The sequence below is a fragment of the Scomber japonicus genome, chromosome 7 (genome assembly GCF_027409825.1).
Source record: "Scomber japonicus isolate fScoJap1 chromosome 7, fScoJap1.pri, whole genome shotgun sequence".
NCBI lineage: Eukaryota > Metazoa > Chordata > Actinopteri > Scombriformes > Scombridae > Scomber > Scomber japonicus.
In genome coordinates, this window is record NC_070584.1 from 37,075,818 (window position 1) to 37,147,906 (window position 72,089).

Consider the following 72,089-nt stretch of genomic DNA (forward strand, 5'->3'; position numbering starts at 1 on the left):
ATGTTTCCTTTAGTTATTCTCCTTATATATGTTTCCTTTATTCTCCTTATATATGTTTCCTTTAGTTATTCTCCTTATATATGTTTCCTTTAGTTATTCTCCTTATATATGTTTCCTTTAGTTATTCTCCTTATATATGTGTCCTTTAGTTATTCTCCTTATATATGTTTCCTTTATTCTCCTTATATATGTGTCCTTTAGTTATTCTCCTTATATATGTGTCCTTTAGTTATTCTCCTTATATATGTTTCCTTTAGTTATTCTCCTTATATATGTGTCCTTTAGTTATTCTCCTTATATATGTTTCCTTTATTCTCCTTATATATGTGTCCTTTAGTTATTCTCCTTATATATGTGTCCTTTAGTTATTCTCCTTATATATGTTTCCTTTATTCTCCTTATATATGTGTCCTTTAGTTATTCTCCTTATATATGTTTCCTTTAGTTATTCTCCTTATATATGTTTCCTTTAGTTATTCTCCTTATATATGTTTCCTTTAGTTATTCTCCTTATATATGTGTCCTTTAGTTATTCTCCTTATATATGTTTCCTTTAGTTATTCTCCTTATATATGTTTCCTTTAGTTATTCTCCTTATATATGTGTCCTTTAGTTATTCTCCTTATATATGTGTCCTTTAGTTATTCTCCTTATATATGTTTCCTTTAGTTATTCTCCTTATATATGTTTCCTTTAGTTATTCTCCTTATATATGTGTCCTTTAGTTATTCTCCTTATATATGTTTCCTTTATTCTCCTTATATATGTTTCCTTTAGTTATTCTCCTTATATATGTTTCCTTTATTCTCCTTATATATGTTTCCTTTAGTTATTCTCCTTATATATGTTTCCTTTAGTTATTCTCCTTATATATGTTTCCTTTAGTTATTCTCCTTATATATGTTTCCTTTAGTTATTCTCCTTATATATGTTTCCTTTAGTTATTCTCCTTATATATGTGTCCTTTAGTTATTCTCCTTATATATGTGTCCTTTAGTTATTCTCCTTATATATGTGTCCTTTAGTTATTCTCCTTATATATGTGTCCTTTAGTTATTCTCCTTATATATGTTTCCTTTATTCTCCTTATATATGTTTCCTTTAGTTATTCTCCTTATATATGTTTCCTTTAGTTATTCTCCTTATATATGTGTCCTTTAGTTATTCTCCTTATATATGTGTCCTTTAGTTATTCTCCTTATATATGTGTCCTTTAGTTATTCTCCTTATATATGTGTCCTTTAGTTATTCTCCTTATATATGTTTCCTTTAGTTATTCTCCTTATATATGTTTCCTTTAGTTATTCTCCTTATATATGTGTCCTTTAGTTATTCTCCTTATATATGTTTCCTTTAGTTATTCTCCTTATATATGTTTCCTTTATTCTCCTTATATATGTTTCCTTTATTCTCCTTATATATGTTTCCTTTAGTTATTCTCCTTATATATGTTTCCTTTAGTTATTCTCCTTATATATGTTTCCTTTAGTTATTCTCCTTATATATGTTTCCTTTATTCTCCTTATATATGTTTCCTTTAGTTATTCTCCTTATATATGTTTCCTTTAGTTATTCTCCTTATATATGTGTCCTTTAGTTATTCTCCTTATATATGTGTCCTTTAGTTATTCTCCTTATATATGTGTCCTTTAGTTATTCTCCTTATATATGTGTCCTTTAGTTATTCTCCTTATATATGTTTCCTTTAGTTATTCTCCTTATATATGTTTCCTTTAGTTATTCTCCTTATATATGTGTCCTTTAGTTATTCTCCTTATATATGTTTCCTTTAGTTATTCTCCTTATATATGTTTCCTTTAGTTATTCTCCTTATATATGTGTCCTTTATTCTCCTTATATATGTTTCCTTTAGTTATTCTCCTTATATATGTGTCCTTTAGTTATTCTCCTTATACATGTTTCCTTTAGTTATTCTCCTTATATATGTTTCCTTTAGTTATTCTCCTTATATATGTTTCCTTTAGTTATTCTCCTTATATATGTTTCCTTTAGTTATTCTCCTTATATATGTTTCCTTTAGTTATTCTCCTTATATATGTTTCCTTTATTCTCCTTATATATGTTTCCTTTATTCTCCTTATATATGTGTCCTTTAGTTATTCTCCTTATATATGTTTCCTTTAGTTATTCTCCTTATATATGTTTCCTTTAGTTATTCTCCTTATATATGTGTCCTTTAGTTATTCTCCTTATATATGTGTCCTTTAGTTATTCTCCTTATATATGTGTCCTTTATTCTCCTTATATATGTGTCCTTTAGTTATTCTCCTTATATATGTGTCCTTTAGTTATTCTCCTTATATATGTGTCCTTTATTCTCCTTATATATGTTTCCTTTAGTTATTCTCCTTATATATGTTTCCTTTAGTTATTCTCCTTATATATGTTTCCTTTATTCTCCTTATATATGTGTCCTTTAGTTATTCTCCTTATATATGTTTCCTTTAGTTATTCTCCTTATATATGTTTCCTTTAGTTATTCTCCTTATATATGTGTCCTTTAGTTATTCTCCTTATATATGTGTCCTTTAGTTATTCTCCTTATATATGTTTCCTTTAGTTATTCTCCTTATATATGTTTCCTTTAGTTATTCTCCTTATATATGTGTCCTTTAGTTATTCTCCTTATATATGTGTCCTTTAGTTATTCTCCTTATATATGTGTCCTTTAGTTATTCTCCTTATATATGTTTCCTTTATTCTCCTTATATATGTGTCCTTTAGTTATTCTCCTTATATATGTGTCCTTTAGTTATTCTCCTTATATATGTTTCCTTTATTCTCCTTATATATGTGTCCTTTAGTTATTCTCCTTATATATGTGTCCTTTATTCTCCTTATATATGTTTCCTTTATTCTCCTTATATATGTTTCCTTTATTCTCCTTATATATGTTTCCTTTAGTTATTCTCCTTATATATGTGTCCTTTATTCTCCTTATATATGTTTCCTTTATTCTCCTTATATATGTTTCCTTTATTCTCCTTATATATGTTTCCTTTAGTTATTCTCCTTATATATGTTTCCTTTAGTTATTCTCCTTATATATGTTTCCTTTAGTTATTCTCCTTATATATGTGTCCTTTAGTTATTCTCCTTATATATGTGTCCTTTAGTTATTCTCCTTATATATGTGTCCTTTAGTTATTCTCCTTATATATGTGTCCTTTAGTTATTCTCCTTATATATGTTTCCTTTAGTTATTCTCCTTATATATGTGTCCTTTAGTTATTCTCCTTATATATGTTTCCTTTAGTTATTCTCCTTATATATGTTTCCTTTAGTTATTCTCCTTATATATGTTTCCTTTAGTTATTCTCCTTATATATGTGTCCTTTAGTTATTCTCCTTATATATGTGTCCTTTAGTTATTCTCCTTATATATGTTTCCTTTAGTTATTCTCCTTATATATGTGTCCTTTAGTTATTCTCCTTATATATGTGTCCTTTATTCTCCTTATATATGTTTCCTTTAGTTATTCTCCTTATATATGTGTCCTTTAGTTATTCTCCTTATATATGTTTCCTTTAGTTATTCTCCTTATATATGTGTCCTTTAGTTATTCTCCTTATATATGTTTCCTTTATTCTCCTTATATATGTGTCCTTTAGTTATTCTCCTTATATATGTTTCCTTTAGTTATTCTCCTTATATATGTTTCCTTTATTCTCCTTATATATGTTTCCTTTAGTTATTCTCCTTATATATGTGTCCTTTAGTTATTCTCCTTATATATGTTTCCTTTAATCTCCTTATATATGTGTCCTTTAGTTATTCTCCTTATATATGTGTCCTTTAGTTATTCTCCTTATATATGTGTCCTTTAGTTATTCTCCTTATATATGTGTCCTTTAGTTATTCTCCTTATATATGTTTCCTTTAGTTATTCTCCTTATATATGTTTCCTTTAGTTATTCTCCTTATATATGTTTCCTTTAGTTATTCTCCTTATATATGTTTCCTTTAGTTATTCTCCTTATATATGTGTCCTTTAGTTATTCTCCTTATATATGTGTCCTTTAGTTATTCTCCTTATATATGTGTCCTTTAGTTATTCTCCTTATATATGTTTCCTTTAGTTATTCTCCTTATATATGTTTCCTTTAGTTATTCTCCTTATATATGTTTCCTTTAGTTATTCTCCTTATATATGTGTCCTTTAGTTATTCTCCTTATATATGTTTCCTTTAGTTATACTCCTTATATATGTTTCCTTTAGTTATTCTCCTTATATATGTTTCCTTTAGTTATTCTCCTTATATATGTTTCCTTTAGTTATTCTCCTTATATATGTTTCCTTTAGTTATTCTCCTTATATATGTTTCCTTTAGTTATTCTCCTTATATATGTTTCCTTTAGTTATTCTCCTTATATATGTTTCCTTTAGTTATTCTCCTTATATCAATAAAGCCAAATGAAACTAACCAATTATCTAAACTACAAACATGCATTAAGGGTTAGGATGACCTGTAACTTCCTGTTATTAAACTCAGAAACAACAGAAGTTATTGTGCTTGGTCCTAATAATAACATAACTACTCTGGATGGTATTACTCTGCCTCCAGCACCACTGTAAGGAACCTAGGAGACTTCCTGTCTCACAATGATGCTGAAAAACTAGTCCAGAACCCTAACCCTAGAACCCTAACAAGTCTCTAAAGACTCTCCAGCTGGTCCAGAACCCTAACCCTAGGGTCCATAAAGATTATGAACAGGACCGGTGACAAAGGGCAGCCCTGGCGGAGTCCAACCCTCACTGGAGGGTTCGGGTCATACGGGGACCGGACGGCCCGTATCAGGGGGTCCGGTACCCCGTACTCCTGGAGGACGGCCTTAAACTGATCGTTCAGACAATAAAGAGAATATTTATTTAAACTGTAAATGCCCCCCCCCTAACCCTAACCCTAACCCCCAGCAGGAAAAACACAAACACTTTCAGCTTTCAGGTTTTTTATTCGCTGCGACAGACAGGAAGTACACAGATAAGCCCCGCCCCCTGCGTGCTGATTGGCCCTCGCTGCTGCCAATCAAAGCCAATCAGGAAACAGAAACATTTAAACGTGCAACAAAACAATTTAACTTTATTTTCAGGATTTTCAAAATAAAACTCAGCAGTTAATGTGACGGTGACCTTTGACCTCAGCTGGTCACAGGCCGCCATCTTGGATGGAAATGCAACTGAGCATGCTCAGAAACACCTGAAACTGCCACAAACTGCCGAAAACTGCCACAAACTGCCGAAAAACACCAAACTTCCACTGATGGCTCATGGGAAAAACAAACCCCGCCCCCCCTACTTGTGCCCCCCCCCCTCCCCCCTGCCCCCCTACTTCTGCCCCCCCTCCCCCCCACCCCCCCTACTTGTGACCCCCCCCCCCTACTTGTGTCCCTTGCTGGTTTTGAAAGACACCTGCAGCACTTTGTCTCCGAGGCGATAACCGTTCAGGCTGTGTATCGCCATGGCAGCCTCCTCGTAGTTCGTCATGGTAACGAACCCGAAGCCTTTACACTTGTTGGTGTTGAAGTCTCGGATCACTTTCACGTTCACGACGGCGCCGAACGGCCCGAACATCTGCCACAGGATCGCCTCGTCCGCTTCCTGCCCCAAATTATAGATGAAGATGCACCAACCGGAGGAGGAGGAGCTGGAGGTCCCGCCCCCCCCCGCCCATGTGCTCCACACTCATCGGAGAAAACCTGGTGATGAAACAGGAAGTGATACACTGATTGGATGGATTGAATAAATAATAAATAGCCTAACCCAAAGACACTTCATCTTTACCTCACCCTAACCCAAAGACACTTCATCTTTACCTAACCCAAAGACACTTCATCTTTACCTAACCCTAACCCAAAGACACTTCATCTTTACCTAACCCTGACCCAAAGACACTTCTTCATCTAACCCTAACCCAAAGACACTTCATCTTTACCTCACCCTAACCCAAAGACACTTCATCTTTACCTAACCCTAACCCAAAGACACTTCATCTTTACCTCACCCTAACCCAAAGACACTTCATCTTTACCTAACCCTAACCCAAAGACACTTCATCTTTACCTCACCCAAAGACACTTCATCTTTACCTAACCCTAACCCAAAGACACTTCATCTTTACCTCACCCTAACCCAAAGACACTTCATCTTTACCTCACCCTAACCCAAAGACACTTCATCTTTACCTCACCCTAACCCAAAGACACTTCATCTTTACCTCACCCTAACCCAAAGACACTTCATCTTTACCTAACCCTAACCCAAAGACACTTCATCTTTACCTAACCCAAAGACACTTCATCTTTACCTCACCCTAACCCAAAGACACTTCATCTTTACCTCACCCTAACCCAAAGACACTTCATCTTTACCTAACCCTAACCAAAAGACACTTCATCTTTACCTAACCCAAAGACACTTCATCTTTACCTAACCCTAACCCAAAGACACTTCATCTTTACCTAACCCTAACCCAAAGACACTTCATCTTTACCTAACCCTAACCCAAAGACACTTCATCTTTACCTAACCCTAACCCAAAGACACTTCATCTTTACCTAACCCAAAGACACTTCATCTTTACCTCACCCTAACCCAAAGACACTTCATCTTTACCTCACCCTAACCCAAAGACACTTCATCTTTACCTAACCCTAACCCAAAGACACTTCATCTTTACCTAACCCTAACCCAAAGACACTTCATCTTTACCTAACCCTAACCCAAAGACACTTCATCTTTACCTAACCCTAACCCAAAGACACTTCATCTTTACCTAACCCTAACCCAAAGACACTTCATCTTTACCTAACCCTAACCCAAAGACACTTCATCTTTACCTAACCCTAACCCAAAGACACTTCATCTTTACCTAACCCTAACCCAAAGACACTTCATCTTTACCTAACCCACAGACACTTCATCTTTACCTAACCCTAACCCAAAGACACTTCATCTTTACCTAACCCTAACCCAAAGACACTTCATCTTTACCTAACCCTAACCCAAAGACACTTCATCTTTACCTCACCCTAACCCAAAGACACTTCATCTTTACCTAACCCTAACCCAAAGACACTTCATCTTTACCTCACCCTAACCCAAAGACACTTCATCTTTACCTAACCCAAAGACACTTCATCTTTACCTAACCCAAACCCAAAGACACTTCATCTTTACCTAACCCACAGACACTTCATCTTTACCTAACCCTAACCCAAAGACACTTCATCTTTACCTAACCCTAACCCAAAGACACTTCATCTTTACCTAACCCTAACCCAAAGACACTTCATCTTTACCTAACCCTAACCCAAAGACACTTCATCTTTACCTCACCCTAACCCAAAGACACTTCATCTTTACCTAACCCAAAGACACTTCATCTTTACCTAACCCTAACCCAAAGACACTTCATCTTTACCTAACCCAAAGACACTTCATCTTTACCTAACCCAAAGACACTTCATCTTTACCTAACCCTAACCCAAATACACTTCATCTTTACCTAACCCAAAGACACTTCATCTTTACCTAACCCTAACCCAAAGACACTTCATCTTTACCTCACCCTAACCCAAAGACACTTCATCTTTACCTAACCCAAAGACACTTCATCTTTACCTAACCCTAACCCAAAGACACTTCATCTTTACCTCACCCTAACCCAAAGACACTTCATCTTTACCTCACCCTAACCCAAAGACACTTCATCTTTACCTAACCCTAACCCAAAGACACTTCATCTTTACCTAACCCTAACCCAAAGACACTTCATCTTTACCTAACCCAAAGACACTTCATCTTTACCTAACCCTAACCCAAAGACACTTCATCTTTACCTAACCCTAACCCAAAGACACTTCATCTTTACCTAACCCAAAGACACTTCATCTTTACCTAACCCTAACCCAAAGACACTTCATCTTTACCTCACCCTAACCCAAAGACACTTCATCTTTACCTAACCCAAAGACACTTCATCTTTACCTCACCCTAACCCAAAGACACTTCATCTTTACCTCACCCTAACCCAAAGACACTTCATCTTTACCTCACCCTAACCCAAAGACACTTCATCTTTACCTAACCCAAAGACACTTCATCATCTTTACCTAACCCTAACCCAAAGACACTTCATCTTTACCTAACCCTAACCCAAAGACACTTCATCTTTACCTCACCCTAACCCAAAGACACTTCATCTTTACCTCACCCTAAACCAAAGACACTTCATCTTCACCTAACCCTAACCCAAAGACACTTCATCTTTACCTAACCCAAAGACACTTCATCTTTACCTAACCCTAACCCAAAGACACTTCATCTTTACCTCACCCTAACCCAAAGACACTTCATCTTTACCTAACCCTAACCCAAAGACACTTCATCTTTACCTCACCCTAACCCAAAGACACTTCATCTTTACCTAACCCTAACCCAAAGACACTTCATCTTTACCTCACCCTAACCCAAAGACACTTCATCTTTACCTAACCCTAACCCAAAGACACTTCATCTTTACCTAACCCTAACCCAAAGACACTTCATCTTCACCTCACCCTAACCCAAAGACACTTCATCTTTACCTAACCCTAACCCAAAGACACTTCATCTTTACCTAACCCTAACCCAAAGACACTTCATCTTTACCTAACCCTAACCCAAAGACACTTCATCTTTACCTAACCCTAACCCAAAGACACTTCATCTTTACCTAACCCAAAGACACTTCATCTTTACCTAACCCTAACCCAAAGACACTTCATCTTTACCTAACCCAAAGACACTTCATCTTTACCTAACCCAAAGACACTTCATCTTTACCTCACCCTAACCCAAAGACACTTCATCTTTACCTAACCCAAAGACACTTCATCTTTACCTCACCCTAACCCAAAGACACTTCATCTTTACCTAACCCTAACCCAAAGACACTTCATCTTCACCTCACCCTAACCCAAAGACACTTCATCTTTACCTAACCCAAAGACACTTCATCTTTACCTAACCCAAAGACACTTCATCTTTACCTCACCCTAACCCAAAGACACTTCATCTTTACCTAACCCTAACCCAAAGACACTTCATCTTTACCTAACCCTAACCCAAAGACACTTCATCTTTACCTAACCCAAAGACACTTCATCTTTACCTAACCCAAAGACACTTCATCTTTACCTAACCCTAACCCAAAGACACTTCATCTTTACCTAACCCTAACCCAAAGACACTTCATCTTTACCTAACCCAAAGACACTTCATCTTTACCTAACCCAAAGACACTTCATCTTTACCTAACCCTAACCCAAAGACACTTCATCTTTACCTAACCCTAACCCAAAGACACTTCATCTTTACCTAACCCAAAGACACTTCATCTTTACCTAACCCAAAGACACTTCATCTTTACCTAACCCTAACCCAAAGACACTTCATCTTTACCTAACCCTAACCCAAAGACACTTCATCTTTACCTAACCCAAAGACACTTCATCTTTACCTAACCCAAAGACACTTCATCTTTACCTAACCCTAACCCAAAGACACTTCATCTTTACCTAACCCTAACCCAAAGACACTTCATCTTTACCTAACCCAAAGACACTTCATCTTTACCTAACCCAAAGACACTTCATCTTTACCTCACCCTAACCCAAAGACACTTCATCTTTACCTAACCCAAAGACACTTCATCTTTACCTCACCCTAACCCAAAGACACTTCATCTTTACCTAACCCAAAGACACTTCATCTTTACCTAACCCTAACCCAAAGACACTTCATCTTTACCTCACCCTAACCCAAAGACACTTCATCTTTACCTAACCCTAACCCAAAGACACTTCATCTTTACCTAACCCAAAGACACTTCATCTTTACCTAACCCTAACCCAAAGACACTTCATCTTTACCTAACCCAAAGACACTTCATCTTTACCTCACCCTAACCCAAAGACACTTCATCTTTACCTAACCCTAACCCAAAGACACTTCATCTTTACCTAACCCTAACCCAAAGACACTTCATCTTTACCTCACCCTAACCCAAAGACACTTCATCTTTACCTCACCCTAACCCAAAGACACTTCATCTTTACCTCACCCTAACCCAAAGACACTTCATCTTTACCTAACCCTAACCCAAAGACACTTCATCTTTACCTCACCCTAACCCAAAGACACTTCATCTTTACCTCACCCTAACCCAAAGACACTTCATCTTCATCTTTACCTAACCCTAACCCAAAGACACTTCATCTTTACCTCACCCTAACCCAAAGACACTTCATCTTTACCTCACCCTAACCCAAAGACACTTCATCTTTACCTAACCCTAACCCAAAGACACTTCATCTTTACCTAACCCAAAGACACTTCATCTTTACCTCACCCTAACCCAAAGACACTTCATCTTTACCTAACCCAAAGACACTTCATCTTTACCTCACCCTAACCCAAAGACACTTCATCTTTACCTAACCCTAACCCAAAGACACTTCATCTTTACCTAACCCTAACCCAAAGACACTTCATCTTTACCTCACCCTAACCCAAAGACACTTCATCTTTACCTCACCCTAACCCAAAGACACTTCATCTTTACCTAACCCTAACCCAAAGACACTTCATCTTTACCTAACCCTAACCCAAAGACACTTCATCTTTACCTAACCCTAACCAAAAGACACTTCATCTTTACCTAACCCTAACCCAAAGACACTTCATCTTCACCTCACCCTAACCCAAAGACACTTCATCTTTACCTAACCCTAACCCAAAGACACTTCATCTTTACCTAACCCTAACCCAAAGACACTTCATCTTTACCTAACCCTAACCCAAAGACACTTCATCTTTACCTAACCCAAAGACACTTCATCTTTACCTAACCCTAACCCAAAGACACTTCATCTTTACCTAACCCTAACCCAAAGACACTTCATCTTTACCTAACCCAAAGACACTTCATCTTTACCTAACCCAAAGACACTTCATCTTTACCTAACCCTAACCCAAAGACACTTCATCTTTACCTCACCCTAACCCAAAGACACTTCATCTTTACCTCACCCTAACCCAAAGACACTTCATCTTTACCTAACCCTAACCCAAAGACACTTCATCTTTACCTAACCCAAAGACACTTCATCTTTACCTAACCCTAACCCAAAGACACTTCATCTTTACCTAACCCTAACCCAAAGACACTTCATCTTTACCTAACCCAAAGACACTTCATCTTTACCTAACCCTAACCCAAAGACACTTCATCTTTACCTCACCCTAACCCAAAGACACTTCATCTTTACCTAACCCAAAGACACTTCATCTTTACCTCACCCTAACCCAAAGACACTTCATCTTTACCTCACCCTAACCCAAAGACACTTCATCTTTACCTCACCCTAACCCAAAGACACTTCATCTTTACCTAACCCAAAGACACTTCATCATCTTTACCTAACCCTAACCCAAAGACACTTCATCTTTACCTAACCCTAACCCAAAGACACTTCATCTTTACCTCACCCTAACCCAAAGACACTTCATCTTTACCTCACCCTAAACCAAAGACACTTCATCTTCACCTAACCCTAACCCAAAGACACTTCATCTTTACCTAACCCAAAGACACTTCATCTTTACCTAACCCTAACCCAAAGACACTTCATCTTTACCTCACCCTAACCCAAAGACACTTCATCTTTACCTAACCCTAACCCAAAGACACTTCATCTTTACCTCACCCTAACCCAAAGACACTTCATCTTTACCTAACCCTAACCCAAAGACACTTCATCTTTACCTCACCCTAACCCAAAGACACTTCATCTTTACCTAACCCTAACCCAAAGACACTTCATCTTTACCTAACCCTAACCCAAAGACACTTCATCTTTACCTAACCCTAACCCAAAGACACTTCATCTTTACCTAACCCAAAGACACTTCATCTTTACCTAACCCTAACCCAAAGACACTTCATCTTTACCTCACCCTAACCCAAAGACACTTCATCTTTACCTAACCCAAAGACACTTCATCTTTACCTCACCCTAACCCAAAGACACTTCATCTTTACCTCACCCTAACCCAAAGACACTTCATCTTTACCTCACCCTAACCCAAAGACACTTCATCTTTACCTAACCCAAAGACACTTCATCATCTTTACCTAACCCTAACCCAAAGACACTTCATCTTTACCTAACCCTAACCCAAAGACACTTCATCTTTACCTCACCCTAACCCAAAGACACTTCATCTTTACCTCACCCTAAACCAAAGACACTTCATCTTCACCTAACCCTAACCCAAAGACACTTCATCTTTACCTAACCCAAAGACACTTCATCTTTACCTAACCCTAACCCAAAGACACTTCATCTTTACCTCACCCTAACCCAAAGACACTTCATCTTTACCTAACCCTAACCCAAAGACACTTCATCTTTACCTCACCCTAACCCAAAGACACTTCATCTTTACCTAACCCTAACCCAAAGACACTTCATCTTTACCTCACCCTAACCCAAAGACACTTCATCTTTACCTAACCCTAACCCAAAGACACTTCATCTTTACCTAACCCTAACCCAAAGACACTTCATCTTTACCTAACCCTAACCCAAAGACACTTCATCTTTACCTAACCCAAAGACACTTCATCTTTACCTAACCCTAACCCAAAGACACTTCATCTTTACCTCACCCTAACCCAAAGACACTTCATCTTTACCTAACCCAAAGACACTTCATCTTTACCTCACCCTAACCCAAAGACACTTCATCTTTACCTCACCCTAACCCAAAGACACTTCATCTTTACCTCACCCTAACCCAAAGACACTTCATCTTTACCTAACCCAAAGACACTTCATCATCTTTACCTAACCCTAACCCAAAGACACTTCATCTTTACCTAACCCTAACCCAAAGACACTTCATCTTTACCTCACCCTAACCCAAAGACACTTCATCTTTACCTAACCCTAACCCAAAGACACTTCATCTTTACCTCACCCTAACCCAAAGACACTTCATCTTTACCTAACCCTAACCCAAAGACACTTCATCTTTACCTCACCCTAACCCAAAGACACTTCATCTTTACCTAACCCTAACCCAAAGACACTTCATCTTTACCTAACCCTAACCCAAAGACACTTCATCTTTACCTAACCCTAACCCAAAGACACTTCATCTTTACCTAACCCAAAGACACTTCATCTTTACCTAACCCTAACCCAAAGACACTTCATCTTTACCTCACCCTAACCCAAAGACACTTCATCTTTACCTAACCCAAAGACACTTCATCTTTACCTCACCCTAACCCAAAGACACTTCATCTTTACCTCACCCTAACCCAAAGACACTTCATCTTTACCTCACCCTAACCCAAAGACACTTCATCTTTACCTAACCCAAAGACACTTCATCATCTTTACCTAACCCTAACCCAAAGACACTTCATCTTTACCTAACCCTAACCCAAAGACACTTCATCTTTACCTCACCCTAACCCAAAGACACTTCATCTTTACCTCACCCGAAACCAAAGACACTTCATCTTCACCTAACCCTAACCCAAAGACACTTCATCTTTACCTAACCCAAAGACACTTCATCTTTACCTAACCCTAACCCAAAGACACTTCATCTTTACCTCACCCTAACCCAAAGACACTTCATCTTTACCTAACCCTAACCCAAAGACACTTCATCTTTACCTCACCCTAACCCAAAGACACTTCATCTTTACCTAACCCTAACCCAAAGACACTTCATCTTTACCTCACCCTAACCCAAAGACACTTCATCTTTACCTAACCCTAACCCAAAGACACTTCATCTTTACCTAACCCTAACCCAAAGACACTTCATCTTTACCTAACCCTAACCCAAAGACACTTCATCTTTACCTAACCCTAACCCAAAGACACTTCATCTTTACCTAACCCTAACCCAAAGACACTTCATCTTTACCTAACCCTAACCCAAAGACACTTCATCTTTACCTAACCCAAAGACACTTCATCTTTACCTAACCCAAAGACACTTCATCTTTACCTAACCCAAAGACACTTCATCTTTACCTAACCCTAACCCAAAGACACTTCATCTTTACCTAACCCAAAGACACTTCATCTTTACCTAACCCAAAGACACTTCATCTTTACCTCACCCTAACCCAAAGACACTTCATCTTTACCTAACCCAAAGACACTTCATCTTTACCTCACCCTAACCCAAAGACACTTCATCTTTACCTAACCCTAACCCAAAGACACTTCATCTTCACCTCACCCTAACCCAAAGACACTTCATCTTTACCTAACCCAAAGACACTTCATCTTTACCTAACCCAAAGACACTTCATCTTTACCTCACCCTAACCCAAAGACACTTCATCTTTACCTAACCCTAACCCAAAGACACTTCATCTTTACCTAACCCTAACCCAAAGACACTTCATCTTTACCTAACCCAAAGACACTTCATCTTTACCTAACCCAAAGACACTTCATCTTTACCTAACCCTAACCCAAAGACACTTCATCTTTACCTAACCCTAACCCAAAGACACTTCATCTTTACCTAACCCAAAGACACTTCATCTTTACCTAACCCAAAGACACTTCATCTTTACCTAACCCTAACCCAAAGACACTTCATCTTTACCTAACCCTAACCCAAAGACACTTCATCTTTACCTAACCCAAAGACACTTCATCTTTACCTAACCCAAAGACACTTCATCTTTACCTAACCCTAACCCAAAGACACTTCATCTTTACCTAACCCTAACCCAAAGACACTTCATCTTTACCTAACCCAAAGACACTTCATCTTTACCTAACCCAAAGACACTTCATCTTTACCTAACCCTAACCCAAAGACACTTCATCTTTACCTAACCCTAACCCAAAGACACTTCATCTTTACCTAACCCAAAGACACTTCATCTTTACCTAACCCAAAGACACTTCATCTTTACCTCACCCTAACCCAAAGACACTTCATCTTTACCTAACCCAAAGACACTTCATCTTTACCTCACCCTAACCCAAAGACACTTCATCTTTACCTAACCCAAAGACACTTCATCTTTACCTAACCCTAACCCAAAGACACTTCATCTTTACCTCACCCTAACCCAAAGACACTTCATCTTTACCTAACCCTAACCCAAAGACACTTCATCTTTACCTAACCCAAAGACACTTCATCTTTACCTAACCCTAACCCAAAGACACTTCATCTTTACCTAACCCAAAGACACTTCATCTTTACCTCACCCTAACCCAAAGACACTTCATCTTTACCTAACCCTAACCCAAAGACACTTCATCTTTACCTAACCCTAACCCAAAGACACTTCATCTTTACCTCACCCTAACCCAAAGACACTTCATCTTTACCTCACCCTAAACCAAAGACACTTCATCTTCACCTAACCCTAACCCAAAGACACTTCATCTTTACCTAACCCAAAGACACTTCATCTTTACCTAACCCTAACCCAAAGACACTTCATCTTTACCTCACCCTAACCCAAAGACACTTCATCTTTACCTAACCCTAACCCAAAGACACTTCATCTTTACCTCACCCTAACCCAAAGACACTTCATCTTTACCTAACCCTAACCCAAAGACACTTCATCTTTACCTCACCCTAACCCAAAGACACTTCATCTTTACCTAACCCTAACCCAAAGACACTTCATCTTTACCTAACCCTAACCCAAAGACACTTCATCTTTACCTAACCCTAACCCAAAGACACTTCATCTTTACCTAACCCAAAGACACTTCATCTTTACCTAACCCTAACCCAAAGACACTTCATCTTTACCTCACCCTAACCCAAAGACACTTCATCTTTACCTAACCCAAAGACACTTCATCTTTACCTCACCCTAACCCAAAGACACTTCATCTTTACCTCACCCTAACCCAAAGACACTTCATCTTTACCTCACCCTAACCCAAAGACACTTCATCTTTACCTAACCCAAAGACACTTCATCATCTTTACCTAACCCTAACCCAAAGACACTTCATCTTTACCTAACCCTAACCCAAAGACACTTCATCTTTACCTCACCCTAACCCAAAGACACTTCATCTTTACCTCACCCTAAACCAAAGACACTTCATCTTCACCTAACCCTAACCCAAAGACACTTCATCTTTACCTAACCCAAAGACACTTCATCTTTACCTAACCCTAACCCAAAGACACTTCATCTTTACCTCACCCTAACCCAAAGACACTTCATCTTTACCTAACCCTAACCCAAAGACACTTCATCTTTACCTCACCCTAACCCAAAGACACTTCATCTTTACCTAACCCTAACCCAAAGACACTTCATCTTTACCTCACCCTAACCCAAAGACACTTCATCTTTACCTAACCCTAACCCAAAGACACTTCATCTTTACCTAACCCTAACCCAAAGACACTTCATCTTTACCTAACCCTAACCCAAAGACACTTCATCTTTACCTAACCCAAAGACACTTCATCTTTACCTAACCCTAACCCAAAGACACTTCATCTTTACCTCACCCTAACCCAAAGACACTTCATCTTTACCTAACCCAAAGACACTTCATCTTTACCTCACCCTAACCCAAAGACACTTCATCTTTACCTCACCCTAACCCAAAGACACTTCATCTTTACCTCACCCTAACCCAAAGACACTTCATCTTTACCTAACCCAAAGACACTTCATCATCTTTACCTAACCCTAACCCAAAGACACTTCATCTTTACCTAACCCTAACCCAAAGACACTTCATCTTTACCTCACCCTAACCCAAAGACACTTCATCTTTACCTAACCCTAACCCAAAGACACTTCATCTTTACCTCACCCTAACCCAAAGACACTTCATCTTTACCTAACCCTAACCCAAAGACACTTCATCTTTACCTCACCCTAACCCAAAGACACTTCATCTTTACCTAACCCTAACCCAAAGACACTTCATCTTTACCTAACCCTAACCCAAAGACACTTCATCTTTACCTAACCCTAACCCAAAGACACTTCATCTTTACCTAACCCAAAGACACTTCATCTTTACCTAACCCTAACCCAAAGACACTTCATCTTTACCTCACCCTAACCCAAAGACACTTCATCTTTACCTAACCCAAAGACACTTCATCTTTACCTCACCCTAACCCAAAGACACTTCATCTTTACCTCACCCTAACCCAAAGACACTTCATCTTTACCTCACCCTAACCCAAAGACACTTCATCTTTACCTAACCCAAAGACACTTCATCATCTTTACCTAACCCTAACCCAAAGACACTTCATCTTTACCTAACCCTAACCCAAAGACACTTCATCTTTACCTCACCCTAACCCAAAGACACTTCATCTTTACCTCACCCGAAACCAAAGACACTTCATCTTCACCTAACCCTAACCCAAAGACACTTCATCTTTACCTAACCCAAAGACACTTCATCTTTACCTAACCCTAACCCAAAGACACTTCATCTTTACCTCACCCTAACCCAAAGACACTTCATCTTTACCTAACCCTAACCCAAAGACACTTCATCTTTACCTCACCCTAACCCAAAGACACTTCATCTTTACCTAACCCTAACCCAAAGACACTTCATCTTTACCTCACCCTAACCCAAAGACACTTCATCTTTACCTAACCCTAACCCAAAGACACTTCATCTTTACCTAACCCTAACCCAAAGACACTTCATCTTTACCTAACCCTAACCCAAAGACACTTCATCTTTACCTAACCCTAACCCAAAGACACTTCATCTTTACCTAACCCTAACCCAAAGACACTTCATCTTTACCTAACCCTAACCCAAAGACACTTCATCTTTACCTAACCCAAAGACACTTCATCTTTACCTAACCCAAAGACACTTCATCTTTACCTAACCCAAAGACACTTCATCTTTACCTAACCCTAACCCAAAGACACTTCATCTTTACCTAACCCAAAGACACTTCATCTTTACCTAACCCAAAGACACTTCATCTTTACCTCACCCTAACCCAAAGACACTTCATCTTTACCTAACCCAAAGACACTTCATCTTTACCTCACCCTAACCCAAAGACACTTCATCTTTACCTAACCCTAACCCAAAGACACTTCATCTTCACCTCACCCTAACCCAAAGACACTTCATCTTTACCTAACCCAAAGACACTTCATCTTTACCTAACCCAAAGACACTTCATCTTTACCTCACCCTAACCCAAAGACACTTCATCTTTACCTAACCCTAACCCAAAGACACTTCATCTTTACCTAACCCTAACCCAAAGACACTTCATCTTTACCTAACCCAAAGACACTTCATCTTTACCTAACCCAAAGACACTTCATCTTTACCTAACCCTAACCCAAAGACACTTCATCTTTACCTAACCCTAACCCAAAGACACTTCATCTTTACCTAACCCAAAGACACTTCATCTTTACCTAACCCAAAGACACTTCATCTTTACCTAACCCTAACCCAAAGACACTTCATCTTTACCTAACCCTAACCCAAAGACACTTCATCTTTACCTAACCCAAAGACACTTCATCTTTACCTAACCCAAAGACACTTCATCTTTACCTAACCCTAACCCAAAGACACTTCATCTTTACCTAACCCTAACCCAAAGACACTTCATCTTTACCTAACCCAAAGACACTTCATCTTTACCTAACCCAAAGACACTTCATCTTTACCTAACCCTAACCCAAAGACACTTCATCTTTACCTAACCCTAACCCAAAGACACTTCATCTTTACCTAACCCAAAGACACTTCATCTTTACCTAACCCAAAGACACTTCATCTTTACCTCACCCTAACCCAAAGACACTTCATCTTTACCTAACCCAAAGACACTTCATCTTTACCTCACCCTAACCCAAAGACACTTCATCTTTACCTAACCCAAAGACACTTCATCTTTACCTAACCCTAACCCAAAGACACTTCATCTTTACCTCACCCTAACCCAAAGACACTTCATCTTTACCTCACCCTAACCCAAAGACACTTCATCTTTACCTAACCCTAACCCAAAGACACTTCATCTTTACCTAACCCAAAGACACTTCATCTTTACCTAACCCTAACCCAAAGACACTTCATCTTTACCTAACCCTAACCCAAAGACACTTCATCTTTACCTAACCCAAAGACACTTCATCTTTACCTAACCCTAACCCAAAGACACTTCATCTTTACCTCACCCTAACCCAAAGACACTTCATCTTTACCTAACCCAAAGACACTTCATCTTTACCTCACCCTAACCCAAAGACACTTCATCTTTACCTCACCCTAACCCAAAGACACTTCATCTTTACCTCACCCTAACCCAAAGACACTTCATCTTTACCTAACCCAAAGACACTTCATCATCTTTACCTAACCCTAACCCAAAGACACTTCATCTTTACCTAACCCTAACCCAAAGACACTTCATCTTTACCTCACCCTAACCCAAAGACACTTCATCTTTACCTCACCCTAAACCAAAGACACTTCATCTTCACCTAACCCTAACCCAAAGACACTTCATCTTTACCTAACCCAAAGACACTTCATCTTTACCTAACCCTAACCCAAAGACACTTCATCTTTACCTCACCCTAACCCAAAGACACTTCATCTTTACCTAACCCTAACCCAAAGACACTTCATCTTTACCTCACCCTAACCCAAAGACACTTCATCTTTACCTAACCCTAACCCAAAGACACTTCATCTTTACCTCACCCTAACCCAAAGACACTTCATCTTTACCTAACCCTAACCCAAAGACACTTCATCTTTACCTAACCCTAACCCAAAGACACTTCATCTTTACCTAACCCTAACCCAAAGACACTTCATCTTTACCTAACCCAAAGACACTTCATCTTTACCTAACCCTAACCCAAAGACACTTCATCTTTACCTCACCCTAACCCAAAGACACTTCATCTTTACCTAACCCAAAGACACTTCATCTTTACCTCACCCTAACCCAAAGACACTTCATCTTTACCTCACCCTAACCCAAAGACACTTCATCTTTACCTCACCCTAACCCAAAGACACTTCATCTTTACCTAACCCAAAGACACTTCATCATCTTTACCTAACCCTAACCCAAAGACACTTCATCTTTACCTAACCCTAACCCAAAGACACTTCATCTTTACCTCACCCTAACCCAAAGACACTTCATCTTTACCTCACCCTAAACCAAAGACACTTCATCTTCACCTAACCCTAACCCAAAGACACTTCATCTTTACCTAACCCAAAGACACTTCATCTTTACCTAACCCTAACCCAAAGACACTTCATCTTTACCTCACCCTAACCCAAAGACACTTCATCTTTACCTAACCCTAACCCAAAGACACTTCATCTTTACCTCACCCTAACCCAAAGACACTTCATCTTTACCTAACCCTAACCCAAAGACACTTCATCTTTACCTCACCCTAACCCAAAGACACTTCATCTTTACCTAACCCTAACCCAAAGACACTTCATCTTTACCTAACCCTAACCCAAAGACACTTCATCTTTACCTAACCCTAACCCAAAGACACTTCATCTTTACCTAACCCAAAGACACTTCATCTTTACCTAACCCTAACCCAAAGACACTTCATCTTTACCTCACCCTAACCCAAAGACACTTCATCTTTACCTAACCCAAAGACACTTCATCTTTACCTCACCCTAACCCAAAGACACTTCATCTTTACCTCACCCTAACCCAAAGACACTTCATCTTTACCTCACCCTAACCCAAAGACACTTCATCTTTACCTAACCCAAAGACACTTCATCATCTTTACCTAACCCTAACCCAAAGACACTTCATCTTTACCTAACCCTAACCCAAAGACACTTCATCTTTACCTCACCCTAACCCAAAGACACTTCATCTTTACCTAACCCTAACCCAAAGACACTTCATCTTTACCTCACCCTAACCCAAAGACACTTCATCTTTACCTAACCCTAACCCAAAGACACTTCATCTTTACCTCACCCTAACCCAAAGACACTTCATCTTTACCTAACCCTAACCCAAAGACACTTCATCTTTACCTAACCCTAACCCAAAGACACTTCATCTTTACCTAACCCTAACCCAAAGACACTTCATCTTTACCTAACCCAAAGACACTTCATCTTTACCTAACCCTAACCCAAAGACACTTCATCTTTACCTCACCCTAACCCAAAGACACTTCATCTTTACCTAACCCAAAGACACTTCATCTTTACCTCACCCTAACCCAAAGACACTTCATCTTTACCTCACCCTAACCCAAAGACACTTCATCTTTACCTCACCCTAACCCAAAGACACTTCATCTTTACCTAACCCAAAGACACTTCATCATCTTTACCTAACCCTAACCCAAAGACACTTCATCTTTACCTAACCCTAACCCAAAGACACTTCATCTTTACCTCACCCTAACCCAAAGACACTTCATCTTTACCTCACCCGAAACCAAAGACACTTCATCTTCACCTAACCCTAACCCAAAGACACTTCATCTTTACCTAACCCAAAGACACTTCATCTTTACCTAACCCTAACCCAAAGACACTTCATCTTTACCTCACCCTAACCCAAAGACACTTCATCTTTACCTAACCCTAACCCAAAGACACTTCATCTTTACCTCACCCTAACCCAAAGACACTTCATCTTTACCTAACCCTAACCCAAAGACACTTCATCTTTACCTCACCCTAACCCAAAGACACTTCATCTTTACCTAACCCTAACCCAAAGACACTTCATCTTTACCTAACCCTAACCCAAAGACACTTCATCTTTACCTAACCCTAACCCAAAGACACTTCATCTTTACCTAACCCTAACCCAAAGACACTTCATCTTTACCTAACCCTAACCCAAAGACACTTCATCTTTACCTAACCCTAACCCAAAGACACTTCATCTTTACCTAACCCAAAGACACTTCATCTTTACCTAACCCAAAGACACTTCATCTTTACCTAACCCAAAGACACTTCATCTTTACCTAACCCTAACCCAAAGACACTTCATCTTTACCTAACCCAAAGACACTTCATCTTTACCTAACCCAAAGACACTTCATCTTTACCTCACCCTAACCCAAAGACACTTCATCTTTACCTAACCCAAAGACACTTCATCTTTACCTCACCCTAACCCAAAGACACTTCATCTTTACCTAACCCTAACCCAAAGACACTTCATCTTCACCTCACCCTAACCCAAAGACACTTCATCTTTACCTAACCCAAAGACACTTCATCTTTACCTAACCCAAAGACACTTCATCTTTACCTCACCCTAACCCAAAGACACTTCATCTTTACCTAACCCTAACCCAAAGACACTTCATCTTTACCTAACCCTAACCCAAAGACACTTCATCTTTACCTAACCCAAAGACACTTCATCTTTACCTAACCCAAAGACACTTCATCTTTACCTAACCCTAACCCAAAGACACTTCATCTTTACCTAACCCTAACCCAAAGACACTTCATCTTTACCTAACCCAAAGACACTTCATCTTTACCTAACCCAAAGACACTTCATCTTTACCTAACCCTAACCCAAAGACACTTCATCTTTACCTAACCCTAACCCAAAGACACTTCATCTTTACCTAACCCAAAGACACTTCATCTTTACCTAACCCAAAGACACTTCATCTTTACCTAACCCTAACCCAAAGACACTTCATCTTTACCTAACCCTAACCCAAAGACACTTCATCTTTACCTAACCCAAAGACACTTCATCTTTACCTAACCCAAAGACACTTCATCTTTACCTAACCCTAACCCAAAGACACTTCATCTTTACCTAACCCTAACCCAAAGACACTTCATCTTTACCTAACCCAAAGACACTTCATCTTTACCTAACCCAAAGACACTTCATCTTTACCTCACCCTAACCCAAAGACACTTCATCTTTACCTAACCCAAAGACACTTCATCTTTACCTCACCCTAACCCAAAGACACTTCATCTTTACCTAACCCAAAGACACTTCATCTTTACCTAACCCTAACCCAAAGACACTTCATCTTTACCTCACCCTAACCCAAAGACACTTCATCTTTACCTAACCCTAACCCAAAGACACTTCATCTTTACCTAACCCAAAGACACTTCATCTTTACCTAACCCTAACCCAAAGACACTTCATCTTTACCTAACCCAAAGACACTTCATCTTTACCTCACCCTAACCCAAAGACACTTCATCTTTACCTAACCCTAACCCAAAGACACTTCATCTTTACCTAACCCTAACCCAAAGACACTTCATCTTTACCTCACCCTAACCCAAAGACACTTCATCTTTACCTCACCCTAACCCAAAGACACTTCATCTTTACCTAACCCTAACCCAAAGACACTTCATCTTTACCTAACCCTAACCCAAAGACACTTCATCTTTACCTCACCCTAACCCAAAGACACTTCATCTTTACCTCACCCTAACCCAAAGACACTTCATCTTCATCTTTACCTAACCCTAACCCAAAGACACTTCATCTTTACCTCACCCTAACCCAAAGACACTTCATCTTTACCTCACCCTAACCCAAAGACACTTCATCTTTACCTAACCCTAACCCAAAGACACTTCATCTTTACCTAACCCAAAGACACTTCATCTTTACCTCACCCTAACCCAAAGACACTTCATCTTTACCTAACCCAAAGACACTTCATCTTTACCTCACCCTAACCCAAAGACACTTCATCTTTACCTAACCCTAACCCAAAGACACTTCATCTTTACCTAACCCTAACCCAAAGACACTTCATCTTTACCTCACCCTAACCCAAAGACACTTCATCTTTACCTCACCCTAACCCAAAGACACTTCATCTTTACCTAACCCTAACCCAAAGACACTTCATCTTTACCTAACCCTAACCCAAAGACACTTCATCTTTACCTAACCCTAACCAAAAGACACTTCATCTTTACCTAACCCTAACCCAAAGACACTTCATCTTCACCTCACCCTAACCCAAAGACACTTCATCTTTACCTAACCCTAACCCAAAGACACTTCATCTTTACCTAACCCTAACCCAAAGACACTTCATCTTTACCTAACCCTAACCCAAAGACACTTCATCTTTACCTAACCCAAAGACACTTCATCTTTACCTAACCCTAACCCAAAGACACTTCATCTTTACCTAACCCTAACCCAAAGACACTTCATCTTTACCTAACCCTAACCCAAAGACACTTCATCTTTACCTAACCCTAACCCAAAGACACTTCATCTTTACCTCACCCTAACCCAAAGACACTTCATCTTTACCTAACCCTAACCCAAAGACACTTCATCTTTACCTAACCCTAACCCAAAGACACTTCATCTTTACCTAACCCTAACCCAAAGACACTTCATCTTTACCTCACCCTAACCCAAAGACACTTCATCTTTACCTAACCCTAACCCAAAGACACTTCATCTTTACCTAACCCTAACCCAAAGACACTTCATCTTTACCTAACCCTAACCCAAAGACACTTCATCTTTACCTAACCCAAAGACACTTCATCTTTACCTAACCCTAACCCAAAGACACTTCATCTTTACCTCACCCTAACCCAAAGACACTTCATCTTTACCTAACCCTAACCCAAAGACACTTCATCTTTACCTCACCCTAACCCAAAGACACTTCATCTTTACCTAACCCTAACCCAAAGACACTTCATCTTTGCCTAACCCTAACCCAAAGACACTTCATCTTTACCTAACCCTAACCCAAAGACACTTCATCTTTACCTCACCCTAACCCAAAGACACTTCATCTTTACCTCACCCTAACCCAAAGACACTTCATCTTTACCTAACCCTAACCCAAAGACACTTCATCTTTACCTAACCCTAACCCAAAGACACTTCATCATCTTTACCTAACCCAAAGACACTTCATCTTTACCTAACCCAAAGACACTTCATCTTTACCTAACCCAAAGACACTCACTCAGGGTTAGCGTTACCTGACCCTGATCAGAGTAATAGATTACTGATCAGGGTCAGGTAACCCTAACCCTGAGGAGTAATCTATTACTCGCTGCGGCGGGCAGGGGAGCGTACCTGAACCTCTGGGCCTGGTGATGGACCGGTCCTCCGAAGCGCCGTGATTGGCCGTGGTAGACCTGTGACATCATCTGGGAGTTGCGAGCCTGGTTGGGATTGGCTGCGAACTTGACGGTGATTGGCTCGGAGCTGCCGGGAGGCGTGTGGCCGTTCAGGTGTTTGACGGCGTCCTCGGCCTCGGCGCGCTTATCGAAGCGGATGAAGGCCACGCCCCTGGACAGACCTGCGGGAGCCAATGAGAGGGTCAGAGTGTGTCGGGAGTCGGGACGTGTGTGTGTGAGCGACTGGTTACCGTGGTTACCGGAAGCCTGATCCACCAGCACTCTGGAGTTGATGATGTGTCCGAAGCGAGTGAACATGTCCTCCAGGTCCTGCTGGCTCAGCGTCCTCGGCAGCCCGCTGATGTACAGGTTAGCGTCTTTGATCGTGTCCGAACTCGGCCGCGCGAACGACACCTGACACGGGACAGGAAGTGCTTCAGTACACCGCCACAATAAAACACCAGACTCACATTCACACAAACATCTTAATTTAAACAAAAATACAGTTTAATTCAGTGGAAAAAAAATCCAGAAATACTTTTAAAATTTCTTCAAATATTCAATAAAAAAAATACTTAAAACAACATTTATCCAGATTTCACAAATAAAATAAAAAAATACAAAAAAAAAAAAAGCATCAAACAGGCTCATTGGGCAGTTTGTAAAAATAAAAGCATCAATTTGTGAAAATCAAAGTTCGGCAGACTGTCGCACAGAGCTAACAAAGTGCCGAAAAAAAACAAACAAACGACATCAGAATGAGAAAAATACCTTGGTCCAGGAGAGCGCCCCCTACTGCCCAGCTACTGGGAACAAATCTATCAGTGAGAGGAAAAGCAAAGAGCACCTTTGGCACATTACCTTGATAGTTTTAGACTGTAGCCTCAGGCCATTGAGGGTACTGATAGCCCTCTCTGCATCATTAGGGTTAACAAAGTTAACAAAGCCGTAACCTAAACTGTGGCCTAGAGAAAAACAAAAACAACAAAATAAAAGAACAAAATAACCGAGTTACAGCCGCAACACACAAAACCTCAAAACCTCTGAAAGAGCAGAAAACTGTTTGAGACCCTGAAAGTTTGCTCCGAGTGAGACGTCGCTTCACCGCTCTCTGACGGCTCAGACCGACCAATCACAAGCCGCACAGAGAGACGCTAATGCTAACGCTAATGCTAATAAACTGATTTAATGAGTAGACTCAATAACTGACCAATAGAACCAGGTTCCTTCAGCAGGAACATCTGTAGCTCAGGTTCCTTCAGGAGGAACATCTGTAGCTCAGGTTCCTTCAGGAGGAACATCTGCAGCTCAGGTTCCTTCAGGAGGAACATCTGCAGCTCAGGTTCCTTCAGGAGGAACATCTGCAGCTCAGGTTCCTTCAGGAGGAACATCTGTAGCTCAGGTTCCTTCAGGAGGAACATCTGCAGCTCAGGTTCCTTCAGGAGGAACATCTGTAGCTCAGGTTCCTTCAGGAGGAACATCTGCAGCCCAGGTTCCTTCAGGAGGAACATCTGCAGCTCAGGTTCCTTCAGGAGGAACATCTGCAGCCCAGGTTCCTTCAGCAGGAACATCTGTAGCTCAGGTTCCTTCAGGAGGAACATCTGCAGCCCAGGTTCCTTCAGGAGGAACATCTGCAGCTCAGGTTCCTTCAGCAGGAACATCGACTGTTGCTCAAAGACCTGAAGGTTCATCTGTGAGACCAAACATCTGTTTATATGTGTGACTGTGTGTGTGTGTGTGTCTGTGTGTGTGTGTGTGTGTGTCTGTGTGTGTGTGTGTCTGAGTGTGTGTGTGTGTGTGTCTGAGTGTGTGTGTGTGTGTGTGTGTGTGTGTCTGAGTGTGTGTGTGTGTCTGTGTGTGTCTGAGTGTGTCTGAGTGTGTGTGTGTGTGTGTTAGAGCTGGGCAATTATGGCAAAAATCAAAATCACGATTAATTGAACTTTTAACCTCGATTGTGTGGTTCCACGGTTCCACCCTAACCCTCACACACGCTGTGGTTCATGATCATGTTTGGGTTCAAAACTTTGCTGCCATGGCAACAGTGAACAGCACCATGAGCAAGATTAAGATTAGAGTTTCTAAATGTCAGTTTTGATTATTTTTCGATTAATTACCAGACAGGGAGTTCTGTCCAACCAGGAAGTAACTTAGAGCTGCATTCTATCAAAAGGCCACCAGGGGGCGACCGTCTCTATACAAGTCAATGGAGAAGTAACTTAGAGCTGCATTCTATCAAAAGGCCACCAGGGGGCGACCGTCTCTATACAAGTCAATGGAGAAGTAACTTAGAGCTGCATTCTATCAAAAGGCCACCAGGGGGCGACCGTCTCTATACAAGTCAATGGAGAAGTAACTTAGAGCTGCATTCTATCAAAAGGCCACCAGGGGGCGACCGTCTCTATACAAGTCAATGGAGAATTCACCAACTTCTCACTTGATTTCTAACCTCAGTAAACGTTTTCAAAATGTGTTTATGGTCTCAATCGCTAGTTTAAAGCCTTCTTCAATGCAGTATGATGTTCATTTGGGACATTTTGGCCTCCCTGATTTTATATGTGACGATAAAGCAGGGTATGCATTAGGGCATGGCTACGTCCTGATTGACAGGTTGATTGACCAATGTCCTCCAGATCCAGCCCTCGTAACCATAGCAACCTCCCCGCTCCGCCCATGGCCCCGCCTCATGCCCATATAAGTAGAATCCGTGTTTTTATTTTTCCCAGCATGCACCTGAAATTTTCAAGATGGCGCTGCCTAGATTAGAAACTATTGGCTTCCGAGCAGCAGTCCACAAACCAATGGGTGACGTCACGGATGTTACGTCTGTTTCTTTTATTCAGTCTGAGCGAACTGCCGAGCTCTAGTCTGGACGTATGTTTGAATGTGACTGGATGTTTCTCAGCGTTAACTCTGGTCTCAGATGATCTGAAGTCAGTTTTCAGTCTTTATGTGAACAGCTGAGGAGTCTCTGCAGGAACCAAAGATGGAGCCAGATCTCTGGTCTCTGAGCTTGGAGCCAGATCTTTGGTCTCTGAGCTTGGCTCCAGATCTCTGGTCTCTGAGCTTGGAGCCAGATCTCTGGTCTCTGAGCTTGGATCCAGATCTCTGGTCTCTGAGCTTGGAGCCAGATCTCTGGTCTCTGAGCTTGGATCCAGATCTCTGGTCTCTGAGCTTGGCTCCAGATCTCTGGTCTCTGAGCTTGGATCCAGATCTCTGGTCTCTGAGCTTGGAGCCAGATCTCTGGTCTCTGAGCTTGGATCCAGATCTCTGGTCTCTGAGCTTGGATCCAGATCTCTGGTCTCTGAGCTTGGATCCAGATCTCTGGTCTCTGAGCTTGGAGCCAGATCTTTGATCTCGTTGTGAATCATTGATCTGAACTGGTCTTAAAACAACCAATCACAGGGTCTGGTGTAATACACCTGTTGGCCACGTGGTGTCACTCTAACAGGAGCGCTGACTCGGGCCAAACTATCAGGGCTGAAACTGAAACAGCTTTCTGGTCTCTTTCAGAACTACAAATGTTCAAACATTGATTATTACAAGTGGAAAAAGAAAAGAAAACATAAAACAGCATTGAAACAGTTTTCTGCTCATTTTAAACGTTCTTCTGTTCAGACCGAACATTCAAGGTGAGCTGCAGGTATCTGAACCTCCGCGTGTCCAGGGGTCCGGGTGGTTAGCAGCACACACAACAAGCTCTCCAGGTGCATTGTGGGTAATGTAGGCGGCAGGTTTGACAAAGAAGAAGAAGAAATCAAAAAGACGACATGATGTCACAGCTGAGAAAGTTTGATGTTGAGTCTGAACAGAAACAGCTGATCAGTGATCACCAGGGACGACTGGACCGGGTTCAGGATACCCCTAACCTGGTTCAGACTGGACCGGGTTCAGGATAACCCTAACCGGGTTCAGGCTGGACCGGGTTCAGGATAACCCTAACCTGGTTCAGACTGGACCGGGTTCTGTAATGAACTCTGATATATAGGGTTCGGGGTTCGGGTTCGGGGTTCGGGGTTCGGGTTCATGTATTAATGTTAATTTAATGATGAACTGATCGACAGCGATCCCTGGTGTTCACCTGCGTTAGTTTAATATCTGTAGACCAATCAGGAGCCAGCATTTATATATCTAAACAGTGATTGGTCGACACGGATCAGCCCGACAGCCAATCCCTGCCTTCCACTGAGCTGGAAAAAATAAACACGTCACAAAACAAAAAGATTCACGTTCAGGAAAAAAATCAATAAAATCAATCAATCGATCAATAACTCGATAAATAAACCAATTAACCAATCACTCACTCACTAAGCATTAACCATTAACCCTAACTCATTAACTCATTAACTCATTAACTCATTAAACCTATAAACCACAGTAAATAGATTAATCTATAAATAGTAAATCACAGTAAATAGATTAATCTATAAATCATTAAACCACAGTAAATAGATTAATCTATAAATAGTAAATCACAGTAAATAGATTAATCTATAAATCATTAAACCACAGTAAATAGATTAATCTATAAATCATTAAATCACAGTAAATAGATTAATCTATAAATCATTAAATCACAGTAAATAGATTAATCTATAAATCATTAAATCACAGTAAATAGATTAATCTATAAATAGTAAATCACAGTAAATAGATTAATCTATAAATAAATAAATCACAGAATCGTCTTAAAGAAACAAAAACAACAAACATGAAAATAAAAAAACAGCTGATCCGAAAAAACATGAAAAAAACAAACAAAACAAGCTGAGAGAAAAAATACTAAAATATATATACTACAATAAATACTACACAGTACTACAATAAATACTACAATATACTACACAGTACTACACACAGTACTACTATTAATACTACTAGTACTACTACTGCAGATGAGTACTACAGTATGTACTCAGTACTTTTAACTTGCAGTACTAATATAGTAGTACTGCTTAGAACCTCTACTTGTTCTACAGGTGGGCAGAGATGTTCTACGGGTGAGCAGAGATGTTCTACGGGTGGGCAGAGATGTTCTACAGGTGGGCAGAGATGTTCTACAGGTGGGCAGAGAGGTTCTACGGGTGGGCAGAGATGTTCTACAGGTACAGGTGGGCAGAGATGTTCTACAGGTGAGCAGAGATGTTCTACGGGTGAGCAGAGATGTTCTACGGGTGAGCAGAGATGTTCTACGGGTGGGCAGAGAGGTTCTACGGGTGGGCAGAGATGTTCTACAGGTGAGCAGAGATGTTCTACGGGTGAGCAGAGATGTTCTACGGGTGGGCAGAGATGTTCTACAGGTGGGCAGAGATGTTCTACGGGTGGGCAGAGATGTTCTACAGGTGGGCAGAGATGTTCTACGGGTGAGCAGAGATGTTCTACGGGTGGGCAGAGATGTTCTACGGGTGGGCAGAGATGTTCTACAGGTGGGCAGAGAGGTTCTACGGGTGGGCAGAGATGTTCTACGGGTGGGCAGAGAGGTTCTACGGGTGGGCAGAGATGTTCTACGGGTGGGCAGAGAGGTTCTACGGGTGGTCAGAGATGTTCTAGGGGTGGGCAGAGAGGTTCTACAGGTACAGGTGGGCAGAGATGTTCTACGGGTGGGCAGAGAGGTTCTACAGGTAGGCAGAGATGTTCTACGGGTGGGCAGAGATGTTCTATGGGTGGGCAGAGAGGTTCTACAGGTACAGGTGGGCAGAGAGGTTCTACAGGTACAGGTGGGCAGAGAGGTTCTACAGGTAGGCAGAGATGTTCTACAGGTGGGCAGAGATGTTCTACAGGTGGGCAGAGAGGTTCTACAGGTGGGCAGAGATGTTCTACGGGTGGGCAGAGAGGTTCTACAGGTACAGGTGGGCAGAGAGGTTCTACAGGTGGGCAGAGATGTTCTACAGGTGGGCAGAGAGGTTCTACGGGTGGGCAGAGATGTTCTACAGGTGGGCAGAGAGGTTCTACGGGTGGGCAGAGATGTTCTACAGGTGGGCAGAGATGTTCTATGGGTGGGCAGAGAGGTTCTACAGGTACAGGTGGGCAGAGAGGTTCTACAGGTACAGGTGGGCAGAGATGTTCTACAGGTGGGCAGAGATGTTCTACAGGTACAGGTGGGCAGAGAGGTTCTACAGGTACAGGTGGGCAGAGAGGTTCTACGGGTGGGCAGAGAGGTTCTACGGGTGGGCAGAGATGTTCTACGGGTGGGCAGAGATGTTCTACGGGTGGGCAGAGATGTTCTACGGGTGGGCAGAGATGTTCTACAGGTACAGGTGGGCAGAGATGTTCTACGGGTGGGCAGAGATGTTCTACGGGTGGGCAGAGATGTTCTACAGGTTGGCAGAGATGTTCTACAGGTTGGCAGAGATGTTCTACAGGTGGGCAGAGATGTTCTACGGGTGGGCAGAGATGTTCTACGGGTGGGCAGAGAGGTTCTACGGGTGGGCAGAGATGTTCTACAGGTGGGCAGAGATGTTCTACAGGTGGGCAGAGAGGTTCTACAGGTGGGCAGAGATGTTCTACAGGTGGGCAGAGATGTTCTACAGGTGGGCAGAGAGGTTCTACGGGTGGGCAGAGATGTTCTACAGGTGGGCAGAGATGTTCTACAGGTGGGCAGAGATGTTCTACAGGGAGTAGTACTACAGTAGTAGTATTGTAATACTGTGTAGTACTGTGTAGTACTACAGTACTACAGTAGTAGTGTGTAGAGTTATTGTAGTACTGTGTTGTAGTACTACTGTAGTACTGTGTTGTAGTACTACTGTAGTACTGTGTTGTAGTACTACTGTAGTACTGTGTTGTAGTACTACTGTAGTACTGTGTTGTAGTACTACAGTAGTACTGTGTTGTAGTACTACAGTAGTACTGTGTTGTAGTACTACAGTAGTACTGTGTTGTAGTACTACTGTAGTACTGTGTTGTAGTACTACTGTAGTAGTACTCTGCAGTACTAGTACTTGTCTTGGTTACCTGCCACTTTGTCCCGGATCAGTTTGTGTTAGCAGTGTGTAGTGTTACTGTAGTACTCTGTAGTAGTAGTGTGTACCAGTAGTAGTATTATGTAGTAGTAGTGTGTACTAGTAGTAGTACTAGTAGTAGTACTAGTAGTAGTAGTACTGTAGTACTGTAGTACTGTAGTACTAGTACTCGTCTTGGTTACCTGCCACTTTGTCCCGGATCAGTTTGTGTTAGCAGTGTGTAGTGTTACTGTAGTACTCTGTAGTAGTAGTGTGTACTAGTAGTAGTACTATGTAGTAGTAGTGTGTACTAGTATTAGTAGTACTCTGTAGTACTGTAGTACTGTAGTACTAGTACTCGTCTTGGTTACCTGCCACTTTGTCCCGGATCAGTTTGTGTTAGCAGTGTGTAGTGTTACTGTAGTACTCTGTAGTATTAGTGTGTAGTAGTAGTAGTATTATGTAGTAGTAGTAGTAGTACTAGTAGTAGTAGTACTGTAGTACTGTAGTACTAGTACTCGTCTTGGTTACCTGCCACTTTGTCCCGGATCAGTTTTGCGGACTCGACGTCTCCGACGCTGCTGAAGAGGCTCCTCAGCTCGTCTTGGCTCATGCTCTGCGGCAGATAGTTGACGATCAGGTTGGTTCTGCTGTCCTCGTCGTCCATCATCTGCTCGCTGTAGCCGTTATCGTACAGCTCCTGTAACCATGGCAACACCTGCATTACATCATCCTCCTCGCACCCGCGTCCCACAATGCACTGCAACGGACGGCTTCAGCCAACCGCGTGGCAGCACTCACCTTTCCAGTGGAGGCTCCTTTAGGCTGCCCGTCTCTGACATCACTCTGAGAGGCCTGCACCTCGCACACCTAACACACAATACACACAATATACACACATTATATACACACCTCGCACACCTAACACACAATACACACAATATACACACATTATATACACACTCTGAGAGGCCTGCACCTCGCACACCTAACACACAATACACACAATATACACACATTATATACACACCTCGCACACAATACACACAATACACACAATATACACACATTATATACACACCTCGCACACCTAACACACACACACACACACACCTGGTGGACTCACCTTCAGGTACCTGATGTGTCCTCGTCTCAGCGCCATGGTAACAAGTCAGCTGATTTATTGTCTGAAAGAAAAACAAAACCACAGCTGATCAGTAACTATTGATCACTGATCAATATGTCCCACCTCGCTGTGATGTCATCACATAACAACGATGACCTCACAAGATCAGCTGGAAAGACCCAGGCGGGGTAACTCAGAGCTGCATTCTATCAAAAGGCCACCAGGGGGCGACCGTCTCTATACAAGTCAATGGAGAAGTAACTTAGAGCTGCATTCTATCAAAAGGCCACCAGGGGGCGACCGTCTCTATACAAGTCAATGGAGAAGTAACTTAGAGCTGCATTCTATCAAAAGGCCACCAGGGGGCGACCGTCTCTATACAAGTCAATGGAGAAGTAACTTAGAGCTGCATTCTATCAAAAGGCCACCAGGGGGCGACCGTCTCTATACAAGTCAATGGAGAAGTAACTTAGAGCTGCATTCTATCAAAAGGCCACCAGGGGGCGACCGTCTCTATACAAGTCAATGGAGAAGTAACTTAGAGCTGCATTCTATCAAAAGGCCACCAGGGGGCGACCGTCTCTATACAAGTCAATGGAGAATTCACCAACTTCTCACTTGATTTCTAACCTCAGTAAACGTTTTCAAAATGTGTTTATGGTCTCAATCGCTAGTTTAAAGCCTTCTTCAATGCAGTATGATGTTCATTTGGGACATTTTGGCCTCCCTGATTTTATATTTGACGATAAAGCAGGGTATGCATTAGGACCTCCAGATCCAGCCCTCGTAACCATAGCAACCTCCCCGCTCCGCCAATGGCTCCGCCTCATGCCCATATAAGTAGAATCCGTGTTTTAATTTTCCCAGCATGCACCTGAAATTTTCTAGATACTGTACGACACACGTCTCTATGCTGTAGGACACACGTCTCTATGTAGGACACACGTCTCTATGCTGTAGGACACACGTCTCTATGCTGTAGGACACACGTCTCTATGCTGTAGGACACACGTCTCTATGTAGGACACACGTCTCTATGTAGGACACACGTCTATGATGTAGGACACACGTCTCTATGATGTAGGACACACGTCTCTATGTAGGACACACGTCTCTATGATGTAGGACACACGTCTCTATGCTGTAGGACACACGTCTCTATGCTGTAGGACACACGTCTCTATGTAGGACACACGTCTATGCTGTAGGACACACGTCTCTATGTAGGACACACGTCTCTATGGTGTAGGACACACGTCTCTATGGTGTAGGACACACGTCTCTATGTAGGACACACGTCTCTATGCTGTAGGACACACGTCTATGCTGTAGGACACACGTCTCTATGTAGGACACACGTCTCTATGTAGGACACACGTCTCTATGGTGTAGGATACACGTCTCTATGATGTAGGACACACGTCTCTATGCAGGACATATGTCTCTATGATGTAGGACACACGTCTCTATGCAGGACACACGTCTCTATGCAGGACATATGTCTCTATGCTGTAGGACACACGTCTCTATGATGTAGGACACACGTCTCTATGCTGTAGGACACACGTCTCTATGATGTAGGACACACGTCTCTATGATGTAGGACACACGTCTCTATGTAGGACATATGTCTCTATAATGTAGGACACACGTCTCTACGCTGTAGGACACACGTCTCTATGCAGGACACACGTCTCTATGATGTAGGACACATGTCTCTATGATGTAGGACACACGTCTCTATGTAGGACACATGTCTCTATGTAGGACACACGTCTCTATGTAGGACACACGTCTCTATGTAGGACACATGTCTCTATGCAGGACACACGTCTCTATGTAGGACACACGTCTCTATGATGTAGGACACACGTCTCTATAATGTAGGACACACGTCTCTATGATGTAGGACACACGTCTATGATGTAGGACACATGTCTCTATGTAGGACACACGTCTCTATACAGGACACACGTCTCTATGATGTAGGACACACGTCTCTATGATGTAGGACACACGTCTCTATGATGTGGGACACACGTCTCTATGCTGTAGGACACACGTCTCTATGTAGGACACACGTCTCTATGCTGTAGGACACACGTCTCTATGCAGGACACACGTCTCTATGATGTAGGACACACGTCTCTATGCTGTAGGACACACGTCTCTATGTAGGACACACGTCTCCACGCTGTAGGACACACGTCTCTATGATGCAGGACACACGTCTCTATGATGTAGGACACACGTCTCTATGATGTAAGACACACGTCTCTATGCAGGACACACGTCTCTACGCTGTAGGACACACGTCTCTATGTAGGACACACGTCTATGCTGTAGGACACACGTCTCTATGATGTAGGACACACGTCTCTATGATGTAAGACACACGTCTCTATGCAGGACACACGTCTCTACGCTGTAGGACACACGTCTCTATGTAGGACACACGTCTCTATGATGTAGGACACACGTCTCTATGATGTAGGACACACGTCTCTATGCTGTAGGACACACGTCTCTATGCTGTAGGACACACGTCTCTATGTAGGACACACGTCTCTATGATGTAGGACACACGTCTCTATGATGTAGGACACACGTCTCTATGATGTGGGACACACGTCTCTATGCTGTAGGACACATGTCTCTATGTAGGACACACGTCTCTATGCTGTAGGACACACGTCTCTATGATGTAGGACACACGTCTCTATGATGTAGGACACACGTCTCTATGATGTAGGACACACGTCTCTATGATGTAAGACACACGTCTCTATGCAGGACACACGTCTCTACGCTGTAGGACACACGTCTCTATGTAGGACACACGTCTCTATGATGTAGGACACACGTCTCTATGATGTAGGACACACGTCTCTATGATGTAAGACACACGTCTCTATGCAGGACACACGTCTCTACGCTGTAGGACACACGTCTCTATGTAGGACACACGTCTCTATGCTGTAGGACACACGTCTCTATGATGTAGGACACACGTCTCTATGCTGTAGGACACATGTCTCTATGTAGGACACACGTCTCTATGCTGTAGGACACACGTCTCTATGATGTAGGACACACGTCTCTATGATGTAGGACACACGTCTCTATGATGTGGGACACACGTCTCTATGCTGTAGGACACATGTCTCTATGTAGGACACACGTCTCTATGATGTAGGACACACGTCTCTATGATGTAGGACACACGTCTCTATGATGTGGGACACACGTCTCTATGATGTGGGACACACGTCTCTATGCTGTAGGACACATGTCTCTATGTAGGACACACGTCTCTATGCTGTAGGACACACGTCTCTATGATGTGGGACACACGTCTCCATGCTGTAGGACACATGTCTCTATGCTGTAGGACACACGTCTCTATGTAGGACACACGTCTCTATGATGTAGGACACACGTCTCTATGATGTAGGACACACGTCTCTATGATGTAGGACACACATCTTTATGTGGGACACACGTGGACACGTTACACGCCGTCAGGTGACGTCACTACGTAGTTTACCTGCTGTTAGCTGTTAGCATAGTTAGCGTTAGCGCAGCTAGCTGGACATGTGACCACGCGAATAGTGCGCGTGAGACCGGATAGGTGAGGTTGCTCGCTGCTGATTGGAAAGGTGAGGCTGCTCGCTGCTGATTGGACAAGTGAGGCTAACGAGCAGCTAGCGTTAGCTGCGTGTTAGCTCCGCACATGCTAAAGGCTAACGGCTAACCGCGAATCGAGTAACGTCACAGTTACCGGTACCGACTCACCTGTAGCGTGATGACCGGAACACCTGGAGGCTGTGATGAGGCTGTGATGAGGCTAATCTGATGCTAAGGCTTAGCGTTATAACGTTAGCTGCTAACTGCTAGCTGCTGCTGACACAAAGAGCTCGCGCTCACTGAAATGCCGCGATTCTTCTTCGCTGGTTCATTTCCGGCTGAAAGCGCGCGACCGCCACCTGCCGGATGGAGTCCCGCAGAACAACCAAAATAAAATATAACAACAAAATAAAACGACCAACTGAGTTCCTGTAAATAATAATTATGATTATATATTTATAATATATAATATGTACAATATATAATATGTATAATATATTATATAATCCTAACAATATTATGAATACGATGATGATAATATATATTCATCATATATAATATATTGCTGTACTGTATCTTATTATGAAGGGTTAATGTTTGGCGCTTCCGTTAAACCCCACAGACCCGTATCACGTGTACATGTGACGTCACGGGATGATTTCCGCTGCTGCATGTAAACAAAGAAGAAGAAGAAGCTCTGATGGACTGAAGTAAAGATGTCGATGGAAGATCCGTTCTTTGTTGTTAAAGGGTGAGAAGCTAAGCTAAGCTAAGCTAAGCTAACTGTAGGCTAACAGAACTACACAAGCTAAGCTAACTGTAGGCTAACACACACAAGCTAAGTTAACTGTATACTTAGAAGGAGGTGCAGAAGGCAGTGAACGCAACTCTTTATTAACAAGGAGATGCAGAAGGCAGTGAACGCAACTCTTTATTAACAAGGAGATGCAGAAGGCAGTGAATGCAACTCTTTATTAACAAGGAGTTGCAGAGGGCAGTGAACGCAACTCTTTATTAACAAGGAGGTGCAGAAGGCAGTGAACGCAACTCTTTATTAACAAGGAGGTGCAGAGGGCAGTGAACGCAACTCTTTATTAACAAGGAGGTGCAGAGGGCAGTGAATGCAACTCTTTATTAACAAGGAGGTGCAGAGGGCAGTGAACGCAACTCTTTATTAACAAGGAGGTGCAGAGGGCAGTGAACGCAACTCTTTATTAACAAGGAGGTGCAGAGGGCAGTGAACGCAACTCTTTATTAACAAGGAGGTGCAGAGGGCAGTGAACGCAACTCTTTATTAACAAGGAGGTGCAGAAGGCAGTGAATGCAACTCTTTATTAACAAGGAGGTGCAGAGGGCAGTGAATGCAACTCTTTATTAACAAGGAGGTGCAGAGGGCAGTGAATGCAACTCTTTATTAACAGGGAGATGCAGAGGGCAGTGAACGCAACTCTTTATTAACAAGGAGGTGCAGAGGGCAGTGAACACAACTCTTTATTAACAAGGAGGTGCAGAGGGCAGTGAATGCAACTCTTTATTAACAGGGAGATGCAGAGGGCAGTGAACGCAACTCTTTATTAACAAGGAGGTGCAGAGGGCAGTGAACGCAACTCTTTATTAACAAGGAGGTGCAGAGGGCAGTGAACGCAACTCTTTATTAACAAGGAGGTGCAGAGGGCAGTGAATGCAACTCTTTATTAACAGGGAGGTGCAGAGGGCAGTGAACGCAACTGCATTAACAAGGAGGTGCAGAGGGCAGTGAACGCAACTCTTTATTAACAAGGAGGTGCAGAAGGCAGTGAACGCAACTCTTTATTAACAAGGAGGTGCAGAGGGCAGTGAACGCAACTCTTTATTAACAAGGAGGTGCAGAGGGCAGTGAACGCAACTCTTTATTAACAAGGAGGTGCAGAGGGCAGTGAATGCAACTCTTTATTAACAAGGAGGTGCAGAGGGCAGTGAACGCAACTCTTTATTAACAAGGAGGTGCAGAAGGCAGTGAACGCAACTCTTTATTAACAAGGAGGTGCAGAAGGCAGTGAACGCAACTCTTTATTAACAAGGAGGTGCAGAGGGCAGTGAACGCAACTCTTTATTAACAAGGAGGTGCAGAGGGCAGTGAACGCAACTCTTTATTAACAAGGAGGTGCAGAGTGCAGTGAACGCAACTCTTTATTAACAAGGAGGTGCAGAGGGCAGTGAACGCAACTCTTTATTAACAAGGAGGTGCAGAAGGCAGTGAACGCAACTCTTTATTAACAAGGAGGTGCAGAGGGCAGTGAACGCAACTCTTTATTAACAAGGAGGTGCAGAGGGCAGTGAACGCAACTCTTTATTAACAAGGAGGTGCAGAGGGCAGTGAACGCAACTCTTTATTAACACTTGTTAACAGGGAGGTGCAGAAGGCAGTGAACGCAGCACAGAGCCTCCATCATAGATGGAGCGAGCTGCTGCAGGAGGGGGGCGGAGCCTCCAAGGAGGAAATGGACTGGACGACCAATGAGCTGAGGAACAGCCTGCGCTCCATCGAGTGGGACCTGGAGGACCTCGACGAGACCATTAATATCCTTTCCAAACCACAGAGATCACGTGACCATCGCAGGGTGTCACGTGACTTCCTGTGTCGTGTCTTTGATTTGAATGTGTTTCTTAACTGTCAGTGAACGCATCGTGGAGTCCAACCCAAAGAAGTTCAACCTGGACACAGCAGAGCTGATGAAGAGGAAGGCCTTCATCACCAGCACCAGGCTCACTGTGAAGGTACGCAGCTACTGAATCACCTGTCTGTCCAGGTAGACCTCACGTTACCTGGTACACCTCACGTTACCTGGTACACCTCACGTTACCTGGTACACCTCACGTTACCTGGTACACCTCACGTTACCAGTCCAGGTACACCTCACGTTACCTGTCCAGGTAGACCTCACGTTACCTGTCCAGGTAGACCTCACGTTACCTGGTACACCTCACGTTACCTGGTACACCTCACGTTACCTGGTACACCTCACGTTACCTGGTACACCTCACGTTATCTGTCCGGTAGACCTCACGTTACCAGGTACACCTCACGTTACCTGTCCAGGTACACCTCACGTTACCTGTCCAGGTAGACCTCACATTACCAGTCCAGGTAGCCCTCACATTACCAGGTAGACCTCACATTACCAGGTACACCTCACGTTACCAGGTATACCTCACGTTACCTGTCCAGGTAGACCTCACATTACCAGGTACACCTCACGTTACCAGGTATACCTCACATTACCTGTCCAGGTAGACCTCACATTACCAGGTAGACCTCACATTACCAGTCCAGGTACACCTCACATTACCTGGTAGACCTCACGTTACCTGTCCAGGTAGACCTCACATTACCAGGTAGACCTCACGTTACCAGTCCAGGTAGACCTCACATTACCAGGTACACCTCACATTACCAGGTAGACCTCACGTTACCAGGTAGACCTCACGTTATCTGTCCGGTAGACCTCACGTTACCTGTCCAGGTAGACCTCACATTGCCAAGTAGACCTCACATTACCAGGTAGACCTCACGTTACCAGGTACACCTCACATTACCAGGTAGACCTCACATTACCTGTCCAGGTAGACCTCACATTGCCAAGTAGACCTCACATTACCTGTCCAGGTAGACCTCACATTACCAGGTAGACCTCACATTACCTGTCCAGGTAGACCTCACATTACCAGGTAGACCTCACATTACCAGGTACACCTCACATTACCAGGTAGACCTCACGTTATCTGTCCGGTAGACCTCACGTTACCTGTCCAGGTAGACCTCACATTACCAGGTAGACCTCACATTACCAGGTACACCTCACGTTACCAGGTAGACCTCACGTTACCAGGTACACCTCACGTTACCTGGTACACCTCACGTTACCTGTCCAGGTAGACCTCACATTACCTGTCCAGGTAGACCTCACATTACCTGTCCAGGTAGACCTCACGTTACCAGGTAGACCTCACATTACCAGGTAGACCTCACGTTACCTGTCCAGGTAGACCTCACATTACCAGGTAGACCTCACGTTATCTGTCCGGTAGACCTCACGTTACCTGTCCAGGTAGACCTCACATTACCAGGTAGACCTCACATTACCTGTCCAGGTAGACCTCACGTTACCAGGTAGACCTCACATTACCAGGTAGACCTCACGTTATCTGTCCGGTAGACCTCACGTTACCTGTCCAGGTAGACCTCACGTTACCAGGTAGACCTCACATTACCAGGTACACCTCACGTTACCAGGTAGACCTCACATTACCAGGTACACCTCACATTACCAGGTACACCTCACGTTACCTGTCCAGGTAGACCTCACGTTACCTGTCCAGGTAGACCTCACGTTACCTGTCCAGGTAGACCTCACGTTACCTGGTACACCTCACGTTACCTGGTACACCTCACGTTACCTGGTACACCTCACGTTACCAGTCCAGGTACACCTCACGTTACCTGTCCAGGTAGACCTCACGTTACCTGGTACACCTCACGTTCCCTGGTACACCTCACGTTACCTGGTACACCTCACGTTACCTGGTACACCTCACGTTATCTGTCCGGTAGACCTCACGTTACCAGGTACACCTCACGTTACCTGTCCAGGTACACCTCACGTTACCTGGTACACCTCACGTTACCTGTCCAGGTAGACCTCACATTACCAGTCCAGGTAGCCCTCACATTACCAGGTAGACCTCACATTACCAGGTACACCTCACGTTACCAGGTATACCTCACGTTACCTGTCCAGGTAGACCTCACATTACCAGGTACACCTCACGTTACCAGGTATACCTCACATTACCTGTCCAGGTAGACCTCACATTACCAGGTAGACCTCACATTACCAGTCCAGGTACACCTCACATTACCTGGTAGACCTCACGTTACCTGTCCAGGTAGACCTCACATTACCAGGTAGACCTCACGTTACCAGTCCAGGTAGACCTCACATTACCAGGTACACCTCACATTACCAGGTAGACCTCACGTTACCAGGTAGACCTCACGTTACCAGGTAGACCTCACGTTATCTGTCCGGTAGACCTCACGTTACCTGTCCAGGTAGACCTCACATTGCCAAGTAGACCTCACATTACCAGGTAGACCTCACGTTACCAGGTACACCTCACATTACCAGGTAGACCTCACATTACCTGTCCAGGTAGACCTCACATTGCCAAGTAGACCTCACATTACCTGTCCAGGTAGACCTCACATTACCAGGTAGACCTCACATTACCTGTCCAGGTAGACCTCACATTACCAGGTAGACCTCACATTACCAGGTACACCTCACATTACCAGGTAGACCTCACGTTATCTGTCCGGTAGACCTCACGTTACCTGTCCAGGTAGACCTCACATTACCAGGTAGACCTCACATTACCAGGTACACCTCACGTTACCAGGTAGACCTCACGTTACCAGGTACACCTCACGTTACCTGGTACACCTCACGTTACCTGTCCAGGTAGACCTCACATTACCTGTCCAGGTAGACCTCACATTACCTGTCCAGGTAGACCTCACGTTACCAGGTAGACCTCACATTACCAGGTAGACCTCACGTTACCTGTCCAGGTAGACCTCACATTACCAGGTAGACCTCACATTACCAGGTAGACCTCACGTTATCTGTCCGGTAGACCTCACGTTACCTGTCCAGGTAGACCTCACATTACCAGGTAGACCTCACATTACCTGTCCAGGTAGACCTCACGTTACCTGTCCAGGTAGACCTCACGTTACCAGGTAGACCTCACGTTACCAGGTAGACCTCACATTACCAGGTAGACCTCACGTTATCTGTCCGATAGACCTCACGTTACCTGTCCAGGTAGACCTCACGTTACCAGGTAGACCTCACATTACCAGGTACACCTCACGTTACCAGGTACACCTCACGTTACCTGTCCAGGTAGACCTCACATTACCAGGTATACCTCACGTTACCTGTCCAGGTAGACCTCACGTTACCTGTCCAGGTAGACCTCACATTACCAGGTAGACCTCACATTACCTGTCCAGGTAGACCTCACGTTACCTGTCCAGGTAGACCTCACATTACCAGGTATACCTCACGTTACCTGACCAGGTATACCTCACATTACCTGTCCAGGTAGACCTCACATTACCAGGTAGACCTCACATTACCTGGTAGACCTCACATTACCTGTCCAGGTAGACCTCACATTACCAGGTAGACCTCACGTTACCTGTCCAGGTAGACCTCACATTACCAGGTATACCTCACATTACCTGTCCAGGTAGACCTCACATTACCAGGTAGACCTCACATTACCAGGTAGACCTCACATTACCTGTCCAGGTAGACCTCACATTACCAGGTATACCTCACATTACCAGGTAGACCTCACATTACCTGTCCAGGTAGACCTCACATTACTAGGTAGACCTCACATTACCAGGTAGACCTCACATTACTAGGTAGACCTCACATTACCTGTCCAGGTAGACTTCACATTACCTGTCCAGGTATACCTCACGTTACCAGGTACACCTCACGTTACCTGTCCAGGTAGACCTCACGTTACCTGTCCAGGTATACCTCACGTTACCAGGTACACCTCACGTTACCTGTCCAGGTAGACCTCACATTACCAGGTAGACCTCATGTTACCAGGTAGACCTCACGTTACCAGGTAGACCTCACGTTACCAGGTAGACCTCACGTTACCAGGTAGACCTCACGTTACCAGGTACACCTCACATTACCTGTCCAGGTAGACCTCATGTTACCAGGTAGACCTCACATTACCTGTCCAGGTAGACTTCACACCTGAGCACATTATGCTTGTTTATTCATCGAGTGCTGATGGAAACACGTGCAGAATCGATTAATCTGATTGGTTGCTGACTGACTTTTTTTCTGGAAGGAAATGAAAGAGCAGATGTCGAGGCCGGCTGTTTCCTCCACGGACAGAAAGAACAAACAGGTAAATACCGACTCAGCTGGTGACCTCCTGTCCAGGACTGTCAGGATGAGGGTACCTCAGGTCTCTAGAGGTAGAGGTCAGGATGAGGGTACGTCAGGTCTCTAGAGGTAGAGGTCAGGATGAGGGTACGTCAGGTCTCTAGAGGTAGAGATCAGGATGAGGGTATGTCAGGTCTCTGGAGGTCAGGGTGAGGGTATGTCAGGTCTGTAGAGGTCAGGATGAGGGTATGTCAGGTCTTTGGAGGTCAGGATGAGGGTATGTCAGATCTCTAGAGGTCAGGATGAGGGTATGTCAGGTCTGTAGAGGTCAGGATGGGGGTATGTCAGGTCTCTGGTGGTCAGGATAGGGGTATGTCAGGTCTATGGAGGTCAGGATGAGGGTATGTCAGGTCTCTGGAGGTCAGGATGAGGGTATGTCAGGTCTCTGGAGGTCAGGATGAGGGTATGTCAGGTCTCTGGAGGTCAGGATGAGGGTATGTCAGGTCTCTGGTGGTCAGGATGAGGGTATGTCAGGTCTCTAGAGGTCAGGATGAGGGTATGTCAGGTCTCTGGTGGTCAGGATGAGGGTATGTCAGGTCTCTGGAGGTCAGGATGAGGGTATGTCAGGTCTCTGGAGGTCAGGATGAGGGTATGTCAGGTCTCTGGTGGTCAGGATGAGGGTATGTCAGGTCTCTGGAGGTCAGGATGAGGGTATGTCAGGTCTCTGGAGGTCAGGATGAGGGTATGTCAGGTCTCTGGTGGTCAGGATGAGGGTATGTCAGATCTCTAGAGGTCAGGATGAGGGTATGTCAGGTCTCTGGTGGTCAGGATAGGGGTATGTCAGGTCTCTAGAGGTCAGGATGAGGGTATGTCAGGTCTCTAGAGGTCAGGATGAGGGTATGTCAGGTCTCTAGAGGTCAGGATGAGGGTATGTCAGATCTCTAGAGGTCAGGATGAGGGTATGTCAGGTCTCTGGTGGTCAGGATGAGGGTATGTCAGGTCTTTAGAGGTCAGGATGAGGGTATGTCAGGTCTTTAGAGGTCAGGATGGGGGTATGTCAAGTCTCTAGAGGTCAGGATGAGGGTATGTCAGGTCTCTAGAGGTCAGGATGAGGGTATGTCAGGTCTCTGGTGGTCAGGATGAGGGTATGTCAGGTCTTTGGAGGTCAGGATGAGGGTATGTCAGGTCTCTGGTGGTCAGGATGAGGGTATGTCAGGTCTCTGGAGGTCAGGATGAGGGTATGTCAGGTCTCTGGTGGTCAGGATGAGGGTATGTCAGGTCTGTAGAGATCAGGATGAGGGTATGTCAGGTCTCTGGAGGTCAGGATGAGGGTATGTCAGGTCTGTAGAGGTCAGGATGAGGGTATGTCAGGTCTCTAGAGGTCAGGATGGGGGTATGTCAGGTCTCTGGTGGTCAGGATGAGGGTATGTCAGGTCTGTAGAGGTCAGGATGAGGGTATGTCAGGTCTGTAGAGGTCAGGATGAGGGTATGTCAGGTCTCTGGAGGTCAGGATGAGGGTATGTCAGGTCTGTAGAGGTCAGGATGAGGGTATGTCAGGTCTCTAGAGGTCAGGATGGGGGTATGTCAGGTCTCTGGTGGTCAGGATGAGGGTATGTCAGGTCTCTGGAGGTCAGGATGAGGGTATGTCAGGTCTGTAGAGGTCAGGATGGGGGTATGTCAGGTCTCTGGTGGTCAGGATGAGGGTATGTCAGGTCTTTAGAGGTAGAAGTCAGGATGAGGGTATGTCAGGTCTCTGGTGGTCAGGATGAGGGTATGTCAGGTCTTTAGAGGTAGAGGTCAGGATGAGGGTATGTCAGGTCTCTAGAGGTCAGGATGAGGGTATGTCAGGTCTCTAGAGGTCAGGATGAGGGTATGTCAGGTCTCTAGAGGTCAGGATGAGGGTATGTCAGGTCTCTGGAGGTCAGGATGAGGGTATGTCAGGTCTGTAGAGGTCAGGATGAGGGTATGTCAGGTCTCTGGTGGTCAGGATGAGGGTATGTCAGATCTCTAGAGGTCAGGATGAGGGTATGTCAGGTCTCTGCTGGTCAGGATGAGGGTATGTCAGATCTCTAGAGGTCAGGATGAGGGTATGTCAGGTCTCTGGTGGTCAGGTTGAGGGTATGTCAGGTCTCTAGAGGTCAGGATGGGGGTATGTCAGGTCTCTGGTGGTCAGGATGAGGGTATGTCAGGTCTCTGGTGGTCAGGATGAGGGTATGTCAGGTCTCTGGTGGTCAGGATGAGGGTATGTCAGGTCTGTAGAGGTCAGGATGAGGGTATGTCAGATCTCTAGAGGTCAGGATGAGGGTATGTCAGGTCTCTGGTGGTCAGGATGAGGGTATGTCAGGTCTTTGGAGGTCAGGATGAGGGTATGTCAGATCTCTAGAGGTCAGGATGAGGGTATGTCAGGTATCTGCTGGTCAGGATGAGGGTATGTCAGGTCTCTGGTGGTCAGGATGAGGGTATGTCAGGTCTCTGGTGGTCAGGATGAGGGTATGTCAGGTTTTTGGAGGTCAGGATGAGGGTATGTCAGGTCTGTAGAGGTCAGGATGGGGGTATGTCAGGTCTCTGGTGGTCAGGATGAGGGTATGTCAGGTCTGTAGAGGTCAGGATGAGGGTATGTCAGGTCTCTAGAGGTCAGGATGAGGGTATGTCAGGTCTCTGGTGGTCAGGATGAGGGTATGTCAGGTCTTTGGAGGTCAGGATGAGGGTATGTCAGGTCTCTGGAGGTCAGGATGAGGGTATGTCAGGTCTCTGCTGGTCAGGATGAGGGTATGTCAGGTCTCTGGTGGTCAGGATGAGGGTATGCCAGGTCTCTAGAGGTCAGGATGAGGGTATGTCAGGTCTCTGGTGGTCAGGATGAGGGTATGTCAGGTCTCTGGTGGTCAGGATGAGGGTATGTCAGGTCTCTGGTGGTCAGGATGAGGGTATGTCAGGTCTCTGGTGGTCAGGATGAGGGTATGTCAGGTCTGTAGAGGTCAGGATGAGGGTATGTCAGGTCTCTGGTGGTCAGGATGAGGGTATGTCAGATCTCTAGAGGTCAGGATGAGGGTATGTCAGGTCTCTGGTGGTCAGGATGAGGGTATGTCAGGTCTCTAGAGGTCAGGATGAGGGTATGTCAGGTTTTTGGAGGTCAGGATGAGGGTATGTCAGGTCTCTAGAGGTCAGGATGAGGGTATGTCAGGTCTCTGGTGGTCAGGATGAGGGTATGTCAGGTCTCTGGTGGTCAGGATGAGGGTATGTCAGGTCTCTGGTGGTCAGGATGAGGGTATGTCAGGTCTCTAGAGGTCAGGATGAGGGTATGTCAGGTCTCTGGTGGTCAGGATGAGGGTATGTCAGGTCTCTGGTGGTCAGGATGAGGGTATGTCAGGTCTGTAGAGGTCAGGATGGGGGTATGTCAGGTCTCTGGTGGTCAGGATGAGGGTATGTCAGGTCTGTAGAGGTCAGGATGAGGGTATGTCAGGTCTCTAGAGGTCAGGATGAGGGTATGTCAGGTCTCTGGTGGTCAGGATGAGGGTATGTCAGGTCTTTGGAGGTCAGGATGAGGGTATGTCAGGTCTCTGGAGGTCAGGATAGGGGTATGTCAGGTCTCTGGTGGTCAGGATGAGGGTATGTCAGGTCTCTGGTGGTCAGGATGAGGGTATGTCAGGTCTCTGGTGGTCAGGATGAGGGTATGTCAGGTCTCTGGTGGTCAGGATGAGGGTATGTCAGGTCTCTGGAGGTCAGGATGAGGGTATGTCAGGTCTCTGGTGGTCAGGATGAGGGTATGTCAAGTCTCTGGTGGTCAGGATGAGGGTATGTCAGATCTCTAGAGGTCAGGATGGGGGTATGTCAGGTCTCTGGTGGTCAGGATGGGGGTATGTCAGGTCTCTAGAGGTAGAGGTCAGGATGGGGGTATGTCAGGTCTGTAGAGGTCAGGATGGGGGTATGTCAGGTCTCTAGAGGTCAGGATGGGGGTATGTCAGGTCTCTAGAGGTCAGGATGGGGGTATGTCAGGTCTCTAGAGGTCAGGATGGGGGTATGTCAGGTCTCTAGAGGTAGAGGTCAGGATGGGGGTATGTCAGGTCTCTAGAGGTCAGGATGGGGGTATGTCAGGTCTCTGGTGGTCAGGATGGGGGTATGTCAGGTCTCTGGTGGTCAGGATGAGGGTATGTCAGGTCTCTGGTGGTCAGGATGAGGGTATGTCAGGTCTCTGGTGGTCAGGATGAGGGTATGTCAGGTCTCTGGTGGTCAGGATGAGGGTATGTCAGGTCTCTGGAGGTCAGGATGAGAGTATGTCAGGTCTGTAGAGGTCAGGATGGGGGTATGTCAGGTCTCTGGTGGTCAGGATGGGGGTATGTCAGGTCTCTGGTGGTTTCCGGAGGTCAGACATCTGACACGGTGTATTTCTGATGTTGATTTTTGTCCAGGCTCTACTTGGTGAGCGTGGGGCTCAGGGTCCGATCTGGCAGCCGGGTCCTGATAAATACAGCCGACTGGACAGCCAACTGCAGAACGCTAACTCTCAGTTCATAGAGGAGCAGCAAGCTCAGCAACAGGTACAGTAACACCTGACCAATAACAGCCAATCACTGAGCTGTAGTTTATGAGGTCATACTGTCGGTATAGTAACAATGTGAGCTAAAAAAAAAAGTTTGGGTGTTTTTATGTGTCTGACACGTGGCAGGTATCAGGTGGAGCCTCTTAAAACACCCGAATCCTGAAAGTTTGAATGTAATTGGTGGATTAAACAAAGCATTAAGTTTGTGTGTGTGTTTCTCAGTTGATGGCCGAGCAGCAGGATGAACAGCTGGAGCTCGTGTCAGGAACCATCGGTGTCCTCAAAAACATGTCAGAGAGGATCGGCATGGAGCTGGATGAGCAGGCCGTGTAAGCACCCAAAGATGGAGGGATTTGTTCTGAGCGTGGACTTTGGTTTTAGGGGTTAACCTAACATAATAATGACCGATAATGTATAAAAGTTAAGAACCAATAATGTAATGTAAGTTATTATGTTATTGGGTGGTTAATAATATCAGTCACATGAGAGAGAGGTCAGACCAAGTGCCAAGGAAGCGTGAAAGCCAATAACATAATAACTTATTACATTATGGGCAAAAAGTTATTCCGTTATTGGTTCAGAAATCTTATTACATTATGGGCTTTATTACTTTTAAAACAGACAAAATGATTACGTTACCAGCTGTTAGTACGTTATTGACTGTTACAGGAGGACTTTGGTTTGAGGGAGAACTGGGAGAACTGGTCCAGGTTAACCTGTCACACTAAGCTGTTGTCTTTTCCTGCAGGATGTTGGATGACTTCGGCCATGAGATGGACAACACTCAGTCAAGACTGGACAACGTCATGAAGAAATTGGCCAAAGTGTCCCACATGACCAGCGGTAATCTGCCTGGCAATACATGATGTCACACTCAGTTAACCAGTTTGAAGTAGTGTTTACACCTCATACTCAATATAAGTAAAAATACAATAAATAATATATTTTTAAAAATATAATCCAAAATCCAGCATATGGGTGTTTCTCTCATGTCCATGGTCCATTTAGACAGATGAGCCAAAACATTAAAACCACTGACAGGTTTAAGTGAATCATGACCTTGTTATGATGGGATGTGAAAGGTCCTCCTGGTATGTAGTGGTCAGTAAGGAAGGACAACTGTGGAAGCTGCGACAGGGTCATGGGGTTAGGGTTAGCTAACCCAAGTGTCACTGATGATAACCCAAACCCGTCTGGTCCGATCCCAGAGAAGAGTCACTGTAGCAGAGACGACTGACAGAGTTCATGCTGGCTGTGGTAGACGGCGGTCAGATAGCAGTGCAGTTAGTGCAGTCGTCTCCAACCTGCTCCTGGAGAGCTACTGCCCTGCATATTTTAAGTATCTCTCCACTGTAACACATTATTAACTCATTATCAAGCATCAATTATCAAGTCTTGGTACACCGTAAGAAGCCAGGGGTTAAAATCTAGAAGGGCGGTACTGTGTACCAGTGCGTACCGGCTCACTTAAAGCACTGGCGATATGACAATATATATTGTGATGAGAGAAGACTTTCATATTTTATTCTATAATTTATTTCTTTGCAATGTTTACTGCACTATTGTTGCTGTCCATCCAGGCCGACAGTAAACAGAGAGAGAGTGGAATCATACCAGGGACGCTGCCTTTATGCTTTATGTGCTGGAACTGCTCAGCTATCAAAGCTAACCCTAACCCTAGCCCTCCCTTGGATGTCAGGAGTTTATCTGGCATCAACTCTCTCTCACCGCTCTCAGCTGAGAGCACAAACTGTCTTTACTAATTATATTCAGCTCAGTGTGAAAGCATGGACCAACTATGTATTAATTTAATTAAAATGTGTTATATTGAGATAGGTAACTGTTATCATGATATGAGAATTATCATCCAGCCCTACGAACCACCTAAACATGGTTGCATGGTTCACTCTTCATGGCAGCACTATTCCCTGACGGGCTAGGCTAACCCTGACGGGCTAGGCTAACCCTGACGGGCTAGGCTAACCCTGATGGGCTAGCGTAACCCTGATGGGCTAGGCTAACCCTGACGGGCTAGGCTAACCCTGACGGGCTAGGCTAACCCTGACGGGCTAGGCTAACCCAGTTGTAACCCAATGTTATTCAGTCAGTTAGTCCACAACCATAAATGGTCTGTACATCTTGTTATACTTATTGTTATAGTTAGTTACTGTTTGGTTGTAGGTAGTTATAGTTATTATGATAGTTATAGTTCAGTTAAAGTTTTACATATTATATAATGTCAGATATTATAACATATTGTTATTATTATTTATTTTATTATCAGAAAGTGATATTTGTGGTGTGTGTGTGCAGATCGTCGGCAGTGGTGTGCTATTGGCGTGTTGCTCGCCATCCTCTTCGTGGTCATCCTTCTCTTCTTCATCCTCTGATTGAGTTCCTCTCCTCTCAGCACGGATGTCTTAATCCTGTGTCTACTGGACTCTGCTGAACTCTACAGTTCTATATCCACCTCTTGTACTGTACTGGACTCTACTGGACTGTACATTGTGCTTCTTGTCTTCACCCCTTGACCCGCATTATCACCACCAACCTTCTTCCAGCCTTCAGTCTCTAGCTGCTGTCAGCTGATTTGCTGTTAAGCCTGGTTCTACTGGACTGTCCTGGTTCTACTGGACTGTCCTGGTTCTACTGGACTGTCTTGGTTCTACTGGACTGTCCTGGTTCTACTGGACTGTCCTGGTTCTACTGGACTGTCCTGGTTCTACTGGACTGTCCTGGTTCTACTGGATCTTCATGGACAATCTTGGACTCTCTTCCTGAGTGGGACTGAAAAGGCACTTTGGTTCTTTTATTGTTTGACTGAATCATGCAGAGGTCAGAGGTCAGAGGTCAAACGTGTGATATGTTTTCATGTTTTTGTTTGTTTTGGATGTTTGATTTAAAGGGCTCGAAAAGAACCAGTTTAACTCCAGTTCAACTCTACTTTAACTCCAGTTCAACTCTACTTTAACTCCAGTTCAACTCCAGTTCAACTCTCCTTTAACTCCAGTTCAACTCTCCTTTAACTCCAGTTCAACTCTCCTTTAACTCCAGTTCAACTCTCCTTTAACTCCAGTTCAACTCTACTGTAACTCCAGTTCAACTCTACTTTAACTCCAGTTCAACTCTCCTTTAACTCCAGTTCAACTCTACTGTAACTCCAGTTCAACTCTACTTTAACTCCAGTTCAACTCTACTTTAACTCCAGTTCAACTCTACTTTAACTCCAGTTCAACTCTCCTTTAACTCCAGTTCAACTCTACTTTAACTCCAGTTCAACTCTACTGTAACTCCAGTTCAACTCTACTTTAACTCCAGTTCAACTCTACTTTAACTCCAGTTCAACTCTACTTTAACTCCAGTTCAACTCTACTTTAACTCCAGTTCAACTCTCCTTTAACTCCAGTTCAACTCTACTTTAACTCCAGTTCAACTCTACTTTAACTCCAGTTCAACTCTACTTTAACTCCAGTTCAACTCTACTTTAACTCCAGTTCAACTCTACTGTAACTCCAGTTCAACTCTACTTTAACTCCAGTTCAACTCTCCTTTAACTCCAGTTCAACTCTACTGTAACTCCAGTTCAACTCTACTTTAACTCCAGTTCAACTCTACTTTAACTCCAGTTCAACTCTACTGTAACTCCAGTTCAACTCTACTGTAACTCCAGTTCAACTCTCCTTTAACTCCAGTTCAACTCTCCTGTAACTCCAGTTCAACTCTACTTTAACTCCAGTTCAACTCTACTTTAACTCCAGTTCAACTCTACTTTAACTCCAGTTCAACTCTACTGTAACTCCAGTTCAACTCTACTTTAACTCCAGTTCAACTCTCCTTTAACTCCAGTTCAACTCTACTGTAACTCCAGTTCAACTCTACTTTAACTCCAGTTCAACTCTACTGTAACTCCAGTTCAACTCTACTTTAACTCCAGTTCAACTCTACTGTAACTCCAGTTCAACTCTACTGTAACTCCAGTTCAACTCTACTTTAACTCCAGTTCAACTCTACTGTAACTCCAGTTCAACTCTACTGTAACTCCAGTTCAACTCTCCTTTAACTCCAGTTCAACTCTACTTTAACTCCAGTTCAACTCTCCTTTAACTCCAGTTCAACTCTACTGTAACTCCAGTTCAACTCTACTTTAACTCCAGTTCAACTCTACTTTAACTCCAGTTCAACTCTACTGTAACTCCAGTTCAACTCTACTGTAACTCCAGTTCAACTCTACTTTAACTCCAGTTCAACTCTACTTTAACTCCAGTTCAACTCTACTTTAACTCCAGTTCAACTCTACTTTAACTCCAGTTTGATTACATGCGTACTGATCCTGGTTCAGCTCCAGTTTAACTTTAGTCTGATCCTGGTTCAGCTCCAGTTTAACTTTAGTCTGATCCTGGTTCAGCTCCAGTTTAACTGTAGTCTGATCCTGATCCTGGTTCAGCTCCAGTTTGACTGTAGTCTGATCCTGATCCTGGTTCAGCTCCAGTTTAACTGTAGTCTGATCCTGATCCTGGTTCAGCTCCAGTTTAACTTTAGTCTGATCCTGGTTCAGCTCCAGTTTGACTGTAGTCTGATCCTGATCCTGGTTCAGCTCCAGTTTAACTGTAGTCTGATCCTGATCCTGGTTCAGCTCTCTTTGTTTAGGTTGAAGCGTGTAGGAAGAAAATATTCTGAAAACACTTTTTAAGAAAATAATGTAAAGAAATTCTAACACTAAAACTTCCTGCTGCTGTTTCCTGTTTCTCGTTGAATCTGTGACGCAGTATTTAATGTTTTATTTCCTTTATTGAGCAGCAGATTCTGCAGCTGATTGAACACTGACCAGTTACCCTAACCCCTAACCCATAACCCCTAACCCATACCCTAAAACAGACCCTAACCCAGACCCTAACCCATACCCTAACCCCTAACCCTAACCCTACATTTCCTGCAGCTACTTCACATTAAAAGCATTTCTCAGCTGAACCTCTGGAAGGCTTTTAATGTGCATACCCTAAAACAGACCCTAACCCTAACCCAGACCCTAACCCTAACCCTAAAACAGACCCTAACCCTAACCCTAACCCTAAAACAGACCCTAACCCTAACCCATACCCTAACCCTAACCCATACCCTAACCCTAACCCTAAAACAGACCCTAACCCTAACCCAGACCCTAAAACAGACCCTAACCCTAACCCTAACACTAACATCATAAATCCATCCAAATCATTTCACTCAAAATTCATTGACTGAAAATCCTTCATTGATTTCATCTTTAGGTGTTTTGTTTTGAAAATCTCTCCATCCATGTTTCCTGTCTGAAGCAGCATGGAGCCCTAAAACACAAAATAACAAGAATAATTAAATGAACCTCATAGAAACAGCTCATTCACCACTTTATAGTTTATTAACTATTTATTAAATGTTCATCTGCTGCTCATGAATAAAGTGTTACTGATACCACTCATCGTATAACAGCTTTTAGTTTGATGTTAAAATGTTTTATTTATCAGTGAATGATGAAAACTTTGGTCTGTCCTTGTTTTTGTGAAGTTTGTATCGGCAATAAACTGACTGAGAAAACAGGGTGACGTTTAAAGGGGACTGTTTTATGTTCTTTATATAAATGATGTTCCTGTTAGCAAGGGTTAGGGTTAGTTAGTATTTAAACTGGGTTAGTAAGTATTTAAACTGGGTTAGTTAGTATTTAAACTGGGTTAGTTAGTATTTAAACTGGGTTAGTTAGTATTTAAACTGGGTTAGTAAGTATTTAAACTGGGTTAGTAAGTATTTAAACTGGGTTAGTAAGTATTTAAACTGGGTTAGGGTTAGTTAGTATTTAAACTGGGTTAGTTAGTATTTAAACTGGGTTAGTTAGTATTTAAACTGGGTTAGGGTTAGTAAGTATTTAAACTGGGTTAGTAAGTATTTAAACTGGGTTAGTAAGTATTTAAACTGGGTTAGTTAGTATTTAAACTGGGTTAGTAAGTATTTAAACTGGGTTAGTTAGTATTTAAACTGGGTTAGTAAGTATTTAAACTGGGTTAGTTAGTATTTAAACTGGGTTAGGGTTAGTTAGTATTTAAACTGGGTTAGTAAGTATTTAAACTGGGTTAGTAAGTATTTAAACTGGGTTAGGGTTAGTTAGTATTTAAACTGGGTTAGTAAGTATTTAAACTGGGTTAGTAAGTATTTAAACTGGGTTAGGGTTAGTTAGTATTTAAACTGGGTTAGTAAGTATTTAAACTGGGTTAGTAAGTATTTAAACTGGGTTAGGGTTAGTTAGTATTTAAACTGGGTTAGTAAGTATTTAAACTGGGTTAGTTAGTATTTAAACTGGGTTAGTAAGTATTTAAACTGGGTTAGTAAGTATTTAAACTGGGTTAGTTAGTATTTAAACTGGGTTAGTTAGTATTTAAACTGGGTTAGTAAGTATTTAAACTGGGTTAGTTAGTATTTAAACTGGGTTAGTAAGTATTTAAACTGGGTTAGGGTTAGTAAGTATTTAAACTGGGTTAGTAAGTATTTAAACTGGGTTAGGGTTAGTAAGTATTTAAACTGGGTTAGTTAGTATTTAAACTGGGTTAGTAAGTATTTAAACTGGGTTAGTAAGTATTTAAACTGGGTTAGTAAGTATTTAAACTGGGTTAGTTAGTATTTAAACTGGGTTAGTAAGTATTTAAACTGGGTTAGTAAGTATTTAAACTGGGTTAGGGTTAGTTAGTATTTAAACTGGGTTAGTTAGTATTTAAACTGGGTTAGTAAGTATTTAAACTGGGTTAGTATTTAAACTGGGTTAGTTAGTATTTAAACTGGGTTAGTAAGTATTTAAACTGGGTTAGTAAGTATTTAAACTGGGTTAGTATTTAAACTGGGTTAGTTAGTATTTAAACTGGGTTAGTAAGTATTTAAACTGGGTTAGTAAGTATTTAAACTGGGTTAGTAAGCATTTAAACTGGGTTAGTTAGTATTTAAACTGGGTTAGGGTTAGTTAGTATTTAAACTGGGTTAGTTAGTATTTAAACTGGGTTAGTAAGCATTTAAACTGGGTTAGTATTTAAACTGGGTTAGTTAGTATTTAAACTGGGTTAGTAAGTATTTAAACTGGGTTAGTTAGTATTTAAACTGGGTTAGTAAGTATTTAAACTGGGTTAGTTAGTATTTAAACTGGGTTAGGGTTAGTTAGTATTTAAACTGGGTTAGTAAGTATTTAAACTGGGTTAGTAAGTATTTAAACTGGGTTAGGGTTAGTTAGTATTTAAACTGGGTTAGTAAGTATTTAAACTGGGTTAGTAAGTATTTAAACTGGGTTAGTATTTAAACTGGGTTAGTAAGTATTTAAACTGGGTTAGTAAGTATTTAAACTGGGTTAGTATTTAAACTGGGTTAGTTAGTATTTAAACTGGGTTAGTAAGTATTTAAACTGGGTTAGTAAGTATTTAAACTGGGTTAGTAAGTATTTAAACTGGGTTAGTAAGCATTTAAACTGGGTTAGTATTTAAACTGGGTTAGTTAGTATTTAAACTGGGTTAGTTAGTATTTAAACTGGGTTAGTATTTAAACTGGGTTAGTAAGTATTTAAACTGGGTTAGTAAGCATTTAAACTGGGTTAGTTAGTATTTAAACTGGGTTAGTTAGTATTTAAACTGGGTTAGTAAGTATTTAAACTGGGTTAGTAAGTATTTAAACTGGGTTAGTAAGTATTTAAACTGGGTTAGTTAGTATTTAAACTGGGTTAGTTAGTATTTAAACTGGGTTAGTAAGTATTTAAACTGGGTTAGGGTTAGTTAGTATTTAAACTGGGTTAGTTAGTATTTAAACTGGGTTAGTTAGTATTTAAACTGGGTTAGTAAGTATTTAAGCTGGGTTAGTTAGTATTTAAACTGGGTTAGGGTTAGTTAGTATTTAAACTGGGTTAGTTAGTATTTAAACTGGGTTAGGGTTAGTTAGTATTTAAACTGGGTTAGTTAGTATTTAAACTGGGTTAGTAAGTATTTAAACTGGGTTAGTTAGTATTTAAACTGGGTTAGGGTTAGTAAGTATTTAAACTGGGTTAGTAAGTATTTTAACTGGGTTAGTAAGTATTTAAACTGGGTTAGGGTTAGTATTTAAACTGGGCTAGTTAGTATTTAAACTGGGTTAGTAAGTATTTAAACTGGGTTAGTTAGTATTTAAACTGGGTTAGTAAGTATTTAAACTGGGTTAGTAAGCATTTAAACTGGGTTAGGGTTAGTAAGTATTTAAACTGGGTTAGTTAGTATTTAAACTGGGTTAGTTAGTATTTAAACTGGGTTAGTAAGTATTTAAACTGGGTTAGTAAGTATTTAAACTGGGTTAGGGTTAGTTAGTATTTAAACTGGGTTAGTAAGTATTTAAACTGGGTTAGGGTTAGTTAGTATTTAAACTGGGTTAGTTAGTATTTAAACTGGGTTAGTTAGTATTTAAACTGGGTTAGTAAGTATTTAAACTGGGTTAGTTAGTATTTAAACTGGGTTAGTTAGTATTTAAACTGGGTTAGTAAGTATTTAAACTGGGTTAGGGTTAGTTAGTATTTAAACTGGGTTAGTAAGTATTTAAACTGGGTTAGTATTTAAACTGGGTTAGTAAGTATTTAAACTGGGTTAGTATTTAAACTGGGTTAGTTAGTATTTAAACTGGGTTAGTTAGTATTTAAACTGGGTTAGTAAGTATTTAAACTGGGTTAGTATTTAAACTGGGTTAGTAAGTATTTAAACTGGGTTAGTTAGTATTTAAACTGGGTTAGTAAGTATTTAAACTGGGTTAGTAAGTATTTAAACTGGGTTAGTTAGTATTTAAACTGGGTTAGTTAGTATTTAAACTGGGTTAGTAAGTATTTAAACTGGGTTAGTATTTAAACTGGGTTAGTAAGTATTTAAACTGGGTTAGTTAGTATTTAAACTGGGTTAGTAAGTATTTAAACTGGGTTAGTTAGTATTTAAACTGGGTTAGTAAGTATTTAAACTGGGTTAGTTAGTATTTAAACTGGGTTAGTAAGTATTTAAACTGGGTTAGTTAGTATTTAAACTGGGTTAGTAAGTATTTAAACTGGGTTAGTTAGTATTTAAACTGGGTTAGTAAGTATTTAAACTGGGTTAGTAAGTATTTAAACTGGGTTAGTTAGTATTTAAACTGGGTTAGTAAGTATTTAAACTGGGTTAGTAAGTATTTAAACTGGGTTAGTAAGTATTTAAACTGGGTTAGTAAGTATTTAAACTGGGTTAGTAAGTATTTAAACTGGGTTAGTTAGTATTTAAACTGGGTTAGTAAGTATTTAAACTGGGTTAGTAAGTATTTAAACTGGGTTAGTTAGTATTTAAACTGGGTTAGTAAGTATTTAAACTGGGTTAGGGTTAGTAAGTATTTAAACTGGGTTAGTTAGTATTTAAACTGGGTTAGGGTTAGTAAGTATTTAAACTGGGTTAGTATTTAAACTGGGTTAGTTAGTATTTAAACTGGGTTAGTAAGTATTTAAACTGGGTTAGTTAGTATTTAAACTGGGTTAGTATTTAAACTGGGTTAGTATTTAAACTGGGTTAGTAAGTATTTAAACTGGGTTAGTATTTAAACTGGGTTAGTAAGTATTTAAACTGGGTTAGTATTTAAACTGGGTTAGTAAGTATTTAAACTGGGTTAGTAAGTATTTAAACTGGGTTAGTTAGTATTTAAACTGGGTTAGGGTTAGTTAGTATTTAAACTGGGTTAGTAAGTATTTAAACTGGGTTAGTAAGTATTTAAACTGGGTTAGTTAGTATTTAAACTGGGTTAGTAAGTATTTAAACTGGGTTAGTAAGTATTTAAACTGGGTTAGTTAGTATTTAAACTGGGTTAGTTAGTATTTAAACTGGGTTAGGGTTAGTTAGTATTTAAACTGGGTTAGTTAGTATTTAAACTGGGTTAGTAAGTATTTAAACTGGGTTAGTAAGTATTTAAACTGGGTTAGTATTTAAACTGGGTTAGTTAGTATTTAAACTGGGTTAGTAAGTATTTAAACTGGGTTAGTATTTAAACTGGGTTAGTTAGTATTTAAACTGGGTTAGGGTTAGTTAGTATTTAAACTGGGTTAGTTAGTATTTAAACTGGGTTAGTTAGTATTTAAACTGGGTTAGGGTTAGTTAGTATTTAAACTGGGTTAGTTAGTATTTAAACTGGGTTAGTTAGTATTTAAACTGGGTTAGTAAGTATTTAAACTGGGTTAGTTAGTATTTAAACTGGGTTATTAAGTATTTAAACTGGGTTAGTAAGTATTTAAACTGGGTTAGTTAGTATTTAAACTGGGTTAGGGTTAGTTAGTATTTAAACTGGGTTAGTTAGTATTTAAACTGGGTTAGGGTTAGTTAGTATTTAAACTGGGTTAGGGTTAGTTAGTATTTAAACTGGGTTAGTAAGTATTTAAACTGGGTTAGTTAGTATTTAAACTGGGTTAGTTAGTATTTAAACTGGGTTAGTTAGTATTTAAACTGGGTTAGTAAGTATTTAAACTGGGTTAGTTAGTATTTAAACTGGGTTAGTTAGTATTTAAACTGGGTTAGTAAGTATTTAAACTGGGTTAGTAAGTATTTAAACTGGGTTAGTTAGTATTTAAACTGGGTTAGTTAGTATTTAAACTGGGTTAGTAAGTATTTAAACTGGGTTAGTTAGTATTTAAACTGGGTTAGTAAGTATTTAACTGGGTTAGTTAGTATTTAAACTGGGTTAGTTAGTATTTAAACTGGGTTAGTAAGTATTTAAACTGGGTTAGTAAGCATTTAAACTGGGTTAGTTAGTATTTAAACTGGGTTAGGGTTAGTTAGTATTTAAACTGGGTTAGTAAGTATTTAAACTGGGTTAGTAAGTATTTAAACTGGGTTAGTTAGTATTTAAACTGGGTTAGTAAGTATTTAAACTGGGTTAGTTAGTATTTAAACTGGGTTAGTAAGTATTTAAACTGGGTTAGGGTTAGTTAGTATTTAAACTGGGTTAGTTAGTATTTAAACTGGGTTAGTAAGTATTTAAACTGGGTTAGTTAGTATTTAAACTGGGTTAGTTAGTATTTAAACTGGGTTAGTAAGTATTTAAACTGGGTTAGTAAGTATTTAAACTGGGTTAGTTAGTATTTAAACTGGGTTAGTTAGTATTTAAACTGGGTTAGTAAGTATTTAAACTGGGTTAGTAAGTATTTAAACTGGGTTAGTTAGTATTTAAACTGGGTTAGTTAGTATTTAAACTGGGTTAGTTAGTATTTAAACTGGGTTAGTTAGTATTTAAACTGGGTTAGTAAGTATTTAAACTGGGTTAGTATTTAAACTGGGTTAGTTAGTATTTAAACTGGGTTAGTTAGTATTTAAACTGGGTTAGTAAGTATTTAAACTGGGTTAGTTAGTATTTAAACTGGGTTAGGGTTAGTTAGTATTTAAACTGGGTTAGTTAGTATTTAAACTGGGTTAGTAAGTATTTAAACTGGGTTAGTTAGTATTTAAACTGGGTTAGGGTTAGTTAGTATTTAAACTGGGTTAGTAAGTATTTAAACTGGGTTAGTTAGTATTTAAACTGGGTTAGTTAGTATTTAAACTGTGTTAGTAAGTATTTAAACTGGGTTAGGGTTAGTTAGTATTTAAACTGGGTTAGTAAGTATTTAAACTGGGTTAGGGTTAGTAAGTATTTAAACTGGGTTAGGGTTAGTAAGTATTTAAACTGGGTTAGGGTTAGTAAGTATTTAAACTGGGTTAGTATTTAAACTGGGTTAGTTAGTATTTAAACTGGGTTAGTTAGTATTTAAACTGGGTTAGTAAGTATTTAAACTGGGTTAGTAAGTATTTAAACTGGGTTAGTAAGTATTTAAACTGGGTTAGTTAGTATTTAAACTGGGTTAGTTAGTATTTAAACTGGGTTAGTTAGTATTTAAACTGGGTTAGTAAGTATTTAAACTGGGTTAGTTAGTATTTAAACTGGGTTAGTAAGTATTTAAACTGCGAGATCATCTCAAACACAAAGCTTCAATTTTTTCACATTTTTCAAAAATCAAATTAATCTTGATTTTTAATCAAACTAAAACAAACATAGTGATATTCTCCTGTTATGAGTATTGATTAAATATATGATAATTAGTTATATGAATATTGATTAGATAACAGATGCCATAATGATGACTCAGCATGTGCTTTAAGAGAAATTAAGTGCCAATAGAAAGAAAATGGATAAACTATGCTGTTATTTTCTGTTAAAGCAACAATATCAATGTTCTCACTGCTTGATATTTCATAGATTAAAACTAACATGAACTGATCATGAAGCGCAGCTGAGTGTAATAATTACTTTTATTATACACAAAAATACCAGAAATAAAAAAAGCTTCAGCTATTCAGGAAAACAAAAGATGACATGAGACATCAACAGAAGACATAAAGCTTCAGTTCATTTCTTTAATTTGGCTGAAAATATAAAAAACATGAAAATACATGAAGTGTACAAACATCCTGTAAATCAATGTTCATATGAGACATCTTCTATTCAGCAGCTGTGACAGTAAACCTGAAACCACGACAGCCACCGGGGGCAACAGTGAGCTGATGCTGAGTCAGCTGAAGGGAACATTTGTGAACCCATCAGGATATCTGCCAGGTGTCTTTCACAGCTGAGAAAATGATTCACTGACTTCAACCGCAGCCGATCAGTTGATGGTTGCCCCCAGAGAGTCTGGTTCTCTTTCAGGTTCTCCTGCTGCTCATGTGGGAATGTTGGGTCTCTTTAAATTAAAGACTTTGGTTTAGACTTGCTCTACGTGGAAAGAGCCTTGAGATTACTTTTGTTGTGATTTGGCGCTTTATTAAAAAAGATTGATTGATTGATTGATTGATCATTTTTTCTGAAAGGCTGAAAGGAAACTCCTCACCTGGACTGATCTACCCAGAATCTGTGAAAACTCGCTGGTCAGATGTAAAAAGACTACAGGTTGAGCACATTTAGAAGTTCATGATCACATGTTGTGGTGACTCCGTCCGTCGTAGCTTCAGACAGTACTGAGGTCACCGTGGAGGTGATTGCCAGCGTCTGAGGACCCGAACAGTGGTAGAACTGTTGTTGGTCAGCAGGTGAGTCACCTGGTCCAGTGTGAGACAGGCCACCTTCTCCCCATTCACCTCCAGGATCTCATCTCCAACCGCCAGCAGACCTGCATACAGCTTCTCAGTGCTGCGGTCCACCATGTCGTCCACGACCACGCCTGCAGAGAGGACACGTGTTACCACTGCGTCCTCACTTTTATAATAGTATCCATAGTTGTTACAGTAGTAATAGTAGTATTTACAGCAATACCTGTGCTTCCTCTGCTGATCATGAAGCCGTAGGTCCCATTCTTTGGCTGTTTGAGCTTGAGCAGAAACGTCCCGTCAGAATTAACGTGAAGAAGTCGCCCAACAGATCGCAGCACGCCGGGATGCCCGATGTCCTCCACACTGAGGCTCCGCTGCAGGTTCCTGACAGAGTGATACATGCAGTATTTAAAGTAGGAGTACGTGTATTTCCCCCCGTAAAAAGAAATTACCAATCTCTATGGAAGCAGACAGAAAAATCATATTTAAAATGTGTCCTATGGCACCAAAAGTCACAACAAAGAACATTTTGTGCATCTAATTTAAGCACTGGTCCACTAGGTGCACCAGTGCCACCAGTGCCACCAGTGCCACCAGTGTAAAGGGTTAGTCTGGAGTCTTGACTACTAATATTAACACCACATTTAAATGTCCTCCTTAGTAGGTACTCAGTCCTTATCTGAAGGGGAACACATGAGGGGATAACCACCCTGACCCTTCGGCCAAGAATCCCCCAGCATGCAAAATACTTGTGACTGACAAACAAATGAAAACTGTTATGACACAATTACGCAAGTTAGGTGTTTGTAACATAATTAAAACAGCTGTATGTCGTCTGCACAGGGGAGCCAGTCAGAGGAGCTTAAGAAGGAGCAACAGCAGAAGTACAGACTGCTTGTTAAGGTTCAGTCTAAGTTAATAAAAGCTGCATTTATACTCTATTGTTATATAACAATGAGAAAAATACAATAGGGCTTGGCGCTGGTCAACAGTACACGCTAGAGCAGATTTACGTATAGTATGGGATTTATATTTTGGTTGGACCTTTCCTTTTTTGACAGATAGTGTATGTCTGATGAGATTTAATTAACTATGATCATTAAACTGCTGTAGGCAGCCATTATTGTGTTGTGTATTCAGGAGGTAGACCGGGTCGTCCACTAATCAAAATATAAATGCAGTCTATTTACTTTTAACCAGTTAACTGTCGGCTGTTGATAGGATTTGTGGCCATGTGTTATAAAACTATAGCCTATGTTCTATTAATATGTTGCCTACAAGCTTTCACAGCTGGTCACAGATTTAGGCTGCTGTTGACTGATTAGTGGAAGTGATATATTAACAGGGATGTGCTATTACCATTCATGTTGATTGAAAAGTTTAGAGTTTGAGAAATAACATGGACAGAGTCAGGTTATTAATTACATAAAATAGTGGGAAGATTAGCCCACATTTAGTCGGCAGACCACTTGCACTTAGTCTTTGCGGTGCATTCTGTCTAATTATATATATATAATATATATATATATATATAATATATATATATATATATAATTATAGCATGGACTCAGTTTATGTATTGTAGCTGTTGTTAATAATGTTAATATTAGTGTTAATATTAACCATAAATAGGAGGTTCCTCATCAAGAAAGAATAACTTTGGGCCTTTTCCTATATATTCTACTTTCTGTCAGACAGTGTTTTGAAATCCATTTTTTTAAACTGACAAAAGCGTTAAAAAATCCCGTATTTCATTTTCTGATTTTCATGTCAGAATTAGAAATCAGAAGATGAAGATGAAGATGAAGGTACATGGATCCCGAGCTGGAGATGATGATTGCAGGTAAAGACACAAACAGATAAGTTACCGCTCAGCAGCTGGTCTATAGTCAGCTGATCGATCCTTCTTCTTCTTCTGCTCCGACACTAAAGTCTGAAAAGACGATGACTTCCTCAACTGCAAGAAGGGCGACCCCTGCTGGACAGACAGGAAACACAGGTCAAAGAAAACGGATTCATTTAAACGTTCATTAGATTCAGAGCACTAACAGTAACCCATCAGTGTTCTCACCATGCTGAGCAGGCTGGAGGACTTCCTTGGGTCTGAAGGGGCGGGGCTACAAGAGGCGTCAGATGCAGTTGAGCAAGATCGTGAGGTGAGGCGGTCTAGGCTGCCGGTCCGAGTCCGGCTCAGTGTGACGGAGGAGAAGAGATGACGCAGAGATAGACGAGACCATTTGTCTCTGCTGCCAAAGCTGCATCAAACAGATCAAAGCCAATCAATAACTTATCAATCAATCAATAAACCCATTGATGAGGTTTTGTACAGATATAGTACTAAAGTTATTGCCTTGGATTGGTGCTATGTTTAATACAGTAATTGTACTGCAATGTTTTATTTAGCAGTAGACAGACAGGAAGCATGGGGGGGGGGGGGGTGACATGCATCAAAGAAGCTCCGGCCGGGATTCGAACCGGAGTCGGCTGCGTATATGACATGAGCTCTAACCACTCGACTACCTGCGCCCCTTTTACGGTATTAATACTGCATTTTGTACTGTGTGTTCAGGATCAATCTAAAGCCTGAATGATGATAGCATGTTAAATATGAACATATTGATCTGACAACGTTTCCATGGCAACACATACCATAACATGTACTGTGTGCAGCATGGGTTAGAGTTGGGGTGTGGACAGGTGTGGCTTTAAACTCACTGTTCAGGAAGTGTTGTGAGGTCATTGTGGGGCTGTATGCTCATAGGCTGTCTGACATGTCCATCAGTGCTGTTTTCTGAGGTGGGCGGGGTTTGGCTCTCTGCTGTAAAAAACCCAAAAGATTTAAGTGCATAAGTACAAGTACAGGTCAGAGTACTGGTATGTTTATAGGTAAGAGTACAGGTGAGCTCAAGTATTATCTTATTCTGACCGTCTGTTTCTGAGGAGGAAGAGTTCTCGGTTGTTGGGGCCACACAGGGGCTTCTCTCCTTCATCTCCCCCAAAGATGGGAGATGTCTGTTTGGCTCAGCTGCTGCTGGTCTCCCCTCCTCCTCCTGGTTCTGGTTCTGGTCTGCCATCATGTTGTTGAGACTGACACTGTGTGGCCTCATTGTAGATGTAACAGGTGGAGGAGTTGAAGAAGAAGTGCATCTGGAGGTTGCTGGAGTTAAAACAGAGTTGTGCTGAACTGTGGGAGAGACCAGCAGGTCAGCGTAAGGGTTGATTGGCAGGTCTGAGATGGGCAGGGCCTTATTTCCATTTAGTTCCACCTGATTGGTCCTCCTCTTCACCTGCATGTTAGGGGCTCCCCAAGCCCCCCCCCCTCTGCAGATGTCAGTGGGCTTGAGCGAGCCAATGTAAGTCTCTTTGATTGGCTCAGTCCGCAGGTTGAGGTGGGGCCAGTACAGGCTCTGCTCTGGGTCCTCAACTAGATGTGGGGTCGGGTGGAGATGGAGGTTCAGGTTGACTCCTCCTCGTAAAACTGTACCAGAGGAGTCACACCGGTCTACCCCTGCTATCCCTCCTTCATGCTGTCTATCAACAAAATGCCCAGACCCCCGGAGCCCAGCCCTGCTGTTGACGTACAGGTTCAGGTCAGGTTTTGAGACCAGGACGCCTGGCGCTCGCTTCCCTGCCTGTCTCCTCTGCCGCTGACGCTCCAGGTAACGAGACTCTGCCTCCGTCTCTGTCTCATCCTCGAATCGTAGACGACGAGTCGCAGATGCTGTTGAGCGGCGCCTCGTTGACCCTACGGTTGATTTGCTGCCTGACGAGTCACTCAGATCTCCTGATAACGAGGCCGCACCCTCCGACCTCCCCTCGATGATAGGACGGAACCTGACCCCCAACCTGTGATCATACAACAGCTCTGGGATCAACATCTGGCATCACATATAAAAATACAGAAGGCTGGTAGGTGTAGGTGTGACAGGTGTGACAGGTGTGACAGCTCATCTGTCTCATCACCATAGCAACAGAAAAAACTGCTGAAATCACAAACTAACATCAAACAGGAACAGAAACAAATCATAGAAAATAAAATGAATGAAAGTGTTTTCATTGTTACAGGATCATTCTGCTGATGTTCTGCATGTGTCTTCATGTTTGCATCCAAACCAGCAAACTGATCTAGGAACAGTTAGTGTGTGTGTATCACAGCTGATTCATCTGACTCACACCCCTACACTGGGTGACATGTTCCTTTATTATGAAGAGTTTGGTCAGTTTGATTAGAAATAGTTAGTTAATAGTTAATAGCCCTAGCCCTAACCCTAACCCTAACCCTAACCCTAACCCTAACCCTGACCCTGACCACTGAGTGCTTTAAAATACATGCCAACATTCACATATACACACATTCAGTTACTGATGGCTGCCAACCTGCTCCTCAGGGCTAGGGTTAGGTAATGCTCATTCACACATACACAGGCTTCAGAAGCAGTTTGGAAACTTTGACATGTTGGGAATCAAACCGCTGATGTTACTGAATGACCAACTCAACGTCCGGAGCCACAGACGCCCTGCAAACACTTTCAAAGACTAATAACTGATAGTTACACTTGTTTACTGCTTCATCATAAAGTCTTTACTTTGTACTGAAGCTCTTTAAGAAATCTAGTAGTAAGATATGTGTGTGTGTGTGTGTGTGTGTGTGTGTGTGTGTGTACTTACAGTGTGTGTGTGTCGGGGGTCAGCAGGTTGTGGTCGGCTTTCAGAGGGACACAGCGACGCTTCATATGAGCTCCGTCCTGACACTACTGCTGCCGTGGCAACCGAGCTGACACAATGAGGCTGAAGATACACACATACACACACACACACACACACACACACACACGGTGTGGGTGAGGGGAGAGGATGACATCAGCAGCTCTGATTGGTCGGTGCGACAGTGGAAGGCGGATTAAACAGAGCAGCTTGTCAGGACTAATTAACCTGATGAGACCTGACGGGTTATCAGCAGTGTGTCTGTTTGTCTGTGAGCTGTTTCTGTTATTTTGTCCATTTCTAAAGTTTATTCTGACGATTGTAAGTCCTGGATGTTCAATCAAATGCTCAGAGCAACAGAACATGAAACTCTGTGATTGAATGTTTTTGTTGAAATGCATCCTGGTAGTTGTAGTTAATTTCCACCCTGAAACATTTATGTCCACTTCCTTTTCTTAATGACAGAATCAGATCATTTGTGCTGATGATTCAGCTTTGAGAGTTTATGGATATTAGAAATAACCCTAACCCTAACTAAAACTAAAAAGTTTTAGGATAGGCTAACTGAGATCATGATACTCTTGATTTAAAGTATTTTTTGTTTGTTTATGACTGAACTTAAAGGATCAATATGTAATATATTTACTTAATGACCATGATATATCATCAGATATAGGGTTAGTGTTAGGGTAGAGTAGGGGTTACATTAACTTAGCATAGCTTTAGAATGGGGGGGGGGGCTGACCATTAAGCCCATAGGAGGCGCTGGCTGGTTCGGTTGGGTAGATGCACGGTCCTTCCTACGGACGGCCCCATCCCCATCTTCCTTATTTGGGTTTACTATATTCATGTTTAAATTATATTTAGTTTGAATGAATGATTTTAAGTATATTATTCCTTTAATTATACTCTAAATTATTCTGTAGTCCGGTTTGCCTTTGTTATATCAAGTATTCATTTATTTTTCCATTTTTTTTAGTTTTTTTTCATTTTTTATTTGTTTGGCTTTTGTTTATTCTTCAAATTCCCTCCCTTGTTTTATTTTTGATTAATCTGTTATTCATCTGTGTGCTGATAGGTGGCGCCGCCATGTTTCATCCCTACTTGGGACTTCTTCAGGCTTGCTAACCCAAACCACACAGGTATGTCCCGTTGGGTTTCACTGAGGAGATGTAGGGTTAGGGTCAGAGGTGAGCTGAACTGACCCATGTGCTGTGGGTTAGGGTCAGGGGTTAGGGTTAGGGGTTAGGGTTAGGGGTCAGGGGTTAGGGTTAGGGGTTAGGGTCAGGGGTTAGGGTTAGGGGTCAGGGTTATACTCCCCCTCAATGAACTGTCATGCTTTGTCCCTTTTGTGTTTTTCAACCCTTTTAATCATCTTTTTTTCTCTCCACAGGTTTTCAACGGTAAATTATTGTTTTTAAATGCCATCAAATAATGTTTTTAAATTGTTTTTAGACCCAGTATTTATTAATTATGCTTATAATAAATTATATTTTAGACCCTTTGTTTCTTTTGATCCACAGTCTTTCAGTCCGGACTCTCTGGCTCGTAGTCCAGTTTGGGTGCTTTGGATGACTGAGGCTTTTACCGACGGCCATCCATGCTTCAAAAAATGGCTGACCAGAGGAGTGCGACCCTAACCCTAAACCTTTGGAGCAGAGTGTTAGACCCTAACCCTAAACCTTTGGAGCACAGTGTTAGACCCTAACCCTTTGGAGCAGAGTGTTAGACCCTAACCCTAAACCTTTGGAGCACAGTGTTAGACCCTAACCCTTTGGAGCAGAGTGTTAGACCCTAACCCTTTGGAGCAGAGTGTTAGACCCTAACCCTAACCCTTTGGAGCACAGTGTTAGACCCTAACCCTTTGGAGCAGAGTGTTAGACCCTAACCCTTTGGAGCAGAGTGTTAGACCCTAACCCTTTGGAGGAGAGTGTTAGACCCTAACCCTAACCCTTTGGAGGAGAGTGTTACCAGTTTCACCAACATATTGTGCACCACATTTTAAACAGGTGATTAAATAGTTTCTGGTGTGGGTGTTCCCCCAGGAAAGGGTTTTAAAGACATGTTTGTTGGTCCTGTTATGAAGCCCCTTGACCTCTGGGTTTAGGGGTCACCAGAAGCCTGACCTCTGGGTTTAGGGGTCACCAGAGGCCTGACCTTTGCTCTGACCAGATAATCCTGCAGATTCTTGTGTTTTCTGTATGCAGCGATTATTCTGTGTTCTTTAAACTTGTCTGAGCTGGTGGAGAGCATGTGGTCACCAAGGGGAGCACAGATGACCAGTTGGGTTGCTGGTGGAGAGCATGAGGTCACCAAGGGGAGCACAGATGACCAGTTGGGTTGCTGGTGAAGAGCATGAGGTCACCAAGGGGAGCACAGATGACCAGTTGGGTTGCTGGTGGAGAGCATGAGGTCACCAAGGGGAGCACAGATGACCAGTTGGGTTGCTGGTGGAGAGCATGAGGTCACCAAGGGGAGCACAGATGACACTAAAATAGTTTAGAGCTGTTCTCCTAAATGAGCGGCTGTAGCCTCTAGTAGCCAATGTCTTAATAGTGTTTTAGTTACATCCATGTCTGTGTGCTCCTAGTGTCTCCCCCCCCTCCTCCCTGTGTCTCTCCCTCCTTCCTGTGTCTCCCCCCTCCCTGTGTCTCTCCCTCCTTCCTGTGTCTCCCCCTCCCTGTATCTCTCCCTCCTTCCTGTGTCTCCTCCCCTCCCTGTCTCTCCTCCCCTCCCTGTGTCTCCCCTCCTCCCTGTGTCTCCTCCCCTTCCTGTGTCTCCTCCCCTCCCTGTCTCTCCTCCCCTCCCTGTCTCCTCCCCTCCCTGTGTCTCCTCCCCTCCCTGTCTCTCCTCCCCTCCCTGTGTCTCCTCCCCTTCCCTCCCTGTGTCTCCCCTCCTCCCTGTGTCTCCTCCCTCCCCTCCCTGTGTCTCCTCCCTCCCCTCCCTGTGTCTCCTCCCTCCCTGTGTCTCCTCCCCTCCTCCCTGTGTCTCCTCCCCTCCCTGTATCTCTCCCTCCTCCCTGTGTCTCCTCCCCTCCCTGTCTCTCCTCCCCTCCCTGTGTCTCCTCCCCTTCCCTCCCTGTGTCTCCCCTCCTCCCTGTGTCTCCTCCCTCCCCTCCCTGTGTCTCCTCCCTCCCCTCCCTGTGTCTCCTCCCTCCCTGTGTCTCCTCCCCTCCTCCCTGTGTCTCCTCCCCTCCCTGTATCTCTCCCTCCTCCCTGTGTCTCCTCCCCTCCCTGTTTCTCTCCCTCCTTCCTGGGGGCGGGTCCCAGACGCAGGCTGCTGCAGGATACACACCTGAGGCTCATCTGCTCATCACCCCACTGCTCAAAGACACCGGCCCTCCACTCATTCATCACCAGATCTTTACAGTTCACCACTTGGTAACTTTGTGAGGCTTCTTACTCGTGATCTCAAGTATTCAGTGTCCTCTAGTCTCCTGTGTATTTGTCCCCAGCCTTTTTCACTGCTTTGTGTTTTTTGCTCCCGTGTCTCCTGCCTCGTTTGGACGCTGACTCCCTGTGCTCCCAGATTCCCTGCCCTGCCAGCAAGCAGCCGCTCTGGACCCCCCCCCCCCCCCCGGACCTTCTCCTCCACCACATCACCGTGTCCTTGCCTGCCTGCCCTCCTGTGTCCTCCAGCTCCCTCTCCTGCTCTCCAGCCTCTAACCTCCCCTGTGGATTCAATGAAGTCCGTACTGTGAGTTTACTCAGTGTCTGCCTTCTTGGTCCTCCAGCCACCTGTTGGCACAGTTTTAGTATCTGTCCTGAAGTCCCCTTTGTGACTACATATTCTGTGGAATCTCAAAAGTTGTGATTTAAGTGAAAAAATTTATTAATTGGAAACAAAAACATTAGCTAATTAGGATCTCTGAAATTAGACCTAGACGTTTTTACATGTTGCCAAAAATCCATAAGGACCCTGCTAAGTGGAGCAAGCCATTTTTAATCCCCCCTGGTAGACCAATAGTCTCTGATTGCAGCAGTGAAACCTACAGAACTGCAGAGTACTTGGACTTTTCTTTTAATCCCCTATCCACACTGCACCTGAGTTACTTAAAAGATGCACATGATGTCATTGATAAGGTAAAAAGTTCACATATTCTGGCAGACTCGATTCTCTTTACTATCGACATTGATCGTCTCTACACAAATATAGACACCAGAGAGGGCATTCAAGCTGTGGAAAACATTTAAAAAAAAAAACTACAATAAAAAAAGACCAGACAAAGAATTATTCTAATCTTTAGAAATTAGCTTAAGTAAAGATGATTTTGAATTCAATGGTGAGTATTTTTTAAAAATTAAGGTGACAGCTATGGGCAATAATACGCCCCTGCTTATGCCAATATTTTTATGGCTCATTGGGAAGCAGGCGCCTCTCTGTGTAATAAAAGACCCTTATTATTGTTATTTAGACAACGTGTGGGGCATCTGGACACATTCAGAAGAGGATTTCCAGTTATTTCTGAACACTCTTAATAACTTCAATTCATCTATAAGATTAAAACACACCTTAAGCAACAATTAAACTGACTTTCTGGACACAACATTCAAAGGACCCAAATTTAATGAGACTAATAGACTGGATATTAAAGAACCTGACACACATGCTTTACTCCACAAATCCAGCTTTCACCACAAACACACATTTGCAGTTCTGATTAAATCACAGTTACTTATGTTCCATAGGATCAGCACACTGCATTCAGACCTCCTCCAGGCCTCTAGGGTGCTCTTCTCTGCACTATCTAGCAGAGGGGACTCTAGGACCGTCCTTAGAGACTGCTCCAGAACGTTCCTCCAAATTAAAGCCATTCAGGTGTCCACCATCATTCCTTTGGTCACCACATATTCTGACCCCACAGTGAAGCTGGTTAGATATATCAGAAATAACTTTGAAACTCTCATAAAAGGAAAGAGACTTCTCAGTGATTGTAGGATCATTGCTGCATTCAGAAGGAACAAAAACTTAAAGGATTACCTGGTGAGAGCCACAATTAAACCAATCCAAATTCCAAAAAGAGGCACATGAGTGATTTCTTTAAACAGCTGAGCTGGGTATCAAACAGACACGATAAAAACATCTTCAAAGTTTACAATCAGGGAAATATCAAATCCAAATATTGTGTATCATCAGTTGTAAACAATGTGGCCTTCAATATGTTGGTGAGACAGGAAACACAATCCATACCAGATTCACACAACACAGATATAACATGTTGAGAAAGAAAGACTCCCACACTCAGCTGGTTAAACACTTTATTCAGCACGATAGTCTGCAGAGCCTCTGCCCTCGAATCAAACCCAAACCCTGGCCCAGAGGCAGAGAGCAGAACGAACATGGATTCATGAACTAAACACCAGATTCCCACAGAGCTTGAATTAAAAGTAAAAGAGGGATAAAGGATGAGCTGTTGCAAGTCTGGATGGAGCGTGCAAAAAAAAGATGCTCCCCAACCGCGAAGCGGTTGGGGTACACATTCCCCGACCGCAACGCGGTCGGCCGAAATTTTTGCCTAACCCTAACCCTAATTGATAACCCTAACCCTAATTGATAACCCTAACCCTAATTGATAACCCTAACCCCTAAACCTAACCCTAATTGATAACCCTAACCCTAATTGATAACCCTAACCCTAATTGATAACCCTATTGTTTAGGTCAGGGTTTAAGGGTTTAGGGTTTAAGGGTTTAAGGTTAAGTTTAGGGTTAGGGTTAGGGTTAGGGTTGTGTAGTTAGGGTTAGGGTTAGGGTTAGGGTTAGGAATGGGGATGATAACCACGATGACATATTTGAGGATGACATATTTGTGAATAGGGTTAAGGGTTAGGGTTAGGGTTAGGGTTAGGTTGTGTGAAAGTCCTCCCCCTAAAA

General features: G+C 42.3%; 2 protein-coding genes across 2 annotated transcripts; one reads left to right on the top strand and one right to left on the bottom strand.

The window, feature by feature from the left end:
* Positions 1-5,397: 5,397 nt before the first annotated feature.
* On the bottom strand, positions 5,398-37,261 carry LOC128361618 (ELAV-like protein 1-B). Its single transcript, XM_053322139.1, is given in 9 exon segments — positions 5,398-5,685; positions 5,687-5,719; positions 25,203-25,428; positions 25,507-25,660; positions 26,108-26,211; positions 32,716-32,884; positions 32,986-33,054; positions 33,311-33,371; positions 37,106-37,261. Coding segments are annotated over 8 exon segments (1,077 nt in total). The 5' UTR covers positions 33,347-33,371; positions 37,106-37,261; the 3' UTR covers positions 5,398-5,399.
* Positions 37,262-37,625: 364 nt separating this feature from the next.
* stx6 (syntaxin 6) lies at positions 37,626-51,188 on the top strand. Its single transcript, XM_053322140.1, has 8 exons — positions 37,626-37,688; positions 39,327-39,496; positions 39,600-39,694; positions 43,865-43,924; positions 48,309-48,437; positions 48,662-48,768; positions 49,188-49,282; positions 50,753-51,188. The coding sequence occupies exons 1-8, from the start codon at positions 37,654-37,656 to the stop codon at positions 50,827-50,829; spliced, it is 768 nt and encodes a 255-aa protein (XP_053178115.1). The 5' UTR covers positions 37,626-37,653; the 3' UTR covers positions 50,830-51,188.
* Positions 51,189-72,089: the final 20,901 nt, after the last annotated feature.

Bases quoted from the DNA above. Each gene is read 5' to 3' on its own strand.
- stx6 (XM_053322140.1), top strand. From the start codon at position 37,654: ATGTCGATGGAAGATCCGTTCTTTGTTGTTAAAGG. The intron at 39,497-39,599 runs ATATCCTTTCCA...CTGTCAGTGAAC, and splicing joins GGACCTCGACGAGACCATTA to GCATCGTGGAGTCCAACCCA. The intron at 48,438-48,661 runs GTACAGTAACAC...TGTGTTTCTCAG, and splicing joins AGCAGCAAGCTCAGCAACAG to TTGATGGCCGAGCAGCAGGA.